At 37.0% G+C, this 72,089-nt stretch overlaps 1 protein-coding gene across 1 annotated transcript; it reads right to left on the bottom strand.

The window, feature by feature from the left end:
• Positions 1 to 16,903: 16,903 nt before the first annotated feature.
• On the bottom strand, positions 16,904 to 51,770 carry GC (GC vitamin D binding protein). Its single transcript, XM_001489350.4, has 13 exons — positions 51,487 to 51,770; positions 40,905 to 40,974; positions 40,202 to 40,334; positions 37,462 to 37,673; positions 36,169 to 36,301; positions 35,764 to 35,858; positions 32,352 to 32,481; positions 30,895 to 31,097; positions 30,013 to 30,142; positions 29,452 to 29,549; positions 27,368 to 27,500; positions 21,244 to 21,298; positions 16,904 to 17,079 (listed from the first exon to the last, which is right to left on the bottom strand). The coding sequence occupies exons 1-12, from the start codon at positions 51,584 to 51,586 to the stop codon at positions 21,269 to 21,271; spliced, it is 1,467 nt and encodes a 488-aa protein (XP_001489400.1). The 5' UTR covers positions 51,587 to 51,770; the 3' UTR covers positions 16,904 to 17,079; positions 21,244 to 21,268.
• Positions 51,771 to 72,089: the final 20,319 nt, after the last annotated feature.

Genomic DNA, 72,089 nt, shown 5'->3' with positions numbered 1-72,089 from the left:
CACTGGGATTTCACATTCTAGCAGGGCTACCCTTGGTGGGCAGATTTTAGCAGAGCTTCCAGACTAAGATAGACAAGGAAGAAGGACCTGACCACCCACTTCCAAAAATATTGGCCATGAAAACCCTATAAATAGCAGTGGAACATTGTCTGAAATAGCGCTGGAAGGTGAGAGGATGGTGCAAAACGACTGGGCAGGGTTCCACTCTGCTGTGCACAGGGTCAGCAGGAGTTGGAATCCACTCCACGGCACTAAAAACAGCAAGTCTATCTAGTCTACTGCCAACATTTTACAGACGGGAGAATGGGACATTGAATGAAATCTCCAAGGTCACACAATATGATGGTGGCAAAACTGAGACAAAACTCTGTCCTCTTTACTGTCAGTTCAGTCCTCTTTTCCTCTGGTTCTCCACCAATGGGAAGGAAAATGTCCTTTCAACTCACAAATCGAAGAATTTGCCTGAAGTATTGTGAAGCTTTCAGTGCTTATAATATCACTCAGCTTTCTCTTGTGGCTGTCAGTTCTTAGTTACATTAATTGAAGGGAAAACTGGTGTATGTAATATGGACATATGTCTATATCTCCGTATCTCTATATTTTGTGGCTATGTCTATACCTGCATCTATATCTACAATTTTTTTCTTAGGCTAACGCTAAGTTTCCATTTCTTGGGCACTTGATAACTTAGCCTAGAAACAGACTGGATGGTGGTAGACTGCTGGTCAGTATTTAAAAAAAGGTTAATAAAAATGACTAATAGAGTCATTAATAGAGTATATTAATAGAGTACATAGTATACATTATATAAAATATACTTTATGCCCTATAGCCATAGCAGTAGAGGAGTTTTGTAACAAGTTTCAAAGATGCTTATTTCAAAAACATTTTAATTTCTTTTGATAAATTTATTTTGCATATCAAGTAGTATACAAGGTCTGCTATGATCAACTTTCAGATATTCTCTAAGAACTGATTTGCTGAATCTGTATAATTAAATCAATAATAATTTAAAACGGTGAATCCCTCTCTTGTCCCTTGTCATACTCTGGCGGCTGCGTGTTGCTGTGATGCTGAAAGCCATGACACTGGGATTTCACATTCTAGCAGGGCTACCCTTGGAGGGCAGATTTGTTGTTTTTGCTAGTTTCTTCTTTTGCCTAAAACAGTGTACTGAGTATCTGGGGGAGTTAGAGCTGTTGGCTTGGTGGTGTTCTTTTGAAAAACAGCAGGGAAGCTGGGACAGAGAGAAAGAGGCTTCTCTTAGGAAAAAGCAGTTCTTGTCTGTTTTCTGGATGATCTCGACTGTATGGGAGATTTTGGAGAGTTTCTTGATCTTCACCCCTTTCCTATATGCTTTAGATAAGCTTCTCCAAGCCATTCTCATAGGTGGGAGGCATCATCAAGTGTCTTATCATTTGTGGTCATTAATTTTGCAGGATGCAGGACACATTTAAAAAATTCCACCGTATTTTCAGTGATTTTATAACAATGTCAGAAAGGAAGGAAGGAAGAAAAGAAAATTTTAAAAACTTTGGACCCAGATAAAAATATATAAAATGAACCTGGCTGTTAGAATATATACGTAGAAAATGCCTTTCTGACCAAACCATGAAAAATTTCTTCCATCATAAATTTGGGCTTAATTTAGAGGAGCTGCTCTTTCTTAACTACCATGCTCAATCTACAGAAAGAATAGTGTGTACAAGCTGAGTACACGGGTTCTGAGCTCAGACTGCCCAGCTTTGAATCCCAGCTCTACCATCACTTACTAATGGGTAACTTTCAGCCAGTCACTTAATCTCCTCATTTGTCAGTTTTCTGATTTATAAAATTGGCATAATTATCATAGCTATCTCATAAAGGGTTTTGTGTGTATGTAAATATGAGATACTGTAGTTAAAGCATTTTGAAAAATGCTTGGCACATTGTAAACAATAATTTTCATCTATTAAAATAATTGTTATTGATGGGCTGTAGTTAGAGATCTTGAAGTGATCTAAGTTTAGGTTTAGCTCAGTGGGTCCATGGATTAGATAACATCTCTCTTGAACCAACCTCTATTCTAACCACTTACAACTAACTCTGTTCCTTGGAGAATAGTTTTTCAGTGTCTTGGAAAGAGCATAGTTTCCTCTGGGTGTATTGAATCTGGCTCTGCTCTGTACTATGTGAGGGTTATACTAAACAGCAGGACCCAAATTTGTCTAATGTTGGGGTGAGCCATTTCCCTTTTTCCTCTGCAACAATTGTTAGAATTGGTTGATACCACAAAGGTAAATGATGATCTAGGCTATTCTTCAACAGTACATGGACAATGCTAAGTTCTGGCCTAGTCCTTGGTTTACTGGTCCCTGGGCAGAAGACTATAGGCAAAACTGGTCTCTGAGAGTGATGTCTTTATGGCAGGTTGGGTGTAGGCCAAGGAGATATGGGCACTGGACCCCTAGAGGGTTTACATTGGAGCATTCCTTGGGATACCACATAATGTCCTCCTTACCTCCCTCAACTATGGGAGAAATCTTGGAAAAATTCATGGACAGTGTGGATGCCTCGTGTCTATGAGGACAGGTCTATGCCTCATGTGTAGGAATGAAATCATAAACCATAGCACAGCATTTTGAGATTTCAGACCCCATTTCCGTATCTGAATTAGGATATTTTTTCTTTCTTTTTGGATCTCAATTGCAGAAGGTTAGCTAATGATGTTCATCATGCTGTTCAGTTAATGCACATTATCATCTTTGGTTCATGTAAGGTCCAGCTCTTGTTATTTTTCACCCCATTCCTCATAAACCGTTTCCCCCTGCCTGTAAGTAACCATTCTATGTGCTTCCTATGTATACTTTCATTGCATGTGTTCTTGTTAAATATAAAATTTTGTTTTGCATGCATGCGTTCTAAATTTATGTAGATAGTATTGCGCAAAACATGTCATTGTGTTTCTTGTATTTTTTTGTCAGTACTATGATTTTAAAATCCATTCATGTTGCTATGTTGCATCTTCTTGTGTTTTTAACCTCTGTGTAATATTCCACAGTGTTCATCCATCACAGTCTACTGCTTATTCTTTTAGACTAGAGCTGGATATCCAGTTTTTCTTTGACTCTCTGCCTCTACAAACAGCACTAAAAAAGCATCCTCTTGCATGTTCTTTTTGGACTCTTGTGAGAATTATACAAATACATATAAAATAATATATCCACTTAATATAACCCAGAATGTGGGTTCAGAGTTTATGCATATGTGTAATTGACTAAGGGGCTCTAGATTCCTCTCCAGAACATCTACACCAGGCTGTACTCCAATCTGTGGTGCATGAGGGTTATCCTCAAACCACCAGCAACACTTGGCATTGTCCAGCTTTCCAAGTTTATTCGGTCTCACAGAGATAAAGTGGTGTCTCATTATTGTTTAAATTAGCATTTCTTTGACAACTAATGAGTTTCTCTCTTTATACGCTTATAAACCTTTTGGCTTTCCTCATCTATAAATTGCATTTTTTATTAATAGGCTTTATTTTTAGAACAGTTTTAGATTTAGAGAAAAATTTAGTCAACAGAGTTCCCCTGCTCCCTCTCCTTACCTCTGCATCGGTTTCCCCTATTGGCATCTTATGTCAGCATGACACATTTATTACTATTAATGAGCCATAGTTTATTCAGATTTCTTAGTTTTTGTCTAATATACTTCCCTGGTGCAGGATCCCATTCAGGGCACCCCACTATATTTAGTCTTCCTGATGCCTTAGCCTCCTCTCAGCTGTGATTCTTTCTCAGAATTTTCTTGTTTTTGATGACTTCAACAGTTTTGAGACATACTGGTCAAGTATTTTGGAAGAATGTCCCTCTATTGGGATTTGTCTGATATGTTTCTCATGAATAAACTGAGTTTACGGATTTTTGGGAGAAAAACCACAGAGGAAAGTTTCATTGTCCTTACATCATATCAAGGGTACGTACTAGCTATGTGATTTATGACTGTTGATGTTAACTTTGATCACCTAGCTGAAGCAGTGTTTTTCAGGTTTCTCCTTTGTAAAGTTTTTATATTTTTCTCCCTGTCCACACTGTACACTTTGGAAAGAGAGCACTATGTAAAGCTCACATTTAAGGTGTGGGGAGCTATGCTCCCCCTCTTTCAGGGGGGAACATTTATGTAATTCATTTTTAATTCTTTTGCAGGGGAGTTTTGTCTCTTCTATCCTGCTTATTAATTTGTACAATAATTTATTTCTATTAATATGGACTAATTTATGGGCATTTGTTTTATACTTTGGGTTATAAAACAATACAACTACATCTATTTTGTTCTAGCTTTGACCACTGGGAGATCTTTAAGTTGGTTCCAGTGTCTCTTTGACATACTTCCATCTTTGTGGGGTTTTTCCCTCCTTTTTTTTAAGCACTTCCATTCTTTCTGGTACTACAAGATTCTCCAGGCACATTTTGAATGTTGCCTCCCCAAGTCCTAGAATCAGCCATTTCTCCAAGGATCTCTAGTTCCTTTTATTGCAGAATGGTATTAGAAACCAAGATCTGGGAGCTAGGTGTGTTCATTGCTCCTGGGGTATTGTTTCTATTAGGCCTTCTCAGCTGACAGAGCAAAAAAATATATGTGTGTATACTAACCCTTGTATAGACACATATCTATAAATATTTCTATGTGTAGCCATCTGTGCCTATCTTTAATTAAACATGAGTTCTCACTGTCTCCAACTTGATCCACATGGATCATTTCAGCCTCCTGCCCTTGCTTATTTGTAAATTTCTACTCCAACAGTGAGAAACCTGGCTCCCGCTGTCCTCAATCCACTTACTTGTTTAATTCCGGCATCCATGTATAGCAGTATCAGAATTGTTTACTCATATCTCCATGAGAAACAATCCCATTGGCTAGAGTACAGGTCTTACGTGCAGTTCCTGTTGCCTTTGGTTTTACAAACTCCATTTATCTCTAAAGTTGTGCAGGGAGTTTGCCCCCAGCTCCTTCAGTGAAGTTGTTTCATACATTTGTGATACAGTTAGATTCTCTTGTCACAGTCTACATTCTTTCCTGGGATGCTGGACCTCCTTAGTGATATTTTTAAAACTGCATGCATTAAGGTTCACTATTCATGTTGTACAGTTCTACCGGGTTTTGACAAATTCATAAAGTTACTTATCCACCATTATAGTATCATACAGAATGGTTTCACTACCTGAAAAATCCTCTGTGCTACAAATATTCATTTAAATGATGCATTTTTTCATTTTTTCTTTGTGGATTTTGTTTTATTTTCTAAATTTTAGTGCCTTGTTCGTTTTGGAATCACAAATATATTCTTTATATGCATGTGTCTGTGAGTTTTTTCCATGGTGTCCTTTGTTGCACAGAATTCCTTAACTTTGATGTAATAAAATTAATCAATATTTTGCCTATAATATGTCCTTTTTGAATTTTTTTAAAGAGGGCTATTCCTGCCTTCATGTTACAAATACATTTATCTGCATTTTTTCTATTAATTCCAGAGAATTATCTTTTACTTTAAAGTCCTTAGCCCATTTGTGGTTTACCTTTGGATGTGCTGTTTGATAGTGTTCCAATTTAATTTTTTATACGTGATAGAAAAATTCTATACCATCTACAAAATAATCCAATCTTTTCACGTTGATTCTGGTGCCATTATGATAGTATTTTAAGTTGTCTTTTATACTTGGGTTTCTATTCTATTCTGTTTACCTGTTTATATGTTATCATACGGTATGTCTTACTATCCAGTTATGCACAGTCCCACACATTTTTCCTCTTTTTTTAGGCTGACTTTGCTGTACACTTATATTTCTACATACATTTTCAAACAAGGATTTTGAATGACTGAGAAAAATTCATCTGGAATTTTAATGGGGCTTGTATTTAATTTATAAATACATTTGAAGAGAATTGATATTTTTATGATAGTAAGTCATTCACTCCAAGAGTATGGATCATTTTTAACTTATTCAGTCTATCTTTTATGACTTTATTAGAGTTTTAAATGTTTCTGAATGCACAAGAAGATTTTAGAAGCTTTCCTCCAGCTTTGTCTACCTGAGGTTGAATCCACTACACTTCAACCTCCCTTCCCTGCTATGTTCCCAAGTGCAATATAGCCTTTAAGGGAGTCTCCAGCCTTCGGACTCTCCAACGTTCTCATAATTATTGTTATTATGTTTTTTATTTCCTCAAGTCATTTTAGTTTCCTTTCACATTTACTGTTTTTCCAGACTTGATTTTGGAGGAGAGAGGGCCAGCAGGTTGTTTTAAGTTGCCATCCTGATAAGCCTGAGTGCAATTTGTTGTTGTTAAACCTTTTGGATGAGGCTGTATATTGCTTTTGTATGGGGGGAGAAAAGAAAGAACTCACCTGATCTATTTCAGTACCTGTAAAATACAGACCTGACCTGAAACTGTAGACCCAGGTGTAAGAAAATGCAGGCCCACATAGCATATGCCTAAATATTTCAAAGTTTTAAATCAAGCTGACAAGCTGTTGTATAAATAAAATATGTTCTATCCTCCTCACTTGGCAAATATACCTTCATAACAACCTGGAAATCCAGGTTTAAGCTTAAAATCCTTAGATTCCTCTGAACTCTGTAACAGAACGTGGCAGAATGCAGAGAGCCAGCTTCCAGCCCATGGCCTGTCCCTTCTTCCTTGCCAGACCCAACTCTGTCCTGCTCCGTGACGATCTCATACATATGCGTGTGCAGACCTTGGCCCCTTTGTCTATACCTTGTCCATATCCTCTACAAACAATTGCCTCTTGGCCCATCATGGTGTGGTCTGCCTAGAGAGGAGGCCTGTGCAGGTCCTGGAAGTCTGCATGGAATTCTGGCATCCTGGGTACCACAGTGAGGTCTGGAAGGAGGAAGAGTGGATTCTTGGGTGCGCATGCCCCTCTGGCCCCATGGGGATGGTCTTGGTTGGAGGAAGGCTAGAACAGGGCCTCCTGAAGTGTGGGCTCAGGCTCTTTGTGCCAGGGTCTAAGGGAGGTGTTGGTCAAATGCTACTGTTTCTTTTAGGCCTTGAAAAAAGAAATATAATTCCTTCCTTTTAAAATTCTTTAGACGCAGAGTTATTGTCTAGCATGGTGCAGGGGAGAGCTTTCTGTTTTGGGAGAAAAAATGAACTTCGGATTATGAGAAAATAGACATCTCCCCCCAAATCCCTTTCCTTTCTGTTCTGCTTGCATCATGCAGATACGAATCACTAGTTCCCTCTTTCTCAGCCCAGCTCTTAAATGAGAATGGAGGGACTTAAAACAGAGGCTGGGGTGTGTGGATGGGTGATTGGGGAAACCAGGCCACCTTTTAAAAAACCTCACTCAGTATGGACAGTATAGTTGTTTTAAAGCTGTGTTCTGGTTGGGTTTAAAATCAAATAGTGTGTTTATTTAATTATTTTTTTATGACGAAGGGCCCAATCCTGAAAAGTCCATGTTACTGGTATTCTTAGCATTATAATCAATGGGCAGAATGCATCTTTTATTAAGGGGGTGGTGAAGAGAGCAAGATATAAAACTTGTTCCTATTTGTAAAGACTGTGTTCTGGACTGGCAGTTGCACAGATCAATTCCTGATTGGGAGGGGCCAACAGTACGATATTTCATATCAAGCAGCAGAAAATGCTCAAATCTCATAGATGTGCAAGTCAGAGAGACTGGAGTTTAAATGACTCGTCGCTTCCTGTGCCTCAAATCCTGTGAAGTGGATGAACGATGACTAGCTGTGGCCTCGTTGACCATGGATGACAAGCAAAGGCCTGGGTGGGGCTTGGTCATGTGGTCAGTGTGTTCTGACAGGCTGACTTTCTGGGTAGAGGTCTTGTCCTTTGTCTGCAGTTTCCTCTATACTGCTCCTAAGCTGAAGCAGAGGTGTGGAGGCAGTGACAGGTCTCACAGACAGGGGCTCCTGAGAGAGCATTCTCTTCAGTTTAGTGAAGTGTTTAACCTACAGCTCCCTCTGGCTTAATGGTTGTTTTTACAGGAATAATTTAGAAATAAAAGAAAGATCTGGAAGATCTATTTTCATGAACAATAATCTACCCTAAATTCATGGCAATAATGTTGTTTAAAAATTTCTTTTGAACCTTGAAATACACTTTTATTTTATTTTATTTATTTTTTGCCAGCTACGTAACTATTTATTCCATTTTAGTAAATACATAAATGTTTATTCTATAAATATTTATACATTTTTCTACTAATTATGCACACAAGCATGCATATTCCTGTACATTCTATATAAAGTGTACATATGCACTCTGGCCTAGGTTTTATACTAGCTACTGGTATTACAAATTCACAATAACTTTGTGAATATCAATTACATCACCTACTCATCATTAGATGTACAGTAGGTCTGTTTTATTCCTGAACTCTCCTTGTCGACTTCTCTTCCCTTTAAACCATCAAGGCTAATTTGGACAAGAGTTCAGATTTGTTTTTTCTATTGAGTCTGGAAGAGGAGCTTCAGAAACCAGGCTCTTTGATTAGAATAAGCTAGTGTTCCTTTTTTTCCTCCCAGTCTTATTCAGATATAATTGACATTTGACATTAACATTGTGTTAGTTTTAGGTGTATAATACGATGATTTGACATATGTATATATCGTGAAATGCTTACCACAATAAGTTTAGTTAATATCCATCAGCCCTCATAGTTAGAATTTTTTGTGTCTTGAGAACTTTTGAGATCTACTCTCTTAACAACTTTCAAATACATGATACAGTATCGTTTAACGATTTTCTTGAACATTGATCTGTTCTAAACTTATGTCAATAATGATGCTGTTTTTTTAAAGTCAGGCAATTTCCCTCAATGTTTACATTATATAGCCATGGAAATACTTAGAGCAAAAATCATTTTAAAATACAGCTGTGTTAATTAAAATTTAGATAACTGACAGTATGTAATTGCCAGTTGATGAGAGTATTGATTTTATTTGAATCAAAACTAATCACAGTTTTCATTATTTAGGGTGTCATTGCAATCTTCTGAATTAAGAGCTGATCATCCTTCATAGCGTAATTCTCCATTTTTCACACAGAAACAATTTATTGGAAATTATAGTAACGGCTGAGTATAATTATTAGTTTAACTTAAGTATACTAGACATCAGAATTGGGAACTTATGAATATCAATGAGCCACAGATATGATAAACTGGGTGAGGAAAACTTGTAGACTAAAAACGGTTTTTTCTCCCTCTAAGTTTGTAGCACTTTTGGCCTTATTTATATTTACATTGTTTGCATTAGTTTCTTATCCTCATTGGTTTCTTATTCTATGAACTACTTCTCAGATCACTGAGACAGAAGGTAATTTTTAAAAAGTGTCAGTGATTTTGTTTCAGCTCAGCAAGTGTGGACTTGAGTTGGTCTGCTAGTCACATTGTTTCCCTGGCCTTGGGAGTGCTTTGTCATATTCTGTATGGCCACTGTCAATGAAAAAATGTTGATCTAAGAACTTTCCAAATGAGTAAAGGTTTTCTGTTACTCTATTTGTTGGTGCTCTTTCTCCTTCTCCAAGGCTTTTTTCCCCCGAACTATCTCAGCTGCTCCATTCTCTAATGCCAAAAAATATTCAGGTGGACCCCCAATATGGGTGGACCAGTTGCCAGTTGTTCATGGCCATCGTCTATCCTTATTATTCAGTGTCCTGTTCTGATTATCAAGACCCATGCCATTCCAATTGTTAAATATTTTGAATCTCACCTCTGTTGATGGTCTTTGGCCTCATTGCTTTTCTAACAAAACTGGCTTTTAGGAAAGTATCTGTGATATCACTTATTTACACGTTTCTATGAATTTGGGTCAATGTCTTACATTTTCAAAGGTATTGCATTGAAACATAGTTAAGACGGTTTTGTTTAAGGCAGGGGTAATTTGGAAGAATAGGTAAGATTCACTACAGGGTTGGCTGGCCTCACAAATAGGCAGAGAGCACATGTCCACATGCTGTGATCTGGTCTCTTGGAGAGTCTACTATTCTAAAATATTTTCTCCTGCCCATGTGTTTTTAAAATTTGAGTTGTATATTGAGTCCTTTGGCTTCCACTTTCATCCAATATATTTTTTAAGAAAACAAGTATTTCTGGGAAAGAGAATAGTACATTAAATTAACTTAAAGTATTAGCTCAATTTGGATAAACATATCAAATGTAATAATAAAAACACAAATGCATTGAAAAGAGTTGAAAAAATATATAAATACAAGCCATTATTATCACTATTATCAAAACACTGGAAACCTTGAGAGTTTGAGTAGAAAGGGGGATTAAGTAAAAAGTACCAAAGGGAGTCCAGAGCTGGTTGTTGAGGGCCTTGGAAGATGTTCTGTCTCCTCCTTATTTGCCCAGGTAGGTGGTCCAGAGCCTGACTGTGTAGAGGTGGCAGCATGATTTATTTTCATTACCACTATTTGGTGTGTCATCTTCCCACCTGTCACTAAAGTAAAATATATATGTATAAAACCGAACAACTTATGGTGACTTGTCAACTAAAGGCTAATGATTGATGTATCATTCTCATTGTCCTCCTGAACTTCAACTCCCAGATGGAATTTCAGGAGAGCTGACTTGGCTGGTGAGATGCAGGGGGAGCAATGACAGTTGGTGTGCTCCTTGCTTGGGGAAAGAGGCTTTACAAGGTAACCTTCCCTGGAGTTGACTTAATAGCAGAGAGCACCATTTCACCTTAAGGAGCCGGTGCTGATATTCAAATTTGGGAACATGCCACTGACTAGTGTTCCTCTCCACTTCACCTCAGTGATTCCCTTCTCTCTGCTTGCATCTTTCACTCCCTGGTTTATCAGTCTACATGTCTGTCTTTCATGCTAGAGTGGAAGTTCCTCTGAGAATAGGGACTGAGCTTTGTAAATGCTGACTAGATGCTCAATAAATGTTTATTTAAAAGGTAATATATTCTACAAAACATAGCCTGGTTAGATCTGATTGTCTTGTGGAAATGGGATAAAGGGAAATATAAAAATAGGCTTTTCTAGGTTTTTTAGACTGATAATTACTGTCGTTAGTAAAATAACCTTTAGAATTGCCAGTGTATATCCAGCTAACAATTTCGTTATCAATGGAGTATGTATAAAGGTTAAGAGCATACAGTACATTTATACCACATCTTCTATATCCATTCATCTGTTAATAGGCACTTGGGTTGCTTCCTAGTCTTGGCTATTGTGAATAATGCTGTGATGAACATAGGGGTGCATATGTCTTTTTGAATTAGTGTTTTCATGTTCTCTGGATAAATACCCAGAAGTGGAATAGCTGGATCATATGGTATTTCTATTTTTATTTTTTTGAGAAATCTCCATACTCTTTTCCATAGTGGTTGCACAAGTTTGCATTCCCACCAGCAGTGTTTGAGATTTCCTTATTCTTCATATCCTCTACAGCACTTATTTCTTGCTTTTTTAATAATAGCCATTCTGATGGGTATGAATGATACCTCACTGTAGCTTTCATTTGCATTTCCCTAACAATTAGTGATTTTGAACATCTTTTCATGTGCCTGTTGGCTATCTGTATGTCTTCTTTGGAAAAATGTCTGCTCAGCTCCTCTGCCCATTTTTTGACCAGGTTGTTCATTTCTTTGTTTTGGGTTGTATGAGTGTGTATGTACACAATGGAATACTACTCAGCCATAAAAAAGACAAAATCATACCATTTGTGACAACGTGGATGGACCTTGGGGGTATTAGGCTAAGTGAAATAAGTCAGACAGAGAAAGACAAATAACATATGATTTCACTGATACATAGAAGACAAACAAACAAACACATAGATAAAGAGAACAGATTGGTGATTACCAGAGGGTAAGAGGAGGGCAGAAGGGGTAAAGTGGCACATACGTATGATGGTGGATAAAAACTAGACTATTGGTAGTGAACATGATGCAATCTATACAGAAGCTGAAATATAATAATGTAGACCTGAAATTTACACAATGTTATGAACCAATATAACCTTAATAAAATAATTTTTAAAAAGAGAGGAAAGAATACAGAGTCTGGAGTCAAACTATCTGGATACAAATCCTAATACTGTAAACTACTTGTCGACCTTGGGAGGGTTATTTAACCACACTGTGCCTTAACTTCCCTAAAGTGTGGATATTAGTAGTACCTACCTCATGGAGCTTAATGAAGCTAGTATATAGATGGTCATTTTAAAATGTCTGCAGATTATTTGAGACTACATTCATCACAAAACGCAGTCTATTTCACTTCCCCTTTAATGTGGATGGGTCTTTGCATTGCCTTGTTCAATAGAATATGGTGAAAAGGATGCTGCCTGACTTCTAAGTGCCTGTTAGAAATGGTAACTTCTGCCATTATATCTTGGGAGCTCACTCTGGAAAACTTCAGCCATCATGCGAAAAGTCTGCCTGCCCTGCAGTTGCCATGTGGAGACCACAGGAACAGACCACTTAAGGAGAGATGCCCAAGGAACCCCAACTATTCCAGAACCCAGCTGTTTGATTCCTTCCAGCTCAGGCCAGTAGGTGAATGAAAAAGCTTTCAAGATGGCGCCAGCCCCAGACACTGCCTGACTGCAGCTGAATGATAAACCCCAAGCCCAGTCAATCCCCAGATTGGTGAGCAAATTTAATGATTGTTACTGTTTTGAGCTGCTCTTGCAGGGTGGTGTGTTACTAAGCCATAGAGAAGTGGCATAATTACAGTAGTAAGTAGAAAGTGCTGTACTTGACTTAGGGAAGTGCTCAGTAAATGTCCCCTATTGTGAGATCAGTCTTTGCTATTAGCTTATTACTGATGTGTTGATCTTAATGAAGCCATTTAATCTGTAAATTGGATGTATTAGGACTTGGAATATCTGCCTTATGTGATTGTGATGAAGATTAGGTGAGATAATGTAGGAAACTCCTTTGAAAACTAGTAAAGTGAGTAAAAAGTGAAGTATTTTACTATTTTTTACACTTTTCCTTACCTCATCTTGGTAGGTGTTTAATATTGGGAAGCTATTCATACTCTGTCACTAATGCTATATTTTAAGAGATAAAATGGGTTGAATTTTTTTTCAATTTTTTAAGCATTCTCAGAAGCTAAGTTAAAAATTTAGATAGATCTTTTGATCTGTGTGTACAGAGTTGCCAAACTGACACAGCTGTTAAAATCTCTGGGAATAAAAGTTGAAAATTCTGTATGTTCTTAACTTGGCTGCAAGATTTTCCTGCCGTTCTTAATAGAGATGTAGCACAAAGTAAGCATATTCGATATGATTATGTATTATCAATTATATGAAAATCTAATTTCAGAATCGATTTCTGCACAGCCATCTGCATTTAGACCTGCCATCCACAAGGTGGAGGCAAAGATTTTTATTTGAAATAGGCATCTCCTCCTGAGGCTTCTCAGGGTGCAGCATACATGGGATGCAGAGATCCGTATTTGTGATATTGGAGAGCGAGGACACAGACACCTAATTCATTGTTAGAAACTTTCTTACTGAGGTAGAAGCAAAATAGTAATCCTGACCTCCTGGTCTGTGGATGGGTGAGCAGGTACTATCATTAATTGAAAACTAGAATTTGCCCAAAAGCACAAGTTATAAAACTAGGAGCCTTGTGGTGATGGGGGTGGTGGAAACAACAATAAGGTACTTTCTTGACCTAATGGGGAAAAGAATGTTTCAGATCCTGGTAGAAATGGACACGGATGAAATAGGCTCTGGGAAAGGCCATCTTTCGACTTGAGTAACTATGACTGGGTTTTCTTTAATGGAGACAAAAATTTCGTTTTGTAATTGACAAAATTCTTGCAGAGCCAGATTGAGGTAAAGCAGTGTTAGAAATTCACCCTTGCTATGGCATAATCACCACTTAGCCAACAAGTGCCTAATTGGTTGATCTCAACAACTTTCCTTTTTCTAATTTGGGTGAGGGTACCAAGCTTCTAAAGCATTGATTCCCAGCCTTGGTTACACAGCAGCTTCCACTCAAGACTGATTAAATCCGAGTCTCTGAGGAGGGGATCTGGCACTGTTCTGTTTTGTTTTCCTCCCTTCAAAATTCTTCAGATGATTCTACTGTGCAGCTAGCGTTGAGAATCACTGGTCTACAGGTTGGATGGGGGTGAGAACTCTGTGAGGACAGCTAGACTGGAGACCAGAAGCATAAAAAAAGACAACCTTCTAAGCCTTCTTGTTTATTTTTAGCTATTTATCTCCAAATAGAAATTGGGTAAACTGTCAAGTTGATCAAATTCTTGCTTCATTAAAGCCTATTGCTATTGAATCAAATGATATAATAGAAAGGCTTTTCCCTTCTTCTGTTCTTAAATTAAAATCGCCATAAAAAGGAGCTTTGTTTTTCAAAAATTTCCAGGTGAGGTGTTAACACACTAATCTTGTGAAGACCATTTAAGGTGATGGTTCCCAGGCAATGGTTTTCGCATCCTCTGTGGAATAACTTAGGGATTCAGAAAAACACAGGAAGTTAGTACTGCAACTTGAAATACTTTAAATCTTGTAGAGGACAACAAAAATAACAGGTCTGTGTAATGGTTAAATTTTATGTATCCATTTGGCTAGGCCATGCTGCTCATTTGTTTGGTCAATCATTAGCCTAGTGGTTGCTCTAAAAACATTTCGTAGGTGTGATTAACATCTACCATCAGCTGACTTTAAGTAAAGGAGATTACCCTTAATGATGCATGTGGATCTCATCCAATCAGTTGAAGGCCTTAAAAGCAAAAGCTGAGGTTTCCCAGAGAAGAAGAGTTCTACCTTAAAACAGTAGCATACAAACCCTGTGTGAGTTTCCAGACTGTTGGCCTGCCTTACGGCCTTCGGACTTGTCAGCTCCACAATCGTGTAAGACAATTTCTTAAAATAAATCTCTCCATCTCTTTCTCTCTCTTAATAATTCTATTTCCTTGGAGAACCCTGACTGGTACAGTTTGTAAGTGTCAATCTTGGAAACAAAGTAGAGTTTTGTTTGTTTCTATCATGGTGAGGACCCAGGTTTTTGGACGAAGGAGACATGGAAGGTATGAAAAATTGAAGACTACTTATACAAGAGATATTAACTAGTAAAATCAGCTATGGTTGAGAGTACATGAAAATTCAAAAGCATCTCAAATGTTGGGAAGAACTTAGGAAGTAAGCACAAATTTTGGCAATATCTTCTCAAAAGATCTCTGCTTCCTATAAAATGGAACACATATGCACAATTATGCATATAAAATTTAAAGCTCTTATACTAAAATGGCAGAGTATTTGGGTCAGCAATTCTTAATATAAAAAAGTGGTGAAAGGTGTTAAGAGTTTGCAGGAAAACATATTTAGGGGAACCGTGAAAACACTGCTTCAACCAATCATGTATTTATTGAATGTTTAGTGACAAAAAACATCAGTTCTTCCTAGTCAGGCATAAAAATACTTGACCAAAATGGATCAGTTTGTAGTAGTTAGTGAACAATTTGTAAATGTAATTTCTCAAGAACAGAGCAGAATTTTCCAAAACTGATTTCACAGAGCAATAATTCTGGGCAATATCCAGAGGAAAAGGGGGTAGTGGTTAAATTCAGGAAACACTAAATTGTGTACAGTAAATTGCAGCTCTACAAGGGAGATATGCTATATTGTGTCTCCAAGACTAATTTGATCAGGAAACACATTCTTTAAACATGCCCATTCATCTTGCACGACAGGCTGGGAATGAAAGCGAAGTCTCTGTTTTGCTCTTTACTGACTCTGTCAACCCTGGGCCACTCGTTTGCCTTTACGGAGTCTCCTTTTCCTCATATTTTTGTCAGTGATATTTATGTCTCAGAGGTGGTTTTGAAGCTTTGGCAAGGTAATTTTGGAGGGGAAAAAGAGCTTTAAAAAGCCTAAAATGCTGTCTAAATATGTAGTGGATAGCTGCTTGTTTCTTTACTTCACAGCATCTGAAGAGCTTCCCTATTTAAGGTGAGTTTCCCATTTTGGAATCTCTGTGGGAGGTCAGACTGCATCTTCTACTACAGAAGATGCAAGGCGGCAGGCATTTTATTTCCCAATTCCTGGCAGCTGAAGTCTTGGGCTCTTGACCTTGATTTAGTTAATAAAATGCTGGGACTTGGAATCTTAAGGAATAACTAGGGATGATTTTGCTTAATGTGGCCCCAGTTACATTTGCTGTAAAATGTGCCTCATCTCTACCTTATAACTCTACCTCTGCTATGTGATGAATTCAAATTCCTTGAGGCAATTGAAAATAAATATAGAAGGTTTCCCTTGGCTTGTATTGGCTTGAGAGGTATTTAATCTGAAAATACGATCTTTCTTTCAAAGCAAAACATGTTGAGTTAAAATACCTTTATTTTCCCTGGGAAAAGAAAGCACAGAGAGAGACTATCCTACATAGTGTATATAGGGGTAAATTTAATTAAGCTAAAATCGTGATGTTTTCAGAACTTTGACTCAAAGTGCTCTGAAGAGTCATCTTTAGCAAAAATAAACTTGTTCAGGTCACAAAGATTTTCTTTTTGCAAGGCAGATATTGTCTAATTAATGCCATATGACTTGTAGCTGGGAGCAAGAATTTATTCTTAGGAGGTTCCTTTTCTCTCTCTCTCTCTCTTTTTTTTTTTTTTAAGAAGTGAGCTATCTTAGGCTCTTTGTGGTGGAAGCTGGCTAACTTTTCCTTAATGGCACCTATTAAGCCAGAGAAGCAATCAAGGAATGGAGCTTAGTGTGCTGGGAATTGTAGAGTGGATGCTTAATGTTGTGAATCTTTTAGACACAGCAGAGTTCTAGAAAAAAGCAGGGGCTTGTGAGGTTGAAACTGCCTACTGTAGTATCTTTGTGAAAAATCACAGGAACAGGGCTGAAGAGCAACGTTGTAAATCATCCTCAGTAGCATTTATGGTTTGCATTATATTTCAGTTTATTTCGATACCAAATCATCATACTTATCATTGTATTAAGATATTGTAGGTGATAAAAAGCAGGAGTATCCTAGTTGTCTCCCCAGGAGCTCTGAGTTTACTCAGGTTAAGTCATCAGATGTCATTCCCAGGGTGATTCCAGGTCTAGTTCTATGAGAATAATGGAAATAGGTGTTAGAAAAGTAGAGTTCATGGATAACAATCATAATACTGCTCAACAGATTCATATAAGATCAAGTTATTTTTATGTTTAAAGATTAAGGGGCTGGCCCCGTGGCCGAGTGGTTAAGTTCGTGCGCTCTGCTGCAGGCGGCCCAGTGTTTCATTGGTTCGAATCCTGGGTGCAGACGTGGCACTGCTCATCAAACCACGCAGAGGCAGCGTCCCACATGCCACAACTAGAAGGACCCACAACGAAGAATATACAACTATGTACCGGGGGGCTTTGAAAAAGGAAAAAAATAAAATCTTTAAAAAAAAAAAAAGATCAATCTGTCTAGGGCTAGCCCCGGTGGCCTAGTGGTTAAGTTTGGTGTGCTCCGCTTCAGTGGCCTGGGTTTGGTTCCCAGGTGCCGACCTACATCACTGGTCTGTCAGTGGCCAGGCCGTGGTGGCAGCTCACATACAAAAAGAGGAAGATTGGCGGCAGATGTTAGCTCAGGGTGAAACTTCCTCAGTAAAAAAAAAAAAAAAAGATAAACCTGTGTAACATGACCTATACATCCACTATGGCTCACCTGACGGGTCCAAAATAAAAAACACAAGAAATTCCCCAAACCTGCATATAAAGTCATCACTGTTGTTATGCCAAGGTGCATCCTACAGTTTTTTTTTCTTTGAACTGATGTATGTAACTTTCTGAGAATTGTAGAATGTGAGAATGAACAATCCCTGCCAGAGCAAAAGTAGCAACCAATTACACGTGAGACTCCCAACCGTGGGATGGAGATAATAGCTCAGTAGTTGTTATTTTAGTGAAACACAGAGTGGGTTTTTTTTTTCCTAGTGAGGAAGATTGTCGCTGAGCTAACATCTGTGCCAATCTTCCTCTATTTTGTATGTGGGATGCCACCACAGCGTGGCTTGATGAGCAGTGTGTAGGTCTGCATCCAGGATCTGAGCCCACAGACCCTGGACTGCCGAAGCAGAGTGTGCAAACCTAAACACCACGCCACAGGGCTGGCCCCAGCACTGTTTATATGAAGTCATCTTCTACTTGGTAATGAAGCAAATGTGTCTCCTCTTTGATGTTTTTTTCCTCTCTTTTCCAAAACACTACAGCAGAATTATATTTGCACAATTCTCTTTGCACAGTGTAAGAAATTCCATCTTTCATTGTCTTCAGTGCATTTATGCCTTGGAATGAGGATGAGATGGGAGACACGTCTGTGCTTCCCTACTCGTGTTTCTCTTGTAGTATAAGCACCTGGCTGTGCTGAGTGTGATTCTAGTAGTGTTTTCTATCCAACTTGATTCTGCAGGCTGAGCCAACTTCTTTATCTGTTAGCCACCCAGGGAACACTAATTCTTTCAAAAGCTGAAGGAAAAAAAGACAGCTGGCTTTGTGAGATTATTAAGAGACAGTAATTTCCTCTCCAATGGGGCATGCAAATGTGGCCATGATCCATTTTGGTGCTTGAAGAAAGAAATGGATCAAGGAGACCAATAACTGTCAAGACGACAACTCAGATTTATAATAAGACTTTAGTTAAGAATGAAATACCATCAAACTGTTGATGGAAGACATGAATTGTAGGGGTACCTAAGGATGGGAACACCTTGAGACAAAGGCTTCAGCTTCTACAACTTGTTCAAATTTCTTTGAAAATAAATACATAGCAAGCCAAAGTTGTTTTAATAGTTCTAGGAAGTGCTTCACAGTAAACGGTATGTGCCACTTCTGCCACTGGAGAGCTTACCTTTTAGAGTAAGAGAAAAATCATAGAAGAAAATGGATATATTCTAGAGAAATTTAAAATATGATAAAAAGACTAGCCTATCTGGGGAAAAAGTTCTCACTACGTAGACTGGAATCATTAAATCAAGTCCTGGATCCAGAGCAGCTCCTGACTGGGACTGTGTTGTTATTGGGCAATGCTGCTGACAATGGAATGAATCCAGAGTTGTCCTATAGAGGTACAGAATTCTCCCTGGAACCCAAGAACCACAATCTGCTAGCTGTGTTCTGGAAACCTAATAAAACATTTAGGTTGTGGCATCCTTTCTGGATATCAAGTGTCCTAGTCCTACAATCTTGTGAGCAAGGTATAACTTGCTCTTTCAAAGCCACATGACTATTCATAATATAACAGTGTTGGTAGCCCTTTATCATTGCAGATTGTGATTATAATAAAGAGGCAGTGGATAAAATTGAGATCAAAAGAGTAAATGCATGGTGTTGAAATCTATGGAAGGAATATGTGAGTGATTTTTTAGGGCTTCCTTCCAGACAATCAACATGTTTGGGTGGCTAATTAGGTGATGGAGAAATTGAAGGACTAATTAAAGGCCAAAGACAAATGTTGACTAATACAGGAGAAATGATAAAAATTTCTATAGAAGATGAAGATAATGACTATGAACCAGAAAATGTCAGTATATTGGAATCTTCATTAATCTGTCACTGAAAAAAACTGAGTTCACCTATTAACTTAGCATTAGAAGTATTTCTGAAAATTGTTAGGTTAAAAAAAAGCTTACTCCATCAAATTAGTATTGCTTCCCCCTTTATTAGGATAACCCTCTTCTAATTCAATTTGTGCTCCCAGAGCCTGAAAGAATCTACGTGAGACACCCAGAAAATGCACTCTGAGTTGCTAAAGAGTAACATAGTCCAGTGAAAACAAACTCGAAGGCAAAGTTATCACATAGCTTTCCAAATAACCTTAATTCTAATTAAAGCTTAAGGTATCTTGAAGGATGGGAGGTGAGGTAACTGCTGTGTATTAGAATTTTACCTATATGGAGATTACATGACAGTTGAGATATAGGAAGACTAGATTAATTTAAATAAGGAAATAGGAATAGCTTAGCAGAGACCAGATATTATTTTTAACTCTAGAATACTTACATTGCAAGTAACTTGGCTTTTAATTTTTTTTGAAGTATAATTGACATATTAGTTTCAGGTGTGACAATTTTTCCCCCAGAAATTATTCAAGGAACTTACTTTCCCTTTAGGACATAATAGCTACATGCCAAAGCATGAGAATATATAGGCAAGGAAACTTGCTTTAGTTTAGGCTCATGTTGTTAGTAGTAGTTGAAGAGGCAGCAACGTTACAAGTATTACTGCTACTGTTTTCTAGGCATTTTATATACACCATCATCTCACTTAATCATTACAACAAAGCTGAGAGGTAGACATTGTAACTTTCTTGTTATGGAACTAACTGAACTCTAGGGATAAATAACTTGCTCAAATTCACAAAGATAGCTGGAGTGGGGATTCTAATCCAGATTGGGTGATTCCAAAAATGAGTTTCCTTGACCCACCCCCATTGTTCTGCCTCTCAGTGTTAATTTTCTTTCTTCCTGTTTCAGTTAATTCAAATAGTTGATAGTTGAAAGCTTGAATATAGTGAAATGATTTAATTTCATTAGTCAATGGCTTTTGCTTCCATATTATTTTGTGGAAAGTTGTCAATAAATCAGAAAAATAAAAATTTTACATCACTGAAAAGCCTCAGTTCAATTAAGATCTGAGATAAACCAAAATCATTGTTTTTGTCACTTTTAAATCGTAGAAGTAATATCTTTAAAATGAATACAATTAAATCTGGAGAGAAAATGTTTTTGAAATGTGCAGAGTTGAGGTCACCTTAAGTTTAAGTTCTGTCTAAACTATTTCATGTTCTTAATATCTTCCTCAGGCATTTTTAAATGGGTGAAAAGGTAATATCTGAAAGAAGCAAATGGTAATATTTCAATAGTTTTGCTTCAATTTGAAGAATGACTCTTTCCTCCTAAGAACACTGCTGGGGTCTCTTTAAGACTTGATGGATTCTGTCTTTAAACTCATTTCTTTTTTCTATTGTATGCATCAGAAGCCCTGAAATGGTCTCTATCTCAGATGTGAGGTTATAATGAATACAGTACCAGGCTGGGGACTTGGATTCTAAGCCTAGATGTGTTAGAAGTTGGTTGTGTATACTCGTGTAAACTCCTTGACTTTTCCAGATACTTAATATTCTAATCTGTAAAATGAGTTTCCATAGACAATGTTAGAATAAATAATTTGGAAGTCTCCTTTCCATTCTATGATTTTTAAAATATATAGTACAAATCTTTGCTGCCTTTAAAAACAATACTTACCTAAGACAATACACATGCATCAAGACTACGGAGAATTTTTCATTTCAGCATCAATCTGAAATGAAAAAAGACTGTTATTTAGTTCACAAAGTATTTTATTTGTAGACTACTATCATGCAGAAGTTACATCAAAATCTGAACCCTGTTTAGAGGAAATGATTTTTGTCAAAATGCAGTTCTGTATTAAACTTTTTATTGGCCATCCTTCATATTCGTTTTCACTATCCCTGCCCTTGAAGAGTTTACAGTGTTCTAGGAAAAGCAGACAAGGAAAAAAAATGACAGTAGTTAATGTGTTAATTATTGGGTGTACATAGACTATAAAGGGACAACAGAAGAGCCTGAGTGCCAGGGAAGGATTCCCAGAGGTGATGTCTAAATTGAATCCGGAAGCTTGATGAAAGATACAGCCAGATTACGGAGTGAGGATACGGCAATCCAGGATGAGTCATTATGTGCAAAAACCTTGAGGTAAGAGCAAGTTTAATGTACTTGAAAAACTGCAAGTAGTTTGGGAGAACCAAAGCAGGAGGAACAAGTAGAGATCAGACTGGAGAGGAAATCAAAGGTCCAAACTCTCTTTTGATTTGAAAAAAAAAGAAAAAACAAAAAAAAGGACTTCAATTTAGAAGCAATGGAGAAGAATTAGAAGAATATGTTAACCATTTTGTCTTTTACAAAGGTTATTTTGACATCAGTTTAGAGACAGGATTGGATGTGAGGCACTGGATGATGACTGGAGACCAATTGAGAGGTAACAACCCAGGTAAAAGATTGCCTAAATTTAAGTACCACTAATGTAGAAGAAGGTAGATGGGGAAATTGAGAGGTATTGAGGAGTTAGAATTGATAGTATCTGGAACTTGAATGTGTATGGAAAAAGGAGAAATCAAGGATCACTGTTTTTATCTTGGACAATGGGTTAATGGTAGTGATGTTCGTAAATTTAGGAAATACAAAAGGAGGTTTTAAGGGGAAGATTTTGGGCATGTTGTTTGAATTTCTTGTGGAACAAGAGAGCCCCATAAACAGTTGGATAAAAAGTTTGGGACTGAGGGAAGAGATCCTGGCTGGAGATAGAGATTTGGAGATTAAAAGCATGTCCATGGATGAGAACGCTTGGAGAAAATGTAGTGTCATGAAAAGTGAAAAAGACCCAGGAGAAAACTCTGGAAAACACAGAAATCTAAGGAATGGCTGGAGGAAGAGAACAATGTGAAACAGCACAAGAAGGGAAGAATCATTGAAGGACAAAAAGTAGAATATAATACCACAGATGACAAAGAAATTGTTTCAAGAAGGAAGGAATGATTGTGGGTATGAGGTGTTTTGTGGAGAAGGCTGGTAAGATAAGGACTGAAAAATGTTTATTAGATTTAGCAAGAAGGAGATTGTCAGTGTGACCTTGTCATTAGTGGTGTGGTACCACCAGAAGCCTTACTGCAAAGAGTTGAGGAATTAACAGTACGTGTAAGGAAGGAGAGTGCATACTACTCTTTCAAGAATCTTGGCTGTAAGGGGAGAAGAAAGAAAAATAGCTAGAGAAAAATAGCTGATAGGCAAAAATGTCTTATTTTTTTAAGGTAAGGAGATAAGTATCTTTAAATTAGACAGAGCTAGTAAAAAGGAAATGTTGAAGCAAAAGAAGAGTATAAATAAGGGAGGAAGATTCCAAGGAAGCGGGATGAAGGGAATTCAGGGTGACACTACTGACCTGGTATCATTTTTGCTATCTGAACAATAATTTTGGATTTTCAACCAATAGTTAACAGTCTTTTGCTATCAATACTTTGCTTTTTTTATTAGCTAAATTAGGGCTGAATTCTGACAATGAGATGGAGTGAGAATGACAGATTCATACGGAATAAATTTATACAGAGGTCACATGATGTTAGGAAAATCATCTCATTCAACTCGTCTGTAAAAGGAGAATTAAAATGGTACTTAACATTTAGAATTGCTTTAGTTTATTCTATAAACACATACATATAAGGGTGTTAATATTCTACTTAACATATAGTAATGGCTTAATAAATGCTGGTTATGATATTAAGAATCATAAAATCCAGTTATATTGAGAGAGATAAAAACTACAGTGGAGATGCCAGTTTTTCTTGAAGTATGAGAGACAAAGAAAGAAGGGGAGGGACGAGGTGATAAAAGAGGAGGAGAGAGAGTCAGTCTCCTTTTTGCCCAGCTCCCTCTTGGCTATTTGCATTCATCTCTATGTTTTCAAGATTTTAATGATCAACTCCAGCATATAACAGTGGCTTTCTGAATACTTGGGGAAATTATAGTTGATGCCCACTCCCACTCTGTTAGGACATCTTAGAGGAAGCATAGTAAGGAGTTCTCAGAAGAGTGAATAGGGATGCCCGGCCTGAATGATGATGAAGAGAAAAAAAATTTCAAGTCAAACTTTGCAACTGTAAGTTTTTCTGCAGTCACCGAGCCTCTATGGAATTGAAAAAACCAAACCAGTTCTGAGAGTGCCATGGTAAAGCCAAAAGAAAATTATTGGTTATTCTATTTCCTGGTCATTTCAAGATCAGGGTGAGAGTGAGGGTAGATCACCACATAATGAAATGCTAGCATGGTTCAGAAGCTTTGCCACTCTTCCAGCAGCTGTGCCAAGTATATTTAGAATGACAGAGAGAGACAGAGAGATCCTTGGATGTAAATGACTTGGAGTGAATATAATGGATGGGCATTACTTTTTAAGGTAAAAGCTGTTAGATCTCCTTGTCCTATATTTGCTTGATGATAAATTATAATCCAGATTTTATAGGATAAGTGGGACAAATATTCATACTAAGCATTGAGAATGAAAGTGAATGCAGTTCTACCAGATTTTGCCCTAACATGAAGTCAGAAAGTAGAGGTGAGCTGGTTTACCTCGCTATGAAATCAATGTAGAAAGACAATCAAAAAGGCTAATAGAATCAGCAGAGGGTCTAATCTCCGAGTGCCCTAAAGAATCAAATGTGCACAAGTATCTCGACAACTCCATTCCTCTCCCGCTGTAGCAATTACTGGAAGATTGGCTACTCAGCAGCAGCACGGCTGTGAATTTACTGGTTGTAAAGCAAGAAAATAGAAAGTTACAAACCTGCCTTCTCACCATTGTAGTTGAAAATAACAAAGTTTTTAAATGGTGATATGTTATAATGAAAAATATACTGCAAAGCAACTCAAAGAAATGAAAAGTAACAGGCTTGAAGGTAGCAGGGGTTTTTGTGCATAAAGCTGTTTGTCTTGTATGATGTCAAAAGGAAAGGGTGTAGCTGGAGAAACATAACAAAGGGGTTGTGGAACTGTTTTACAAAGGTGATATTTTTGAGAGGATGTAAAAAAAAGTTAGACTTTTGTTCTTAATGACTAAATTAGACCCGCAAAGCAAATGCTGCTGGCAGAAAATAATTTCTGGGTAAGATGATTTTATTTTTGTGGGATCAAGCAACCTAAATTCAGCTGTTATATTACCAAAAGCAAATTGGTAGTAAAGGGAGGAACTACTCAGTTGAATTGTTTTATGTTAAATGTTTTAATCCTGATAATGACCCAAACACTCTAATACTTCGGCTCTTCCAGTTTTTATGTTTAGAACTTTAGCTGGTTTGAATTTTGATAAAAGATAAACATGATATATTTCTCAGCAGAATTTAAACAATAGCCATTTATTTTATTGAACTCATTTCATCTGGAATTCTGACTTTATAAATTGTTACAAACAAGATTAGCAAATAGGTATGGAACTAGTGTATAAATGTAGAAATTGGCAGAGGAATCAGAATAAAGAAAAATGAACTAAATGGTATGGCTCAGTTTCTCAAACTGATTAAAACTTTTTTAGGCAGTGCACTATACAGTAAAAAATAAACCAAACTTCACTGAATGATTAAGAGAATTGATACAGCCAAAAACTTTAAAAAATACTCTACATAGCCTAATTTAAAAAGTCACTGCAAGTATAACAGAGCTGCTATTGAGAACAGAGAATAGACATTTTCTATTTGGAAAAAACCAGACTAGACTCAGCAGAAATTATGAGGGGGAATATCGTGGCTTAATTTGTAGGAAAGTATTCTCATAAGTGAAGCTACCTGGCAATGAAATAGGCTACCTCTAGAAGAAAATAAATTGACTACAGGTATTTATATGGAGGCTGAAAGATCTCTGGAAGGAATTAACTGAGTGAAAAATTACATTAGATGATCTTTATAGTCTTTTGACCACATTTAAATTTTTGTGATTTTTTTTAAAGTTAGGTTCTTGGATATTTTCAAAAATGCTGTAATAGGATAATAAATAATAGAAATAGAATAGAAAAATAATAGACTAATAAAATGAAACAAGGCTTTGTTGCTTTCGTGGTTTAATGGATAAAAACTCATGTGAATTCTTAGAGGGCGGGGGAGGTTCTTTAACTTATAGAAAAGGACTTCTAAATTAGCATTTAATTATTAGCCTAAGTGGTATTGCCTTTTATATTACAGTTCTTTTATATACAAAAAATTATGGATCAAAAATGTATCATAAATGCTTCTTCCCCAACACATGACAAAATAAACAATAATAAAATCCAGTCAAAGAAGTCTCGGCCACCACCAGCATAGGGAAAGGATACAACTTAATATCAGAAAGAAGTGGGCAAAGGAAGAAAATATTTTGATATGGCATAGAGTTGTTCTTAACCCTGACTCACTATTCCAGAAATGGAATGGGTAAGACAACAAAATTCTTGGAATTGCATTAATATCTCCAAATAAGCAGTAAGGTAGAATGAAGAATTGTCCTTATGTTTGACTCTTCTAAATAATTGTGATGATGGTTGGAGAGTTACAGGTCAGATGGAGGATCTGAACAAATGGGCTGAATATATCCCCAAAAGGCCAGCAAAACATCTCCCCATTGAGTAGGATAGATACTGACTGGGTGGACAAAATGCTGATATGGGATATATAACAAAATCATAGAGACAGCAGAGATCAAGTCTACTAATGATGGACCCACACAGTCTAAACTAGGCTCTCCTCCCCTCCTTCACACCTTCAGTCTACACAAAGATAGAACATGAAGTACCAGCCTCATACTGTGGTTTATAAGAGAAAACCAATAGGCTCAGATGTGGTAAAAGGGATATACTAATTCACCTACTATCAGAAAATAAAAGGTCTGGCTGGAACTGCCTGTCTTATGCACAAGGTAAAAAAATAAATTATCTGGCAACTATGCAATACACTTAAGAGAGAGAGAGTAAGATAGGAGGAGGGGGGAAGGGGAAGAGAAATGGGAGAGAGGAGGACAGAGAAGTTGGGGAGCAGGGAGGTGGGAAACAGAATGAGGGGAAGATGGGACCTGGAGAGAAGGGAGAATCACATTTAAAGAAAGATGAACCCAAGAACCAACAAATTAAAAGAAGTGGTGGGGGAAATTGGAAAATATGAATTCTAATTTCTTTATCTTTCAGAGTTGGAAACCAATTGATAGAGTCTAAAAGGGAAACTTGCAATTAAAAATGACTCCAACATTTTAATATTAATCTTTTTTTAACTTTTAGAAAATAACTGTTATCGTAAAGAAACATTTGTGTGACCTTTAGTAATGAAGTTGCATTTCTTTTTATGTTAAAACAAAATTTAATAATTTTTACAATTAAGATAGAAGATACGGTATTCACTTTTCTAAAAGTATCTATTATCAATCTACCTACTAATACCTATATACACACATATGCATATATGAAATAAAATTTTCACAAAATATTTACTCACTATGTGAGATGAACTAATATTTCTAATATATTCTTATTTTTCTCTTTCATTTAAAACTGTTAATAGGTTACAATCTGCAGTTTGAAAAACACTGCACTATACTTTGCTGCCTGTATTCACAGTTTTGTTTCTTAAAAGTGTAAAATTTCATAAGTTTTGTAACTGTCTTAATTTGCTTTTAAATTAGCATAACATGGAAACAGTCATTTTTCTTACTTTCATTGTAAAGACAACAAAGTTATTAATAACACCAGGAAGTCTGCCACATGCTGGCATTTCAATAACAAGAAAGAAATGAGTAAGTTCTTGAAACATCGAGCAGTGATAAGTGGAGGGTCAAATTTTCTCACCTCAGAATCACAGTAGAGTGGAGGTGAGTTTATGGAACAGCACTTGGAGGCAAAGTCTGAGCGCTTGCCAACTAGCTCTTCGAGTTCCGTGGCTGCAGCATCAGGCAATTTTGCTCGTAATCGCTCTGCCAGTCTGAAAGAGAATTTTTTAAAATAAGATTTTACTAAATGTACTTTATAAACATTTGTAATGCAACATGAGAGTTGCTTCAGATCTTTTACAATAGAAAATGAGAACAGAAATATTTGCCCCTCAAGAAAATTCCGTATCTGTGGAATGATTTTTCGTGACTCAATTTGCGATTAGGAAGTAAAATCTACGCCTCTTTTAAGATGGTGGAAGCAAACGTACAAATTGCTGCTGATTTTTATTCCAGTCTTTCTCCTTTCATTCACTCAGTTATATCAACTCGAATGACTTCTATTTTCTCTGACGTTTCATCTTCCCTCGAGTTGTAGATTTCAAGCTCCTTAATGCAGATTTCCATTAGAGGACTTCACGTCGCCATAATGCTTTTTTTCTTCTCTCATATTTTATACAGTTTTCCCCCTCAGTTTGCCTACTTCTCAGCTAGATGGGCTGGAAAACACTGAAACAAGGTCAGGAATCTTTGGCTCTTGTTTTTAGCTCTACTCTTAACCAGCTCTCCATCTCACTTTCAAGATGGTGCTAGGACTTGAATTCTCTTGATTCTTTCCAAGTTTGAATTATGATCTTGGTAACTCTCTACCCTCATAATGGACAACTCAGCCTGGTTTTATGACTTTCTCCAAGAATACTTGCCAGCCCAGTAATAGGCAATGGGAGGTAGAAGAGACCCGAATTTAACTGGAGTTGGAGTTGGCAAAGGTAGATGCTGGGAAGTGACAAGCGGGAAAGGGGAACCAGTTTGCTCATAAAGGCGTTAATGAAATGAGTGGGTCCGGAGGGGAGAGAAAGCTAGTCATACCAGAAGGAACTCAGAGGATGGGGCGGGGGAAGGGGGGATGAGATTTAAGATACTTGGACTCAATAATCTCAATCTTCTTTAATTTTATAACCCTAAATGTCAATTCTACTACATTGACATTTTTAATGTATTGAGATTATACAAATTATCACTCAACTGCCCCCTGCGATCCTGGAGTTCAAAACTGTTGGCAGAGAACTTAGTCTTGCATTATCTGTTTAATATTATTCTATACTGCCTCCATAATAGCCTATTAATTATACAATTAATTTTCTGATAACCGGAAAATAACTATTTTGAACCTAGGCTTTCACAGTTTTTCATTTTCTTTTAGAGCTTTGTTAAGGTAGACTCCATGGGGGTCATTGAAAGAGATGTCCTGGTTTGGGGATTCTTTAGAATCGTCTTTTTGTGCAGTTCTATTTGTGATTACTTGAGGCTTATATTGTTCAAGATCATTTGAAATGGGTCTAAGAAATTCACTTAGCGAAGTTGAGAATGACATGGTCTTCTCAACATTTTCCAGGAACCTGGTAAGACTTCTTTCATTATTATGGCCTATTACTTTAGTGTTAACACCTATTTATAAAGAAATGCTTTCTTCTTTTACTTGAGAAAAATGACCATTGTACAACACGATTGATTTAACCTTTCTATTTCCAATTTATAGAGAATACGTGTTGGCGATAGGTGATACTACACTTTTCTGGAAGTTTGGGTTGTCTTGTTAGATAATGTGTTGTGAAGTTAGAGAACATTTTTTGGCAGTTTTATAATTTCTCAGTTATGTACAGTGACATCTACAGATAGCTTTGGGGTAAGAATGTTGGTAGAGTATGAGCTAATTTTGTCTTTTTGAATCAAGTCCCCGCAGATGTTGTAATTTATATTTTTGTGGCTGTATTCTAATTGACCTCTTATCAGATATACGTGACATTTTTTTTCCCCAGAAAAGAACTATTTCTTCTCACACAGATATTAGATTCTGACTACTTTTAAAAACTTGCTTAATTACACCTTCTTTTTTTATTACCCCCTTAGCACATCTTAAGTTTTCAATTATGCTTTCAAATCACAATACCAGGCTGAAATTATTGATAAATTTGGAGGAAACAACCAGAATAAGTCCCTTACTTTTTCTTGTACTCAGTAAATGTGTTTTCTGAATAATCTGCACATAGTTCTTGTCCCTTGCCGATGAAAGAGGATAGTTCCTTCTTCAGTTGAGGGCCCTGTAAGAAAAAATAATTTCATAACAAAATTATTTGTCTTAAAACACTGTTCCAGGAGGTGTTAAATCAGAATTCCTTGTAATGTTTCAGCATGAATGTTTATTATCTACACCAGATATTGGCAAACATTTTCTACATAAGGCCAGGTAGTAAATATTTTAGGCTTTGTAAGCTATGTATAGTCTCTGTTGGTACTATTCAACTCTGCCAATATGGCACAAAAGCTGCCATAAACAATGAGTATGAATGTGTTCCAATGAAATTTTGTGAATACTGAAATGAATTTCCTAATTTTCATGTGTCATGAAATATTCTTTTTTTTAAAAATCAGTTAAAAATGTAAGATCATTCTTAGCCAACAGGCCATGCAAACACAGCCACCGGGCCAGATCTGGCCCGTGAGCTGCAGTTTGCCAACCCTTGATCTACACCAGGTTGGTAAAGAAAATGTAGCAAATTGTACCTTAGCATTCAAACAGGCGGTAGAGTCTTCAGAGTGGCAGCATTCATCAAGGTTTTTCAGGGTTGAGTCAAGTATTTTACTGAGGAATACTTCTGGAATATGAGTCCTCGCACTTAGTTCAAATATGTACCTGGCATGAGAGAGAAGGAAGGTAACACTTTAACCTGCGTAGATTTGTGTATACATGTCATGTTTTGAAATTTGACATCTATTATAAAGGCCGAACACCTGGCTTCTGCATCCTAAGTAAAAATAAAAGATTCAGCTAAAACTGACTCTAAATCAACAGTTTTAGATTGAAAACAAGATTCTCATTGAAATGCAAGTTAATGGTTGCTTTGAAGCTATCGTTACTAGTTAATACTGAATTAAAACTGTGTATTATATATACATCTGTATATATTACACATAAACATGTCAAATGCATATGAAACGGTCCTTTGTGCAACTATAATACAATGAACCCCAAACAAAGCATCAAGTAGGGACCTTAAGTGGCTTTCTGTAAAAGTTGATTTGTGTAAATTCTTCCATCTTATCCTGTTGCTGTCTATGCATTTATAAAAACAATGAGTGTTTAGACAAATGTAAATAAGAATTTCAGTCTAAATTCAGCTCTCTAATATTGGTAATTTACTTTTCTGATCTGTTAATTCAACCTATTTGTGCAATATTTTTACACCATGAGTATGCATATACTTATATTTTACTCGTAATCTATGCGTACTCATGGTGTATGCAACCCATGGTATATTTTAGTTCCTTTGTAGGTGGATGAAAACAGATAAAGACTTATCATTTCTTTCCATTTAATTTGTCATTTAATGCTAGCAAATATTGATACTGTTAAGAAAAAGATTTGCTGGGATCAACTCTACTTACTGATCGATGGGTTTGGTATTTCCTTTATCACAAACATCTTTATTTGTGGGCAACTCAACGTCTGGAAGCTCAGGTGATTGGGCAGCTGGCATGAAGTAAGTGCACACAAAAACATCCATGGGTGTTTTCTCTTGACAACAGTCATGAAACTTAGAATTCTTTGTGGATAACTTGTCACAGATTTTTAGGGAGTATTCAGGTAGCTGCAAAAGCAATCGTGAGTTTGTACATTGTTAGTTTTCTAGTTGGTCTCATTATTAAGCTCACATGTGAGGGGATGGACTGTAATTAGTTTTCGGGTGGTGAACATGATGTAATCTACACAGAATTCAAAATATATTATAATGTACATCCAAAAATAAATAAATGAAGAAAAAACCCAAAAAAACAACCCCCCCCCCAAAAAAAAACAAAACAAAAAAAAATAAGGAAGGCTTACATACACTTACAAACCCTGGCATGGTGTACATAAAAGTCAGTGGGAACGCTCTTAGAAAGTAAATTGGTAAAATATTTCTGGAGGGCAATTTGTCAAGATGTGCTAATAGCCTTAAAATGTACAATTTGACTTCTAAGAATTTATTCTCAGAAAATAATTATGGGTGAAGGGAAGATTTAGCCATGAGGGCAGCATCGCTTAAAATATTGAAAAACTGAAACAACCTAAATGATAGAGGATTGGTTAAAAATATGGTACATCTATGTAGGTAGGTGCAGTGCATGCAACAGATATATAATCCCACTTAGCCACTGTAAGTCAGGTTATAGAAAAACACCTATTAACACAGATGTGTATTCTTAATGGAAAAAGACCAGGCAACACAACATATCAGTTTCTAAAGAGGTCCACAGACTTGGAGTGACCCTGATCCAAAGCAACTGCTCAAATTCATATCTACTTGAAAGGATTACGTAAATGAAAAATGGTTAAAAAGGTTGAGATGACCATCGAGTTATAACAGGTAAGATAAAAAATATTAGTAACTTCTAATAGTATAATGGTTGCAATATTGTCTGATAGAACTTTGTGATGTTGAAATGATCTGTATCTGTACTGTCCAATGCTATTGAGCATTTGAAATGTGGCTAGTGTTTCTGAAGAACTGAAGTTTAAATTTTATTTACGTTTAACTAATTATTATTAAACTTGACCATATATTGCTAGTGGCTGCTGTTTTAGGCTGTGCAGGTAGGGTAAGGTCTTGGGAATCAGATAATCTTGTTCTTGTTTTGTGTGTGGACTTTGCCACTTACTAGTTGTGTGACTTCAAATTATTGATCCCAAATTATCGATCCTCCCAAATTACCTATTTGCTCAACTGTAAAATGGAGCTACCAATATATTTAAATGTCACAGGATACAGGTGAGGATTCGTTGAGATGATGCATGTAAAAAGCAGCATAGAAAGAGTGCCTGCCACTCAGCACATGGCACATGATGGTGATGCTTCCCTTACCTCCTTGGCCATGCAGTCCTCAGAGGTAGACTCACAGCACTTGGAGAGGATTGTGGTAATATCTTCAGCTAGTGGCAAAACATCCTCCAGATCAGCAGTAGGCACTTTTTGGGCTAATTTTATAAGATGGCTAAACAGTTAAAAATGAATTGTTAGCTTACCCTTATTCTCAGTTTTTCTGGTTTCATTATGAAATTACAGTCTGGAGGAATAATACTGTAGTTTCAACTCTTTGTCCTCAACAACTGCCTGTGATGGGTCCTATGCACTGAAGCCACTATTTAAAATTCAGTCATCACTAATGAATCTTTTCGTATTTTCTGTACTGGCCAGATCTACATAGTTGAAGGATGCCTTTAAAATCTTAGATCTAAAACAGCAATAAAGACAGCACTAACATCTCTATATTATATGTAACACCAATGTTGTGTTTTTGTGGCCCCTCTAATCTTCTTAAAAATGTTTTTATAAATTCATTTAGAAACTACAGATAAAAGAAATAATGAAGACCAACAGCCCTAGAGCAGAGTTAATAAATTTTGATGTTATATAACCCTGAAGTATTTTATAAGATTTGCAAGTTATTAAGTATTTTATAAGGGATTATGCTCTGCTGTATTATTCACATATTTGTCTTTTTCATTTACTATATCAGGAATATGTTCTGGAGCGTTAAATATTCTTTTTAAATTGTGACAAAGCACATGATATTGTTTGCCGTCTTAACTATTTTTAAGTGTATAGTTCATTAAGGTTAAATATATTCATATGGTTGTAAAACAGGTCTCTAGAATTTTTCATCTCGCAAAACTGAAACACTACACCCATTAAACACTGATTGTCTCCCCCAACCCTCAGCCATTGGCAACCATTTTTACTTTCTGTTTCTATGATTTTGACTACTTTAGGTACTCTGTATGAGTGAAATCATACAGTATTTGTCCTTTTGTGACTGCTTATTTTGCTTAGCACAATGTCTTCAATGTTCATCCATAGTGTAGCATGTGACAGTATTTTTTTAAGGCCAGATAATATTCTATTGTATATATACACCACTTTCTTTACCCATTCATCTTTCAGTGGACATGTGAGTTGATTCCACCTCTTGGCTGTTATGAATAATGCCTTATTTAAGATAAATGTGCAAATATATCTTTGAGATCTTGATCTCTGGATATGTATGTATTTAAGTTTTTGAGGAACATCCATACTTTTTTTGTTAATGGCTGCACCATTTTACATTCCCATCAACAGTGCACAAGGATTCCAATTTCTCCACATCCTCGCCAACACTAGTTTTTTCTGTTCTTTTGGTAGTGGCTATCCTAATGGGTGTGAGATGATATCTCGTTATGGTTTTGGTTTGCATTTCTCTTATGATTAGTGATGTTGAGCATCTTTTCATATGCTACTTGGCCATTTATGTGTCTTTTTTGGAGAACTGTCTATTCAATTCTTTTTAATTGAGGTTTTTTTTTGTTGTTGTTGAGTTGTAGAACTTCCTTATACAGTCTGGATATTAAACCCTTGTTAGATATATGACTTGCAAATGTTATATCCCATTCTGTGGGTTGCCCTTCCATTCAGTTGACTGTTTCCTTTAATGCACCAAAATTTAAGTCTGATGTAGTCCCATTTGTCTATTTTTTGCTCTTGTTGTCCATGCTTTGGTGTCATTTCCAAGAAATCATTGCCAAGTCCAGCGTCCTGAAGCTTTTCCCCTATGTTTTCTTCTAGGAGTTCATAGTTTTAGGCTTTATGTTTAGGTCTTTAATCCATTTTGAATTAATTAATATGATGTAAAGTAAGAGCTCAACTTCATTTTTTTGCAGGTGGATATCTAATTTTCCTAGCACCATTTGTTGAAGAGACTGTCCTTTCCCCATTGTGTAGTCTTGGCACTCTTGCCAAAAATCTTTTGGCCAAATACATAAGGGTTTATTTCTGACCTCTCTATTCTGTTCCACTGATCTATCTCTTTTCATGCTAGTGCCACAGTGTCTTGATTACAGTTGCTTTGTAGTATGTTTTGCAATGAGGAAGTGTGAGGCTTATCACTTTGTTCTTTTTTGAGTTTGTTTTGCCTATACAGAGACCCTTGATGTTCCATGTGAATTTTAGGATTTTTTTCTTCTATTTTTGCAAAAAAGTGCCATTGGGCTATTGGTAGAAATTGCATTGAATCTGGATTGCTTTGGATAGTCTGGACATTTTAACAGTATTAATTCTTCTAATCCATGAGCATGGAATGTCTTTCTATTTATATGTTCTTTGATTTCTTTTAGCAGTGTTTTGTAGTTTTCATTAAATATTCTTTTACGATATACTTATAATAAACTACATGGCATTGTTTCATATGGATATACCATAATTGATTTAAGTATGCTCTATTCTAGTGACATTTAGGAGTCCCTAACTTTTTCATATTTAAAAACAATATTTTTAGCTAAATCTTTGTTCACACTCAATACTATTTCCTTGGATCAAATTCCTGGACACCAACACCAGTATAAATTAATAATTAAGATATAAAGCCACCTGTAAGATATATAATATGTGTGTGTATATTTACATATATATATTATAAATTCCTATGTTGTACTTGCCAACTATACTATCTTAATGTAAAAGGAAAACTAAAGGGAGTCTACAGAAAATGCATTTAGTATTTGAGCAGTTCTAATGGAAGATTATTTTTAAAGGACTCACAAAAGTAGTTTCTATTCCCATTAGGGAATTTTAGCATGAAATAGATTCTTTCATCACCATTAGAGGAAAAAAGCTTGTGGATCAGTGTAAAAAGAAAAGAGACTGTAAATACTGAAAATATAAAGCTAGCAAATCTAGTTGTCTGAGACATGAGAGAAGTATAAACCTAGAAACTGTCAAAATTAAAATATAGAGTTAACAGTAGCCATACAAAAATCAAAATGAAGGTTACAAATAAAGTAGCTAAGTAATTAGAATAAATTCATGAAGCTTAAGGGTTATGTACTACATAGCACAAAGCTTCAGATAACAAATAAGAATTCAGGAAGTTTCATCCCAAGAAAAAAGTGGGCAAAGCAAATAAGAGGTGATGAAAAAAAACGGTTTATTTTTGCTTTTGTGTTTGCAGTATATGGTAATATGAATATTGAGGAAACAATTTCTAGTGGTCTACCAGTTTTCCCATATGAGTATATAGAAAATGTCGATTAAAAGCAAATCTCATGTTTTACACATAGCCTTTTTCCTTATTCACATTTTGTGTAGAGAAGAGAAAGAACCGGACCATATTTTTGAGGATTATTGGAGCCTAAGACTATAGTCTATATCTTCTATTACAAACATTTTCTTAGAGAATCATATTATTGTGGATGGATAGTACAGAATCAAACAGCTAAACATGCAGGTGGTGCTTCATCTTTACCTGAGCCTTGATTTCTCCTTCCCATAAGCAGCATATTGTGAGCAGAGTCTATTTGACATAATGGTGAGAAGTGATAAATGCTTAGTCTGGAGTCTCTAGAAAAAAAGTGAGAATCTCATTAGATAGTCAAGAGCCATTGAAAGCAGTGTGCAGGATGGCAGAAAGAGACTGTTATCATGATTTTTATTGTTGATCACTAGAAAATTGAATTCTGACTAAAGGAACTTATTGATATTTCTTTCCCAGAGGTGATTATGTTTATTTTTCCAATTGACAAAATGCAAAAGAGGCATTTTAGAAACTTTTACTGATTCCACAATCTCAACTTCTACCATTATTTAAAAGGAATGGCATTAATAGAAGAAAAAAAAATAGAACATGGCTATGTAATAAAATGACACCTACCTCTTTCAAAAAGCACACTGTTGGGCTTGGTGAGGTACAGCAGGACCCTACCATAGAGAGATAACTCTTGGTGTAACCGACTAAAAGTGGCAGAGGAGCTTGTCCATAATTAATGGAGTATTCATACATAAATCTGTGGGGGGAAAAAGCAGGATTGGTCAAAACATTTGCAGGACACAATCTACTTTTTCCTAAGGATTTTGATGGAGAAAGGATGCATGTTACATTAGTTTATGGTTTTAATATCTGAAAAGCACTAGGGATTTAGAGAAAGGGTTATAATACTAGTCACTTTTAATCAATACTTTTGTTAAAAAAAAATAGGTTGTTTCCTAAATTTCCATGTGGATTACATGAGAAGAGAGTCCATTTGTCCCTTTATTCATTTAGGTACATAGCCTAAATGGTAGCTGCTTATTAATGTTGATAGAACAAATTAGAATGAATGTAATGGATTTACTTTTCATTATGTATCTCAGTTTACTATTCTAGACAATTGCTATGTATAGGCTTACTTATTTGTTGAAATATTTTTAATTTTGGGGAGCACAAGCCCCCTAGGGCCTAAAAGATACTCTGAAATCTTGGGCAAAATCCTCTCTGAAAATATATAGGGAAAGGCAAACTAACCACTTTTTATAAAATCCTGACCTTGATTTCATGCTTCTAAAGCCAGTTTGAATGACATTGCTTTTGACTTGTGTGTATTGCCTTATTATAAATAGGTTTTTAAATTTTGTTCATTTTTTATGATCTTCCAAGACTAATATAATCAATATATAATCTGACGTCTCATGAATGTTAAACAACAAGAAGGTCAAAGTAATATGTTTACTTATATGGTATAATGTATCACATTGACAACCATTTCTGGGGATATACCGTAGGAACAAAAACTATCTTTTATACTTTACTGGAATTAAAATGTGCACAGCAGTAAAACAATTTCTATCAGATGGAGTAGGCAAGGATCCCTAGCATACGGGGAATCACAAATCTGTCAAATATTTGAAAATGTCATGTGGACAGGGATCCAACTGATTCTGCTTCAGATAACAGAACGAGGATGAGTAGGTGGAGTTTAGGAAAATTGATTTCATCTGTCTGAGAAAGGCTTTTACAACAATCAGCACTGACAGAGAGGTGGGCTGTCTTGGGTGACAGTCAAATTCTTGTTATTGGAAATTGTCCACGTTGCTGTAGAAGAGGAGTTTGTGTATAGTAGGAAGGTAGGTTAGACATGTTTCTGATAGTTTATGTCCTGACGTTTTACTTATGATGAAAGCAGCTTACTGCTCAGCAAATCCCTTGGGATCTTTCCTGAATGCCTCACAGATTTCTTCATTTGTTGGCTCTACATAGGTTGGAAATTCTTGTGGCTGGTGCTTCAGGGCAGCCATACAGAGTTTCCTTTCGAGGCCCTCTTTGGTACAGCACTCAGGAGTTCCTGGGTGCACTGGAAATGGGGAGTCACTTTCACAGGACTTCACAGACAATGCTGAGGTCTAGAATGAGAGAAGAAAAACAAGTAAACTCATATATATGCAAGTTTCCAGGCTGTAGTTCTCCATTCAGTAGAACATCTTAGTCTTAAATTTTAAAATTCTCATTAGTAACAAACTGTCCTTGCCAAAAGCTCCGCGAGATGAGATGATTTGTCAGCATGACAAGTTGCATAATTATACTTATAGGCAAGTACAGGGTCTTACGTTAACAAATGACTCAGTAGGACTAAAATAGAACCTTCATTAACAAATGGACTGTGTTTGATTGCAGCTATTAGAGGTTTTATTTTCCAGCTCAATGTTTCTCCATGAGGGTATTAACATCTCTGAGGATGAGGGACGTCATTTGAAAAAGCTCCACTGGTGATTCTAGTATGATCTCCCACCTGTTTTCTGCTGCAGATACTCCACTGAGAATGAAGACTTCCCTCTGCCCTCTTTTGCTCCCTTTGTTAAATGAGCAGACTCTTAGTTCTTGACTGCTTTGGTCTTCTGCATTGGTTTGCGTTCTCTTGCCCAATGGTTCTTGAGCCTGCTTTTGCATCAGAATCATAGTGTGTAAAAATAGGAAATACCTGGACTGCAGCATAGAAATTCTGATTCAGTAGATCAAAGATGAGGCTTAAGGCCCTGTTTTTTCTTTTTTTTTAAAAAAAAGATTGCCACCTGAGCTAACAACTGTTGCCAACCTTTTTTTTTTTCTGCTTTTTTACTCCCCAGATCCCCCCAGTATATAGTTGTATATTTTAGTTGTGGGTCCTTCCAGTTGTGGCATGTGGGACGCCGCCTCACCGTGGCCTGATGAGCGGTGCCATCTCCACGCCCAGGAACTGAACCGACAAAACTCTGGGCCTCCGAAGTGGAGCATGCGAACTTAACCACTCGGCCACGGGGCCGGCCCCAAGGCCCTGTTTTTTCCAAAGCCCAAAGATTTATTCTCATGTGCAACACGATTTGAAAACCACTGGTGCAACTTAATTTACTGCCCATGTGTGGGTAGACCAAGCCCGTGGTAAGGGCACCACCGAAGCAATTGTAGCAACAAAATGTTCTTTTTGGAAAGGATTTGATATTTGGAATAAAAATGTAGAATAGAAATAATCATCATGGAAAAAATTATTTTGGAATTTACGTGGGAAAAAGTACTTTGACATCCTTACACTTATTTTACAAGTTGGTCATCTTTTTAAGGCCAAACTTCTAAAGGACTTTGCTATCAGTGAAGGAAAGCAACATGATGAATTAACTGTTTATGTAAACCGAAAGTAAATGTCTTCTCATCCTCTCCCACGTCTACCTTCCGTCAGACTTTCAGAACTCAGGGATTCTTAGGAACTTTCTTTTTATCCTCCTCTCTCTTTTCATTGAATCTTCTTTGTCTCTCTATTTCTTTCCCTGGCAGCTTTCCTGTTTTTCCCTTTTTATTACCTACTTTCAAATAAAGAGGTTTAGAAATAAAAAGTGTCAACACATTTTTTTTCTTTTTCTGCTTTATCTCCCCAAACCCCCCTGTACGCAGTTGTATATCTTAGTTGCAGGTCCTTCTAGTTGTCAACACATTTTAAAAAAATGCTTTGAACAAGCAGGGAAAAGAGGAAGGTGTTACGTAAGAAACGTCAACGCCGTCTCTCTTCTCATGATCTGTCTCTACTATCTCTGGTCAAGGGATGGGTTAGCAAATATATGAAGTACAATGGAGATAAAACAAAAATGTGTTGTGTTATTTTGATTGTGGTTGGTAGTTTGCTTGTTAAGGTGGTGCAGAAGTTCAGGTTGAAATAATGGGTATTTATGGAGTTGGTGGTGGGAGAAAATGATTATAAAATTTTTAGAAAGTAGATAAGGGCTAGATATAGCAATTAATGGGTAAGAATAGTCATTACATAGAATATATGCTGATCAGATCTTTGGAGCATTGTTTCTACAGGCTAACTGCTCCAGGCTTGAGCAGGGAGACGTTGATCTGTAGTGGCCTTTGTCAAAGCTTCTAAATGTTATTTGCATCAGACCTGATGACTGCATTAGAAAATTGCTAGAAACACCTGTGGTTTTACCTCTTTCAACTACTTTTTATATTTTGAACCCTGTCATTTCAGCATTTTAATTTCAGCATAGATACTGTGGGGGAGAAAACCCAGAACCTATTAAATGTATTTAGGGCAACGTTTGAACCCCAAATAGTTTGAGGCCAACACTAAATTATTCTGGGGCAGTCAGTACCAGTCTTGGTATGATAAAGGTATGGTACAGGTAGGCTTTTAAGATATGCAGAATATATTAGAATTCTTTCAAGAGGTTTGTAATTCAATGTACACCAAAGTTTTCTCATCTGAACCTTTAGGACTAATGGGCAAAATTGATTTATTATGCTAGAATAAATCTGGGCTCTAGGGATAATAGACTTCATATTTCTCCCAAACCTGTAGTAAATGGAGTTGCTGTCTCAGATTTCCCCAACATATGCATAAAGGCCTATCTTGGCTTCCTTGTATAGGCTACCATAGATGCGGCCAGCGACACAAACCTACCCTGTTGTCATAGCAGCCAGGGTCGGCCCCTTCAGCACAGCAGGCTTCCGTCAAGGAGACCACTTCATTCACAAGATTACTGATCTGTTCAAATGTGCCACTGGGAAATTTTCGGCTGTACAGGACCATTGATCTGAGGGGAAGAATAAGTCAGCATATTTAGAATTTTAAAAAAATAATATTTTCACATATTAAAATATAAAATCTGTTCAATTTTTAAAAGGAATATTGCACACATTTTCTTGATAAATGAAAAGAACATGAGGTGACTTTAAAAATTAGTTTTTGTCCTAGGTAAGCTAATCTTGTAAAGCAGAAGTTGGATTTGGGGATTTCATCAAACCAGCCTCATGTTCTCTTTCCTCTCGAGACTCCCCAAATGAACGTGTTCTGTACCACGTTGCCTTCTTTACCAGAGTCCTAGCGTGTACTATTTGCATTTTAATTTACCTCAGAAAACTATGCTTACTTATTCTAACTCATTAATAAACTTGTAACAAATTTTTAGACCATCATAATGATAGTTCAACTGGAATCCTTGGATGTCCCCCGTTTGCCTGACTTCTCTGACCACATTGACCCCGGAGATCTATCTTAATCTTAGCAGAGATCAAGTCAGAGCATATGCCAAATTGAAGTTACTTGACACGTAGTTTCACCCAAGGTCAAGTAACCAAGAGAATGAGTAATGCCTCATACTTACAGAGATGTGAAGTCATCTTTTCCCAGACTGGTGAACTCCTTGCAGACTTTATCCTTCTCGTAATCTCGGCCTAGGAACCAGAAATAGAAAAATTTCTATCTTTTCCTTTTTAATGAATTTTACACTAAATGTATCTGTTTAAAGGAATCCTCCACATGATTCATCTGTAGTGAAAGTAACATTTTTCTTAATATCTATATGCAATTTCATGTTTTGGTGCCTTTCTAGTTGTCTTCTCACAAATGGGCCAGAATTTTATGGCACGCTATAAAATTTTGATCAGTAGCAGAAAAAGAGAGAGTGAACTAATACTGAAAGTGATAAGTCAAATGATGTACGCCAACTAGTGAGTCAGAACCTATTGATACGACAATCATTCTCTTAGGTCCCATCTTTAGAATAACGATAAAATGGGACTTTCTACCCCTCCCTTCTTTCTTTGTCTGTTTTACCTAGTACCTGGAAAGAAACAAGAACAAAAAATAAATGGAGAGTATCTACATTCCAAAGTAAAGAGAGAGCCCCACTAACGCAGGACTGTGAAGGAAATGTGGGAGAGCTGGGGTTGCCACCCTTGTTCCATTATCCATCTCAAGACTCTATAAAAAAAAGGCTAGGAATTAAGCTGAGGGAAAAGATGAAAATTAGGCAAAATATTTTTTGGAGAAAGTTGTCAGTGTGGTGGGTTTGGAGGAGTGATTGGGAGTCCTTTACCTTGTGTCAAGCATAGTGAGAGGGGCTTCAAAGAAAACATGCAGAGACCTTGATAGGTGACCCTTGACATTTGGGGTATAAAGGACAGGTGTCTGATTCAGACTGGAGAAATCTAAAGGATGAAAGGGGCTGGTTAATTGGCCTTGGGCAACAAAGGAGAAAGCTGAGAGTGGGAAGCTCTCCTGTGGCCATTGGACCTGATATAAATGTCCCCTCACTCCCTAAAAAGGCCTATCCAGAGGGTAGTGGGCTTCCAACAGTGGGCCACCTTTGTTGCAGAGGCAATTTGGAAATCAGAAGGCCAAAAGGGAAGTCTTAAGGTGCCAGGTGCATGTGAAAGATCCCCAGGGATAATGAGAAAGAAATCTCCAAAGAACCCACAAAGAGAAAACGTCAACTTTGAACATCACCCATAACCAGAAGAAACAACACTGTCTCACAAAGCTGCCCATTGAATTAGTTTTCCTGCTGCTTACCTCTCCTGCTAGCTTCTCCATTCTGAGTTAACCCTAGAAGGGCTAAAAGCAGCCCAGAGAGTGAGAGGAAGGAGAAAAGAACAGGCCGAGAGAAAAGAAGAAAGTGTACATGTCTCCCTTTGCCACCACAGGAAGCAGAACTGAAACAGGCCTGTTCTGGGGTGTAGCTTCAACTTTAAATGAGCTGACAAATTTTTGACTATTAAACCAGACATTCCCATGACTGTGATGAGGTGGTTATTTCGAATTTTGAAAGGACCAGAGGATGTGTTTATTATTTGAGCTAACAGAAAAATCGCAGAAGCTACTTTTAAGTCAATTCAAGCAGTTGGGAAGAGCTAGTTCCCACAGGAGGAGATGAGTTCTTTATTGAGCGTGAGACCCACTCGTTCCACATACCTATTATATGTACGATACGGTGGACACGCGATAGGCAGCTGATGATTTTCTTCCCTGATTCATCCTTTATGCAAGTAAGTCTAGGAAATTTCCCAACACTTTGTGTCTTTCAAAAAATTGTAAGAACTAAATAAATGACCCAGTTTCTGTTCTAAGTGTTTTAAATGTTTAATTTATCCTCCTGGGTTTAAATATTGGGAAACCCATCTCAAGTGAAATGGTGGCAACTGCTGTCATGCATTTTATCCCCAAATGTCCTCACTTCTCTGACAGTTTCAGCTCTGTGCAAGAGTGAATATACATAAGCCAGGGTAGAAATGTTTGTTTTATGCCTTGGAGTGGGGGTGGTGGTGGTTGGATACAGGCTGGGAAAGTTTCTTTTTTTTTATCCCTTTTTAAAAGGTTCTCTTTAGGATTTGTTAGATTTAATGGTGAAAATGCCTGATACTGGAGAAAATTGCCTATAGAAGAAGGTCAAACCCTCTATCTTTCAGGTGGACTACTCAGAGTATACTACTGAGGTGAGAACAGTCAGAATTGAGAGACAAAGACATTCTTAGGCAGCACTTTGTAATAAGAAATCAATTCAAAGAAATGCCATCAAAATCACATAGAAGGTGGAAAAGAACCTACATGTTCAAATGTCATGTTGTCTTGGAAACTAGGACAAGACAGTAGGATTGATAAAGCTAACAGTCAATGGAGTATAAAAAGCCACTTGCAACAAACCTCTGTTATATCTGAGAACCTTCACATCTAGTCATTTTCTGGAATTTATTGACTAGTTTACAGATTAGATACTGTCACAGTTTCAAAAGGTCAAAATAAGGAAGAAAATTTCAGTTAATCATTAATAGTATTCAGTGGGACTGAACTTAGGGCACAGAGGGCAAGAATTTAGGGTAGAGCTGTCCTCCTCTAGTGAAGAGATGTGACATTACGATGTCAATAGAGTTGTTTTATGTTGCTCCTATGAAAGAACTAGGAAAAATGGTTGGCAGTAGATTTTATTTCAATGTGAGAGAACTTTATTATAGCTGTGGTTAATTAATACCTGAAACAAACAGCTTTTTGAAGAAATGAGTTTGTTTTGCCCTGGAAATATTCAAATGGAGTTTAAATAACCATATGCATTAAAGATCCCTGAGTTTAGTACAGGACTGTATCCTCATGATCTTTAAGATCACTTCCAAGAGATTATAAAATAATCTCTTAGAAATAGTAAGAAATCATATGGAATCTTTTTTCCCCAAAGCTTATTGTGTTTTAAGCTACAAAATAATAGCTCTAAGAACTTTTTCTTTTTCTTGCAAAGGAGCTACCTTTGTTTAATAAACTCTCCATGTAAAACTACAGAGGTCATTTTATTGATACTCTTATTGTGACCAAGCAATAACATGCAAAGCAAGAGCCTGTATTCAGAAGGGACACCTCCCATGAACATTTAAGGAAATATTTTGTTTCTAGTCTCCCAGATTCGGATTTCTCACCTCACCAAAAAAATGTGTCATTCAGTGTGTTATGGGAAGGTGCTGGTTCATGTGAATGTAGTGTAAGTGAACACTACAGATTGTTCTATGTTAAAGAGCTTTAATTAAATCAACTACTTGTGTTTGCACAGAAATACATTCGAATCCGTGTGTGTTATGTACTGCTTTAGTTAGAATGCAAAATGATGACAGAACAGTGGGGAAACAGATCAACTATGTAAGACGTAAAATGGTTTTGAAACCGTTTTTGCTGGAACATTCAGTCTTGGGCATGACAGAAGCAAGGGAGGAAGCCCAAAAGGAGGGCATTGAGAAAGTTCAGAATTGGAAATATTAGGGTAAAACCGCTCTTTCAAAAATAACCTGTAGAGGAAGCTGTTGCACCATCTATCTTTCAAGTGAAGTACTTGAAGTATATTTGATTTAAAAAAAAAAAATTCATTTATTTATCCAAAGAGAAGATCTATAGCTTACAAGCCTAAGCAAATATGTTAATCATTTTCTCATCTTCCAAGAAACAACAAATACTGAAGTCAATTTAAAATGTGATTTTACAAATTGATTCTTCATTCCATGGAGTACTGCTTAATGTTTTCACACCAGTTGAACTCACTTTGATTCACATAATTAAATCCTATCTCAAATGGATTGGAAATGACACACTCTCTTCTTTAATGTGCCGTGTGGTTATAAAGAAGGAGATCCGGACTTTGATACGGCCCCTGTAAATATTGGCATAATCTTAGTGATACTGGTGAAATCATTTTCACATCAAGTGACCCTTAGTGCTAAATGTTTACAAATTTCATTAACAGAACTTTTACCTTTTGCAGTAGCATGTCCCATTTCTATCTATGTTGTGAAATATTCTTGTATGTCTTGTCTAATTCTGGACTTTTGAAAACAAATTTGATTTACTTTCGGGAAATTTTTCTGCTTCCTGTACCTCACCCCTCCCAACACAGCTGACGTTCAGACATACAAAGGATGTGTTTTGAAGACTTTCTCTGTGCCAGGCATTGGGTTCAGTATTTAACCTACAATGGAGAGAAAATTAGACACATCCTTGCCCTGATGGGATTTTCAATCTGGTGGAGATAGAAAATAAGATATTCACTGTCTTGGTACAAACTTGGCTAAAAAGAGTATTTTGACTGCTTTAACTACTGTTGTTATAATCTTTCTCTAAAACTAATTACCCCTGGAAAAGCTGTTTGTATACCAGGAGCAATGGATGGACCCTAAATAACATTGAACTGAAGAAATGCTCATACATGGTGCTAGGAACTGTCTTAGGTTGCTATTTTCCTATTGTGTTCTGGACAATCATGAGTTTTTAAAGCTTGGTTGTGCATTTTATATTTTTGCAATTTTATTCTTCTGGCATTTTTATCTCTATTCTGCACTGACAGACTCATCTTTGACAGAAAATTTCAGTATTTTTGTTGGTGTGTGTTTTTTAAAACTTTTTAAGAATATAGTTGGTAGTGTTTATTCAAACTAGTCAGGCTACATATTGATTTCAGAGTCGCAGTTTTACTTGAGAAATTACGCATCACAGTGCTGGTTTAGGAAGCTGCTCTGATTACGGAAGATAAAGAAAACAACTAATTATATCCCTAGAAACACTGTCAATGAAGAAGTGGCAATTTAATTAATACTCTCATTTTGTTTTTCAGGCTTTTTTGGGGTCTCATTTCCATTGACATTTTTAATCATTATTATATAAAGCATTGATCTGGTTTTTCATATTGATATTGATGTTTGTGGGCCAGGTGTACAATTTTCTGGGTTTGAGTCAATGGAAAGAAATTCAACCCTTTTAATACTAAACCTAGAGCTCTATGTGACTTCTGTAGATTAACTAATCTAGAAGAAATTAAATGTATCTTTTAGGATGCCATCAGTGGAACAAATGGAGTTTCATTTCAGATTTTGAAAATTCAAAAACAGTAGAAGATATAGGGTCAGTGGGTCAGTTGCCCAGAAGCTACAGTTGCTCTAGAGAGTGGCCTCCTAGACTCACCCAAATTTCCTGTCCTTGGGTTCCCCACAGGTGGTAGCGTATATGGATGCCATGTTCACCAAAGTCCCAGAGGAGACATTCTCTCTCCATGCATCTCTTTCCACTTCCTCTTCCCTTCACAGGCTGGGTACCTTGTCATCTGCAAATGCTTTTTGATAGGGTAGATAGGGGAGCAGGTTTCCCTCTCCCACCTTTGGGATGAGTGAGGGCAATATCTTCTGCATCCTAACTTGTAAAATTTGGAGGCATTGCAGGGTTTAGTTTTTAAAGCAATATATGAATGAATAATACCATAAGGTATCATGCAAAAGAAAACTCTAAAGCCACCAATATTTAAGGAACTGAAGTCTGATAGTAGAAATAAGCATACAACACCAATAGTGATCATTGCCATAGAAGAGATTGAAACAAAGCATTATGAAACTTTAGAATGGAAGAGGGCTTTTAGAAAGCCTCATAAAAGGAGCTATTACTTGATGGTGGTCATGAATGATGGGTAGGATTTTAACAGGTTTAGAAAAATTGGGAGAGGAATTTTAAGTGGCGAGGAGAACATGAAGACATGTCTGACGTTAGAAAATCACAAGTCATATTTGGAGAATAATAAGTAGTTCAATACGGAAAATGAAGTATGGAATGTAAAGACAGAAGGACTTGATAGCCAGTTTTACTTCTTATTTTTTAAGGTGATCGTGTATCTATTGATATATATTCTTGTAGTGGAATGACCAAATCATAGGCGTATTCAAGGAAGAGTAATCTGGAATTTAAGACAAATGATACCTTCTTCATAAGGCTGTTCTATGAAGTATGTTAACCTATATTAAAATGCTTAGGACATCTCCTGCCTAACATGAGGTAAACAATAAGTGCTAACTATTTTTGTAGTAAAATCCAGTGATAATATACATTATCAGACATTATATACCCCTGTGATATGAATATCATGTGACCCACTCCAGTCCTTATCTGAGGTGGTGGGCTAAATTTCTGATCAGAGGAAAATGGAAGAGAAGGTGAAGGTAGAAAACACCCAGGAAGCAGGGAAAATGGATCCGGCCAATAAAATGGTGGTCAATCAGCAGTGAGATCCCTTGACGTACTGCTCCTTTCCTTCAGGAAGTCCCAGCTTGTCACAGGACCCAGAAACCTGGATGAAATTTCTATTGCCATTGTATAGCACAAATTTAGTGGCTTAACCAACGCAAACTTACTACCTTACAGTTATATCGTGTAGTCTGACACTGATCTCTCAGGGCTAAAATCAAGGTATTTGCAGGGCTGTGTTCTTCCTGGAGGCTCGAGAGGAGAATTCATTTCCTTGCCTTATTCCAGCTTCTAGAAACAGGCTACATTTCTTGACTCCAGGTCCCCTTCCTCCATCTTCAAAGCCAGTAACTTTGCATCTTTCTAAGACTTTTTTCCTTTAGTCACATCTTCCCCTGACTGACTCTCTTCTGCTTCCGTCTTCTACCTTAAAGCCCTTTGTGATTATATTGGGCCCCCAGGTAATCTGGCATTATTTTTCTATTTTAAGGTCAACTGATTGCAACCTTTATTCCATCTGCAGCCTTAACTCCCCTCTGTGAGGTAACCTAACATAAATTTATCCAAAAGATTTTAAGCATGCTGGCACATTATAAATAAAATATTAGCTATAATATCAGCACATAAAATCTAGTGCCAATGCTTCACAGTGGATACTTTATATAATTACAATAAAAATAGCGAAAGACTTACAGAGTTTACTCCTTCCAGGCTATTTATTATGTGTCCTAGTTGACCTTTAATTTTCCTTAAATACTCAAACTACCTAATGAGGTAGGTACTCTAATAATCCTAATTTTGTAATTTTACACAAATCTATGGAACACTTTGTATGGCAAATAGTATTCTAAAAGGAATTACAGCAAGAAACAAATATAAAGTCCTGACTTCATGGAGCTTACATTCTATATTCTACATTTGTTATAATAAAGAAATGACTAGCTGGTGATAGGGTAAGGTGATGAGTGCTAAAAAAAAAAAAGTGCAGAACAAAGGGATAGAGGTAAGTGGAGTGGTAGGTTCTCTTTGAGGTTGGGTGGTCAGGGAGGCCTTCTCTATACACGAACTTGGAGCAGACATGTGGAGGAGGAGAGAAAGGGAGCATGTGGATCTTAGGGGGCTCAGTGTTCTAAGAGGAGGGATGAGCTAGTACAACCCCCTGTGGTGCAGAGTAGATAGTGAAGGAGAGTGTGGCTGAAGCAGAGTGAACTAGGCGAAAGGAGGAGAGAGCGGGTAGCCGTGGACAGTGTAAAGTTAAGTGACCATAGATACCCGGGGAGAAGGTAATCAATTCCTTTGAAGGATTTCTTCATCTCCTTCCTGTGTAGCTTAATTTCCTGGCCTTTTAAAGTGTACGTACTTGTCCCTACACCACACACATGATGGTATTGCACCTTGCAATAGGGAAGCATAACATTGCTAGTGATTTCCAGGGAGGTTAACATTGCTGTTATGATGAAGTTAAGCTGCCTCTCTGACTTCAGCTCTTCCTCCTTTCCCTTCTTGGCTAAACCTCTTTTATACATTTATTCTGGCTGCTTTGTGAACTTGAATCAGGCCATGCTTGTTCCTAGCTCAGAACTTGTGCACCTGAGTTCCTTCAGGTTGAAACACATTTCTAGATCTTTGCACAGCCATCTTCCTTTCATTGTAGATCTCAATTCCTATGTCACTTCCTCAATAACCATTAAGTAGGTTTTGCAGAGAGGATATAAAGACGTATCTGGGAAAATAGAACAGCTGTCTTAAATTGTTTCTCTCTGGCATTTTTTGTAGCTATGTTCCTGAATCAAACTTAGGACAATTTTTTTTTTTTTTAACGTGGCTACTGATGAAAGGGCAACTTGGAGAAAAGAAAAACAGTGATTCAGTGGTGGTTAGGGAGACTGGGATAACCAGGGATGTTTTGACAGGCAGGTGGGAGAAGGAAAAATTTAGTTCACCCACGAAGCCAAAGGAGATTTACTTTCTTCTTGCTGTTTGATATCATGTTTAGTAAAAATGTATGTGCTTAGAATGAAATGCTTAAAGCAAAACGGCAAATGTTCATAATAAATATCCTGTTCTTGCCAACAGCCCTTATAAACTGCAGTGGTTTGTCTCCTAGGGCATTATTTCCTTGGTAATTTTGTGGCTGTGTCAGCAGCCTTCTTGCTTGTTTCTTGGGAAGAGGGAAAGATTAGTGTCATATCCATTTCAGTCCTGAGGAGAGAAGCCACGTAGAGGCAGTTGGCAAACAATTGAGAATTGTTGTCTCTCATGGAGTAGCTAAAGTGGATATTTTCTTATGATACCATCCAGATTTGGCATATTTGGTAAGCCCTTCTCTTCCAAGATGTATGCAAGAGCTTGTAAACTGAATCTTCAATGCTGTTTCATGGAAGAGTACTGGCTTGATGTTCATGTTGAGCTACAGCAGTATCCATTTTCAACCTGAGGTTTCCCAAAGAATATTTCCATGGGGTAGAGGCATTTTAGGAAAGAGGCCACATGTTTGGGAAACCCTAGGTTAAATAAGATTTCTTACTGGTATGACTTCTCGGGACCTTTAGAACAACAAAAGGCATTGATTGTGAACCAGCCAAGAAGGACTAATACGTGGCTTAATTCTTACATGTGTTTGCCCATAGAAACTTTTTTTCAAGATGAGTCTTGAGTGAAATACACTTTGGAAAATGTGTTCTAGATAAATGCTGTGGGTGGTCGGTCAGCTCTCTAGAACTATAACAGGCAGAGAGAACTGCCACCCAAACCTATCCCCCACCATCCAACGCTCCTCTCAACTTCTTTAGTCTGTAGACTTTGTAATCTCCTGCCAGGAGAGAACATACCTAGCTTCCAGGTAAATCACTGACTTGGTATTTGGGTCATGCTCAGGGAATAGAGAAGAGAGGATGGGTCAGGACTGCTGTCCCCAAGTACTGGACGTTTAGTACTTACTTTATGTATCAGGATATGCCTCTATGGCACCTGGGTAATTTGACTGAGGCTCATTGTGAAATTCAGAACTTCAAGGGAGCTGATGAGATTTTTAGCATCCATTTCATCAGAATCTGAGAGAATGCTGAAGGATGTTGAAATAGAGGTTGTAGAATACTGTTATTCTCGAAAGGACACTGTTGTTCTTTGGAGTGAAGCCAGTGTACACTTACTAAGCCAGCAATCCAAAATGGTGACTCATGTCCCATGTTATGATGTCCACATATAATTCCAGCAGCTAGCCATTTCTGGACCTTCTGCGTTTTGAATATCTTGATTTGAAGCTACTTGAGTGAAATTTTTCAGGTTCAGATCTGCCCCAGGGAAACCTTGGGTGATGGAGTAAGCTTTCAGAGTCTTTTGGAACTTGTCCTATTCAGAGGTTTTATAAGGGACACAGTTTATTTTACTTATTTATACCCCAATTTATCTCAGATTTTTGTAGTCTTACATAAAGATCCACAGCTTAGATCTTTAAGATCTATGGATGAATAAGGCAAAATTCAAAATAATTTGAATAGCAAAAGTAAGATCACGGAAAAGTGAGTGTAAAAAGAATAAGAAAGTCAGGAGTTTTTATGTCACAATTAATAACTGATAATTTCTGGGATCCACCTATCTTATTCCACTGGTTAAATGTGTTATTAATATGAAAACCAATGTATACTTGGATGAGGTTCTTAACTGACAACACTAAATAAGCAGGATGAATGCAGATTCCCCAATAAGCATTAAAGAATCAGCCAGAAAAGTAAACTGAAACTGATTATAAGTTTTGCAACTTGGGAACTTTTCATAAAGTTGTCTACTTCACATAATTTCAGTTTGTGTCATTGAAAGAGTTTTAAACATTGATCAGAGATGAAGACACCATTTGAGGAATAATTTTAATGAAAAACAGAGCTCAATTATCTAATAGTCATGTTTTATAGCTATTAAGTTCTTATTTTCTGTAGGGATATTTTAGCAACTGTAGTGCATTTTCAAACATTGCGTGTACAGGATTCCTTGAAGAGGATCAAGGAAATCTCTCAGTTGACTTTGTGCATTATTGATGTGATGGTGTTCTCAACGGCAATAAATATTTGAAGTCTGAAAAAATGGTCAGTGGTGGGTCACAACATCCATTTACATTATCTTTTGAACAGTTAAAAAATTTCTAACTTCAAACCGTTTTCTCCAGATCTCAATTATCAAAAGAGCAGGGAAGGATAATTGACAAATTACAAATTTGTTTTGTCTTTCATGAAATTTTTTCTTGAGTTTTCAGCTATTCCAATTGAATGCTATATGGCACATTAGAACTCAAATTAATCTCTCTTTGCTTCCCTTTCTCCCCAACATATTCACCAATTCTTCTGTTTTTCCCCTTTTTGTATAGCTTTAAAAATGGTAACAGAAAATTAGACTAGTAAGAGTTCTTGTAATGGTCACACCACTGGAAGTCTTACCTCTTTCTAGAGCATGCACAAATGCTACAGCAAGCAGGACAACCGGGATCCTCTTCATCTTCCTGCCAGCAAGTCCTGAAGCCCCCTGTCGGCTGTACATTACCCAGTAAAAAATGGCAGCCCAAAGTAACCAATTCCCTTTTACTAAGATTCTTGACTATGGACTAATCAATTATTAATCTCTACACCGAAGCAAGAGCAGTCATCCTTGGCCCACAAGAGATAAAATAATACCATCAATCAAGGCAAATAGACACCTTTGGGAAAATGTAATGGAAAATCTAGGAGATTTTAATCATTAACTGAGTGAAACTTCAAAAGAGTCAGGGTACACGTAGATGTTTTTCCCACTGCTGCTTTTTACTGAAACTTGTTTAGTATATTAGTGGGCACATTTTGCCCCTTTCCTTATAGGGTTGTGTGCCTTCTTTGGACATTCCCTACCCTTCTCATGTATAAATGGAAACTTAGGAGTTCTCTCTCTCTCTCTCTGTTGGTCTGTCTCTCTCTCTCTTCTTTTAAACCTACTACAAATAAGGATTATCTTAGAATGTTGCAGACTAGATATTTTTAAGTAACAAGGGGGAAAAAAGAAGGGTAAGAAGCCAACTTATCACAATTGCTCAAATCCGTAGATCCATAAATTCAAATTAAATCCATAAATTCAATACTATAAAATAATTTTATTGAAGATGATGGGACAGTACTTTATATTTATGTATATTACATTGTACTTTTTGAAGCACTGATGTACATATTAAAAATAACTCTTGAAGTAGGACAAATGATAACTGTGGAGGTTAAATGACTTGACCCAAATCACAAAAGTCAGTGGCAAATCTTGGCTTCCCTAAAGCTAATTTAAAGTTCTTGCTACTATTACCATACAACTAGTGTATTTTAGGATAATATCACTTGAGAGCTCACGATGGCCTTACAGAACGTGGAATCCAGAATCTTCATTTTACAGAAGAGGGAACAGAGCTCCAGATGGACTCTTTGACTTGCCCAGAGAGGCACAGGTAGTTATAACTCATTCTATCCATGGAATTTGGCTCAGCTCCTGGTTCTTGCGGTGACTCGCTTTTCAGGAAACAGGGTCAGGTAATGGTTGAGTACACGGGCTCTGGAATTAAATCCCTACTCAGCTCTTATTGGCTGTGCAACTTTGTGAAATTATTTTGACTCTCTAAGCCTTGTTTCTCTCATTTGAAGTAGTGATACTCAGTACTTTTGTCACAAGATTGTTGTGAGTAAGATAATCCATGTGCATGATTTACTGTAATATCAAACACATGGTAACATGCATTAATGTTAGCTGTTACTCTTATTCTAGTTATTGCCAACTTCCTCTCCAAATTTTTTGCTCCCCAAATTTATGATATCTGAGAAGGTCATTGGAACTAATGAGGCCTGGAACTCAGTGGAAAATTTTAAAGCCAGCTATGTATCTTGGGTTTAGTACCATAATAAATAAGTGATCTAGAATTCTGACATCCATTTAGTTGCTAAGGATTAACTGCATGAGCAGATTCCATCAAAATCTTAAACCACACCAGACAGTTACATTTTTAGTCAGATCCTCCATCTATATTAAAAATAGTTGATTGTTAGGGTCAGAAAGTAGAGTCTACCTAGTTGGAAAAACGTAAGCAAGCAAGATCAAAGCAGAGATATCTCTGTAAGGCCAATGGAAATCCACATGGTAAAGGAGATTAGAAGATACTGTAAACACTGCTAGAGGCAGTGTGGGAAGATAGTCTTGCTGTTCAAGGACCAACTATTTGTTCAAAGATCGACTTCCTGCCTACTACAGATTTTCTAAACTTTTCCTTTGGCTAAACTCCTAGTTTACTTTGCAAGTTAATTAAAAAATGTGTTTTAGTCTTACTGTAAATTATTTGAAAATAAAGAAACTCTAAACAAGTGCCAAAGAGTTTAAAAATAACCAAGAAACCCAGAATTCAGAGGACAACTGTTAACACATTATAGTTTCCATTTTTAAGATAATACAACATACACACTCTCATATAGTTTATTGAACAGTGTTTCAGTCATCTTCTGATCAGTTCACTTAAGATACTCTTGATTGTTTCCCATTAATTTTGCTAGAGAGTTTAAGATTAGCCTGTTCTTTCACTTTTAAAAAACTTTATAACTTTATCTCTGTTTTTGCAACATCTGCCACTTTTGTTTAATGATAAACTACATGTAGCAAGAATTGCAACATCTCGTTTAGGTGTCCTCTTGAGAAATCTCTACACAAGCTGCCAAATGCATTCTCTTGGCTGAGTTTGTCTTTTTCTAACTGAAAACTGGCACTCACATGCTAGTAGCTAAATATATGAACCTTTTCTCAGTCTTATTTATGTAACTCTTCTTAATCTTTCAAATGTTGATTGCTCACAATGGTTTTAAAACTGGGAAGAAATAATCATAATCGGCTTAAATGTGAAGTCACATGTTGCAATGGCTATTTTGGTGAGTCAGATGGGGTAAAAGGATGAAAAAGTCCAAGTCAAATTTTCTGACACTCTCTGTTACAGCAGCAGTTACAGCCACTCTGGAATTTATTACGGAAATAGATTTGTGAAAAGAATTATTCATCAAATATTTAAGCACTGAAATTTTACAGGAATTGTTTTGCCCATAAACAATTGATTTAAAGTTGTCTCCCTCCTCTTTCTCTATTTCACCGCTGAGTTCAGAAGAAATGAAGGTTTTCCCCTAAACAAGGCTAGTTGTGGGCAAAATTGTAAGACAGACCAAACCCATCTTTAGTTCTTTCCCTATCACATTCTCTTTTGGTAAGTCTTAGATCTTACACTCTTTACCAAAGCGTATCTTTAACATTTTTATGCTGCTACAGGCTACTTAGAAACTGTTCCATTATAGTATTCCAGGAAGGATGAACTTCTTCAAAATGATTTCATTTTTCAAAGTGTTATTTTCATTCTCTATACTATTAAAGTGCAATATCACTATCTTTCCCTGATAAATGGTCTGATGAAATAGATGTTAGTAGCTTAAAGTAAGGGGTAAAGAGCAGAAACAGCACAATCTAGATTGCAGGGTATTCACACAGCCCAACAATTTCCCTGTTCTTGATTCCCATGAGAAATTCCAATATCCTTATGATAAATCTTTTTACTTAAGCTATTCCAGCTGCATTTCTGTCATTTGCAATTACAGTTGTCCCCTCTTATCCATGGCTTTGCTTTCTGTGATTTCAGTTACCTGTGGTCAACCACAGTCCAAAAATATTAAATGGAAAATTCCAGAAATAAACAATTCACAAGCTTTAAATTGGGTGCCATTCTGAATACTGTGATGAAATCTTTCACCATCCTGCCTGGGACATGAATCATCCCATTGTCCAGCGTAGCCACACTGTATATGCTACCTGCCCATTAGTCACTTTGTAGCTGTCTGGGTTATCAGATTGACTGTCATGGAATCACAGTGCTTGTGTTCAAGTAGCCCTTGTTTTCCTTACTAATAGCCCCAAAGTGCAAGAGTAGTAATGCTGGCAATTCAGATACGCCAAAGAGAAGTTATCATTGTTAATCTCTTATTGTGCCTAACTTATAAATCAAACTTTATCATAGGTATGTATGTATAAGAAAAAATATAGTATATACAGGATTTGGTACTATGTGCAGTTTCAGGCATCCACTGGAGGTCTTAGAACATATCGCCTGTGGATAAGGGGGGACTACTGTGAAAGCATCCTAACTGATGTACCTTTAGACTCATCTTCCCTCTGTTGCTGTCATTATTTATCTAAAATACAAATAAGACCTTGATATTGCCTCCCTACTTAGTACCCTTCAGTTAAATGGCTATGCTTAAAGTTCGAGACTTCATCCTACCTGCCTCTGTGAGGTATTCTTTGCCTTGCATATTAAAACTTAGTACAGGTGAACTGCTTGTGTGGTTCACTGAACGCAGTGCACTGTTGGGCCTCCAAAGGTCTTTGTGCACACTCTTCTCCTTGGAAGACCCCAACCTTCATTTTGTGTTTGTTCTCTTATCCTTCAGTACAAGGCTTTCACTTATTTATTTAACGTTTATTTAATTCATACCATTTTATGGCAGGTATCATGTAAAGCTCTTGATGCTACAATGGCACACAAACCTCCACGGTCCTCATGGACCTTCTAATCCAGTTAGGAAGGCATATGATGAAAACAAGAACAAATGTGCTGAGTGGTGAGTGTGTGGAGAATGGAGGGGGGATAAGAATGGATGCAGAGAGACAAGTTTGAAGGCTGTTTTAGAAGTCTAGGCAAGGAATGACAGTGGCTTGGACTGTGGAACTGGCATTGGGATGAGGAGACTCTGTTTAGAAGACTGAATCAGAGGGTGATAATTGACTAGATGTTGGGAGGGAGAAGGAGTCAGTGGTAATCCCCCAGGTTTTTGGCTTAAGCAAGTGGGTGAGTTTTAATGTTGTTTTCTGGGATAGAACACATAAGAGGAGACAAATACTTTGGGGAATTACGTATTGAGGGGGAGTTTCAAGTAGGCACATAAATGCACTACTCCAGAGGGAAGAAGAGACCTGAGTTTCCAGGCTGTGCTGTGTCTTCCTTCTCTGTGCTCTGCTCTTACTCTGGCTCAAACTTTTTCATCTAGGTATTCTCAATGGCTAGCACAGAAACTCAACATGCTAAATCCTCAGTAACAATCAGTTTAATGGAGGGGTTTAAATAGCTAGAAAACTTTTCAACCTGTGTTTATAATTAAAGATGGTGATAGAAGTCTATAATTTGTTTTTGCTCATTGAAATCCAGGTAAAATTTGAATAAATCACTGTTTTGATGAACAAGTCAATTCACTTTTAACTTTACTTGGATTTTGTTGCAAATCTGCAAATGCTTCATTTGTATCTAAAACAAAAGAGGCTATTATATAAATATATTCAATAGTGCAGGAGTTAGAAAATCTCACCAACGTAAATAGGTTAATTAAGTAAGATGGCTTCACTTATTTTAAAAGGAAAATTTGAGCTAAAACTGGAGGTGAATTGGTTTTTACCATGGCTCCATCTACCAAGCCTGTAGTAGTTTAAGAAGTCTTATGTGATAGACTGGAAAATAATCATAACTTTCCCAAGAACACTTCCATGAAGAAATAGACATCATGCAAGAGAACCATAGATATTTAAGAGAAATGCTTGTTCAGACTAGAAGCAAACAATTTTATCTTCTGCTTGGAAAAACAAAGGGAGAGAGAAAGAAAATAGAATAAAAAAAGAATTCAGGAACAAAGTTTATATGAGATTTCATCAATAACCTTAGACAAGCAGCTGTATCTCTTTCTGCCTCTACAGTTCGATGGAATGGGGAATTCCATTGCTACCCCATTACAGGTATAGTCATAACTAGTCAACTGTCAGCTAACTATTCTTAATAAAAAAGATTTCTAAGTTCAGTTAATTAAAAAGAACTCACTTTATAGCAATATCTTGATCAACTCTTTTCCAACACCAGAACCAAGTAATTTTCAAAAACAGGTTTGAGTATTAAAACTCTGCAATTACTTTTTTAGAGTATTGCCATTGGTAGTATATTTTTGCATCATTCAGAGAGAAAGAGAGGCAGAGGTTGATAAAGAGAAAGTGAAAGAAAGGAGGGAAAAAAGCATAAAAGATGTGAGAAAATGAGCCCATTTATAGTGAAATACTTGTTGTGAACAATACAGATTGATGTGACCAAAATATACATATTTCCCTTCCACATTTTTAAATCCTTTCTAAGACTAGAATGGGGTCCTCAAAAATAGAATGTGTTAATATTCCTAGGCTGTGTTAACCTTCACTAAGAGTTTCTAGCAATGCTGTTTCCTGTGCATTCTCTAACAAGCGGGACTCCGAGGAGGAAAAGCTGGCAATTTGAATAAATGAAGGTAACATTTAAATTGGATTATATGGGTTTAAAAAACTTTTCATGATCATATTGTAACATTAGTGAAAATATTAGGTAATCTAATAGATTCTGCTTGGGGAAAATGCATTATCTTGGTTTTCATGAATTTCTTTTTAGGAGGGTCTGGAAAGTCAAGAAATAGAAAATTTTGTGAATCTTAATTGTCATCCGCAGAATAAACTCCCCTTCCTCCCCAAAGATCCCTACATCCTAATCACTGGAACCTACAAATGTTATGCTAACTGGCAAGGGGGAATTAAGGTTGCTAATCAGACTACTGTAAAATATGGAGATTTCCTTGGATTATCCAGGTGGGCCCTGTGTAATCACAGGGACCCTTAAATGTGGAAGAATAAGGCAGAAGGTTAGTCACAAAGAGATATGAGAAGGAAAGCAGAGATTGGAGTATTGTGATTGCTGCCTTTGAAGATGGAAAGAGGCCATGAGCCAAGAAATATAGGCAGCCTCTAAAAGTCAGAAAGGGCAAGAAACAGAGAGGGGTTAAAATCTCCAGCTCTAACTGAGGATTTTCTCTATGTTTCTGTACTATTTTGGCGTCTTGAATTTTGAAGCTCCTTCATTATATACGTACAGACTTACAATTATTATATCTTTCTGGTAAATTACCCCTTTTATCAGTATGTTCTTTTCTTTTTTTTTTTTTTGAGGAAGATTAACCCTGAGCTAACATCTGTGGCCAATCCTCCTCTTTTTTTCTGAGAAAGACTAGCCCTGAGCTAACATCTGTGCCCATCTTCCTCTACTTTATATGTGGGACGCCTGCCACAGCATGACTTGCCAAGTGGTGCCATGTCTGCACTCGGGATCCAAACCGGGCCGCTAAAGAGGAACGTGCAAACTTAACCGCTGTGCCACCCGGCCGGCCCCCAGTATGGCCTTCTTTTTGTAATACTTTGCCTTGAAATTTCTTATCTAATATTAATACAGCCGTGACAGCTTTCTTTCCTTTTTTTTTCATTCAGCAAATGTTTGTTGAACACCTACAATGTTCCAGAATGTCTCTTCTTCCCAATAACTCTCTTTGCAGCTTCTGTGTCTCTGGATCTCTCACTCTGCTATTTTTCCCCATGGGCAGCCTCAGCCCCATCCTTCCAGATCCTTCTCCCAAGCTGAGTGACAGCTTTCTTATACTTACGGTTTATATGCTATATCTTTTTCCATGTTTTCACTTTGAACCTATTTGTGTCTTAGAACTTAAAGTGAATCTCTTGAAATAGGCATAGTTGTGACTTATTTATTAAGATATAATCTCTACCTTTTAATTGGGGTGTTTAGTTCATTTATGTTTAACGTTATTATTGAGTTTGAATCTACCATCTTGTTATTCGTTGTGTTTGAGTGTTTTCCATTTTTCTCTTCTGTCTTTTGTTCCTTTGTTCTTTTCTTGACTCTTTCATGTCAACTGAATTTATTCTATTCATTTTGTTTTGTGGCTTCCCAGCTATTTTATTTTTTATTGGTTGCTCTAGGACTAACAACATTCATCTTTAATATATCAAAGTTTACTGGTTTTACATCTGACACATCACACTTTCCATTTCACTTCCCATTTCATGTCTGATAGTTTTAATCTCCCACTTTCCCACTTCTCATTTCATGTCTTCACTTCCCATTTCACACATGTAAAAAGCTTACACAGCATAATATTATTTGCCCATCCCATTCTTTGTATTATTTTAGTCATACTTGGTACTTCTTGTTTTATAAACCTTTCTTTCAAAGCTATTCTTCTTGCCTTATATTTTATCTGGCACTGTAAACATGTTTTCTCATTAACTTCTGGTGAGTAGTCAGCAGTCATTCTTATTATTGCTACCCCATATGCGCTGTGCCATTTTCCTTTGGTTGCCTTCAAGATTAGCACTTTACCTTTGGTTTTCAGTATTTATCCTCTAATGTGCATAGTGTTCATTGAGCTTCTTGTATCTGTATGTCAGTGTTTTGCATCAAATTTGTGAGATATTCAGACATTCTTTCTGAAGGACTTTTTTGCCCCATTCTCATTCTCTTCTCTTGGGGGCTATGAGGTTCTACTCAGTTTCCTAAACTTTGTTCTCTCTGTTCTTTAGTATGGATAATTCCTACTCATTAGTTTCAAGTTCATTACTCATTTATCTCCAGCCTCATTCAATGAATTTAGAATTTTTCAGTTTTAGAATTTCTATTTGATTTTTTTTTAGTTTTTATTTTGCTACTGAATTTCATTGTTTACTCAAGACCGTATTTACTTTTAATTCTTTAATGATATTATCCTTTAAATCTTTCTCCATACTAATAATAGCTGTTTGGTCGTCTTTGTCTACTAAATACTATGTTTGGGCATTCTCAAAGTTGGTTTCTATTGACTGATTTTTGTCTTGATTATCTGTGAAATTTTTGTTTCTTGGCATGTATAGTAATTTTTTCACTGTATACTGGACATTATTGAGGGTATGTTACAGAAATTCTGTATTCTGTTATGTTCCTGTAAAGATTTGATTTTTGTTGCAGTTGGCACTTCAGTTACTGGCCAATCTTCTTAAGCTTGTGTGAGCTTCTTTTTGCCCGTTTTTAGGGTGGATATATGGGAAGCACAAAGTGTTTCCCAAGCCCCTGTAACTTGGAAGGACTCAAGCCCTCCAAACTCTGTCTCCCATTGCTCTTATTAGGATTTGGATTATAGGCTCTGTATGGGTAAGTCTGGAGTAGGCCTTACTCTACAATGAGGTCTTTGCTTCCAAGGTGTAGTCTCTCTAGTGTCTGAGCTGGTGCTTTGGTGTTTAAAAAGGTAATAATGAGGCCTTTCCACTAGCTGGATGAGACCTCCAACATCTTCTAGCCCTGCTGGACCTCTAGTCTCTTTTCCTTTCTCAACACCTTAGTAGCCACTTTTTGATAAGCCTCATATTTTCTTTTTTTCTGATGAGGAAGACTGGCCTGGAGCTAACATCTGTTGCCAATCTTCCTCTTTTTATTCTCCCCAAAGCCCCAGTACATAGTTGCATATCCTAGTTGTAAGTCCCCTAATTCTCGTGAGATGCCACCACAGCATGGCTTGATGAGCAGTGTGTAGGTCTGTGCCCATGTGCAAACCCCGGGCCACTGAAGTGGAGAACACAAACTTAACTACTATGTCACTGGGCTGGCCCCTACATTCTTTTTTTTTTTTTTTTTTTAAAGATTTTATTTTTTCCCTTTTTCTCCCAAAGCCCCCCAGTACATAGTTGTATATTCTTCGTTGTGGGTCCTTCTAGTTGTGGCATGTGGGACGCTGCCTCAGCGTGGTTTGATGAGTGATGCCATGTCCGCGCCCAGGATTCGAACCAACGAAACACTGGGCCGCCTGCAGCGGAGTGCACGAACTTAACCACTCGGCCACAGGGCCAGCCCCCATTCTTTATTTTAAAGAAAAAATACTGAGGTATAACTTAAATTCCATAATGTTCACCTGTTTAAGGTATAAGATTGAATGGTTTTTGTATATTTAGAGTTGGGAAATCATCACTGTATTTAATTTTAGAACATTTTTATTACCCCATAAAGGAACCTTGCATTTCCCTTTTTGGCACAACAGTGTGAGGCGCACCATGGGCTTGTTCCCCAGGGAAACTGGTGAAAGTCTCTGGAAATGGTTCTAAGGGCATACAGCGAATGAAGAAAATAACTATTCAGGAAAATCTAAACTTGGTAAGAAAGGTGATAATCTGTGGTATTTGAGCCAAGACTCACTCACTCACTCCTCTCTCCCAGCTCAGCAAGACAAGTAAAAGTAAGTTGACAGGACTCCCTTTTCCCACGTCTCCAAGTTGGAGGTCTATCTTCTCTAGATGGGCAGGATGCCAGCATTTCCCTCCTACCTTCGTCTACTTGTCATTGAGGCTAAGTTCCGGGTGGGTGTGGCCCTTTTTCTGTCCAGCCCCTGCTCGTGGGATATAGGCTCAATGTTAGGGATGGCATCCTTGAGAATGCTTGGATCCTGATTGCCCTTGCTTTGGCTTGTGGGTGGGAGCTCCAGGACAAGAGAGACAAGCCATAGGGCTAATGCCTGCTCCTTCCACTGAGTGCTCAGCTCAGCTGACACTTTACACTTTCTATTTCACTATTAATTTTTTAGAAGAAAGTATAGGGGTAATCTTCATGACCTTAGACTTGGCAATGGATTCTTAGATATGACACCAGAAGGATAAACAACAAAGAAAATAAATGGACTTTATCAAAATTGTATCCTTTGTAGAGCAAAAGTTTTAATCAAGAAAGTCAAAAGACAACCCACAGAGTAGAAGAGAATGTTTGGAAATCATATCTGATAAGGGTCTTGCATCTAGAATATAAGAGGAACTCTTACAACTCAACAATGAATAGACCAAATTAAAAAAATGGGTAAAGGATATGAATAGACATTTCTCCAAGGAAGGTATACAAATGGTCAATAAGCACCTAAAAGATGCTTGACCTCATTGTCATCAGGGAAATGCAAATCAAAATCCCATTGAGTCACCACTTCATACCCACTAGGATGACTACAATTTCAAAGTCAGATAATAACGTGTTGTTGAGAATGTAGATAAATTAGAGCCCTCATAAACTACTTGTGGGGATGTAAAATCATGCAGCCACTTTGAAAAATGCTCTGGATGCTTCTGAAATGATTAAATATAGTTACCATATGACCAGCAAAATTTCATTCCTGGATTTCTACCCAAGAGAAATGAAACCATGTGCACACACAAAAACTTTTAAACAAATGTTTATAGCAGCACTATTCATTATAGCCAAATAGTGAAAACAACCCAATTGTTCATCAACTGATGAATGGGTAAACAAAATATGGTATATCCATACAGTATACTGGGAATAAAGTATGGATATATATTTAACAAGGATGAGCCTTGAAATCATTATGCTAAGTAAAAGAAGCCAGTCTGAGTCACAAAAGATATTTTATCACATATTATGATTCTATTTATAGGAAATATTCAGAATTGACAAATCTATGGAGATAGAAAGTAGATTAGTAGCTGCCTAGGTTTGGGGAATGGGGGCTCAATGAGGTGATAGCTAAAGGGTACAGCATTTCTTTTTTTGGTGATGAAAAGGTTCTAAGATTGTGGTCATGGTTACATGTATCTGTGAATTTACTAAAACCTTAAATGGATGAATTGTATGGTGTGTGAATTGTATTTAAATAAAGCTGATAATACTTAAAAAAAGAACAAAAACCAAAAAACATAGCCATTAGCAAGCCTCATATGTCTTTGCCCTGTGCATCCACAACCAGGTCAATGCCCTGGCCCTACAGCGAAGCTCATAGTCAGCTAAGCACATTTCCTGCCCCCATACAGATTCTTCCCCTCTGCTATCCTGTCCTGCAAATTCCACTGGTATCAGCTGCCCTGAATTCTAATCTCTCCCTTCCCTGCTCAGTGGGACCACTGTGCTCTGCTTGGATTCCAGCTTGATACACTGAGGTCAGGACATTTTGCGCAGAGAGCCAGGTAACCTTGAGGCTCACCTTGTGAGATTCCTTACTCAGAGGGATCTCAAACTCACATTACCTGTTGTCCAATGCCTGAAAGCAGGTGCTTCACTAATGGTTCCTTACAGCAGAAACTCTGGTATGGTACTTAATATTCCTATTATTCCTTTGTACCCAGAAAAGGAAATACTCTATATGCATAAACACACGTAAAAATACTTAAAATATCTAAAATGTTTGCCTATAGATGTTAACAATGATAAACAATTATTTAAGAATTATTCTAAAATTTTTAAATGACTAGAGTTTAATTTTTTAAATATTTCTACTCAACTTCCCTCAACTTCATGGTAGTTTTTTCTTTTTACCTGTTCTCAGAGTTGATTTTAATGCTAAAATGGAAATAAGTCAAGGTATTGAAAGACTGTTTGAAAATACCAACTTAATTTTTTTGTGATTTTGTGGAAATGAACAAAATATCTAATTTTTTAAACTAGTTGACTTTATTGTAGTCTTGAATGATACCTTTATTTCTTTGTTTGAACAGTAGATTTTATTTGTCTTAACTGTGAGTATTGGCTATAAGCCTTTATTCTAATAGCTTCATATATTTATCATTTTAATTATTTTTTATTCTTAACTATTCCAATGAACACTTCGTTATTTTAATGATCTTAGGTTCTCCAGTGCATTTAATTAGTGCAATTAGTCTTTGGAGTTTAAGCTTAATATTAAAGCTTAAACTTTTTGTGTACCTTTTCTTTCTTTGCATTGATATTTTCTTCTAGGATTGTTCACATGCAAGATTGTATTTGGTAGTCTGCACAGAGCTATGCCTGCACTGATTAGTTTAGGTCAAAATGGTCTTTCACAGGAAAACAAGACCCTTAGGATAGTTTAATTAGCGCTTGTGATATTGTAGGGAATTAAAAAAAAATTAAACCATTCCAAACTGTCAAGCTGTTTTCACGTTGCTTTTTTCATTCTTGATATCCTAGAGCTGAATTAGTGCCATTCAGACATCCTTTTGATTGAATTGATTGGATAGCAGTCAAATTGCTACTCAGTTCAGTCAAACCACCATTTGGAATACTCAAATGTGTGACTAAGAGAGAAAGGGATCTGAGGAACTCAGTTTGATGTCATACCTACACTCTAATTTGGTTGGGGATTAAAAGACCTAGCAGAGGAAAGTCGTTTTCTGGTAGAAGAAATTTTTATTCTCATTCTATTTCTAACCCAATTTCTTTTAAAAAATGAAATCTCTGATCACCTATGAGAAAGTTCACGGACTTTCACTTCAAATGTGGTGACTTTAAACAGACGGTTAATGTGTAATGAATGATGATAGATTACTTTATATATTTCTCCCTTTTTCAAAGTACTGCCACGTGAATTCTACACGAGGAGGCACTCTGAAAAGGATTCCAGGTAAATAGAAAGGGATATAGTGCAGTACAAACACTGGCTGTTTCTGTTATTCTATTTATTTTGTCCTGTTACTTCAGATATCTGGGAATCTATTGCATTCCTGCAAAGAAAATTTGGTATAAAGTCATAGCTCTTAAAAAAAACCTTTTTGACAATATGAATGGATATAGATGAGTGTTAATACCAACACTATCATATACGTTAATATTGCTTCACAGTTTATAAATCACTTTCCTATAATTTTATTTCATTGACTCTGGACAGCAGTTTATGCATTGGTAGGCAGAACATTATAAATTAATTTCACAAATAAGCTGGAGCTCAGGGTACCAATGGTACTTGAAATTCTTTGAAATTAGAATGCATAGTCTGACTCCAGGACCAGTGTTTCCCCCTAATTGGATTAGTCCAGATCATTACCATTGATAGGTAAGGTAGATGGCTTTCCCCTGATGGAGTACGAAATCTCTTAGAGGAGTGAAAAGAGTGTGACCTTTGGTTAAAGACAAAGATTTGTGTACAAGATTTATCAATTAACTTTGATTAATGTAATAATATGAGTTTAATAATAACAGTTTAACTGGAAAAACTCACTTACATCTAGGCAAACAAAGATTTAATTGAAAACACATGCACATATAACTTCCATTTTTCCGGAATACATGATTTCTCTCAATCGTGGCTAATTCGTGAGGAATGTATTAAATTTTCTGATTCTACAAATGTTGATTGATATAACATCAGAGGAAGAAATAAAATAAAAATTCCACCTTTTTAAAAACGTAACTCTACCTAATCTGTAGTCATGTGGCCTAAGTATGTGACACACTGTTCATAACATATTCTGTTATGCTGTTAATTACAGTAATCTGACTAGCATTAGTACCACATTCATTCACCCAAACACATTTTTGTTGATCCACGCACTGTTCTAACTGTTAGGGGTAAGGTAATGAACATGCAGACAAAAACATTTGCCCTCATGGAGCATAATTCTAGTGGCATAGAATAGATGGTAATTTTGTTTTAATAAATAGTTAGATGCTAAGAAGTGATAATTGCTTTCTAAAGCAAAAGTTCCTAGTGGACCTCCTTATGGGAGAAACCTGGTGAGCCCCTGTGCTTCTCGACGGTGGGCGGCATATCTGCTCTGGTACTCACAGTCCTCTAGGAGATACAGCTATATAACTTTTCATTGAAGGATATTTGAGCCACCGTTGCCCAGAGAAAATTGTTTCATAATGAACAGTTCATCCCAATACCATTTTCTGTTATTTTTCACCTTTTTTTTTAAAATTAAAGTCACTGAGTATCAAGGAGAATTAGACTTGTGATTCTGCTATATTCATTATTACTCTTCCAGCCAATAAAAAATATTTCTAACTTAATCGCAATAGTAAAAAATAGAACAGCTATGGGCAATAAAAAACTGATGAAAACACGTGGATTTTGCAGCATATAGAATAACAGGGAATACAATGTGAAAAGTGGATAAACCTTAGATGAAGCAACTCTTCTTTTTTAAGTAGGGAGGGGTGCTAACAGAAATAAGGAAAAGAAAATGATTACCATTTTTCCTTGATATTATCTTTTTTTCTCTTTCATCTCTTGTATAGCCTTCACAGCATATTACCTAAGATGTCTACAATGCTTAAGAATTTAAATTAGCTTTTCCAAGTTTATCTAAAAGAAGGGTAGTGGTCATTCTTACATATGTATTAGTAGGCAGAACATTATAAATTAATTTTCCAAGTAAGGAATCTGGAATTCTTGCTAAGATTACCGATTTATAGTATAATGAGAGAAGTGGTGAGTATTTTCAAAGAATTTTTCTTTTAATTATCAACTCATGTTTTGGGTCTTTCTTAAATTTAATGTTGTCAAATTACAACAGAATCTATTGGCATTTAAGTAAAATTGTCAATGAATCAGCCAAGAAATTCCCAACACTGTACAGACACTTATTAGTAATATCTCTCTTTCTATACTGAGCTATTGTGGTCTAAATGTTCTTTGCTCAGCAACCTGAATTGGCTAGATTAATTAATAAAAGCAGTTTTCCCAATCTTTTTTGGGGAGAAAAGGGATCAACGTCATTGCAAATAGTCAGTAGATCCATATGCATACTACTGAAAACCATTGACATGGAGTGAGATTAATATTTGCTGTGCACTATGCTGAGCACTTTACATAGATTTCTTCATTTAATCTTTATGCCAGTATGTGAAGTGTATATTATCATTCTCTTTTTTTTATAGATGAGAAAACTGAGCCTTAGAGCGTTTTCTAGTAAGTAAAGTCTGAATTTAAAATCCAGTATTTTGATCCAAAGCCACTCCTAAACCAGTGCTCTACTATCAGCAAGTAAGCAATGACTGTAAATGGTACATACATTTTCCATGCTACTTTTTTTTTTTGTGAGGAAGATTGGCCCTGAGCTAACATCTGTGACAATATTCTTCTATTTTATGTAGAATGCCATCACAGCATGCCCTAATGAGTGGTGCTAGGTCTGTGCCAGGGATATGAACCTATGCACCCTGGACTGCCAATGCGGAGCACACTTAACCACCAAGCTATTGGCCAGCCCCTCCATGCTACTTTTTTCAGTTATATTTAGTACTCTTCTGACTGTTGAAATGCAATTTCACTTTAAAGAACTGAATTAAGAGTAATATATGCGTGGAAGATGTTGATAGACTTTTTGAAAATTAAAAAAATGTCTGCATACTTGAAAAAGTTGGGAGCCATAAAATTAGCAGTTGGCAATATTAATTTTGGGGTCATGGGCTCAGACCTTAAGCCTATTAGTACTATGCTCATAAAAAACATTCTTTATGGCTATAGTCTCACCATAACTGGCCATCTTAAATTTGCAAACTTTTTGTTTTAAAAAGGATGGAGAAATTGGAGCACTATAAAGGAAATATTAACTCAAATCATTTGTAAAATGAAAAGGATTCTGAAATTGTTCCTTGTGATAGAGGCAACTTTTTATAATCAGTTGAGAGTAGCCTGAAACCTTATTTTCTTTGTCTCCCTTCTGTCTGCCTGTGGTTCTATCTATGAATACATACACAAAATACATAAAAATATGTGTATTATATGGGGATCTGGAGAAGTTATACAACACTGTGATTATGCTAGGCTTGTGCATCACTCCATTTTTGAAGTGGGCAGGACATATTTCTCAAAACCAAAATGAAAACTGACTACATATGCATAAGTTTCTGAGTTAACTCCACTTCAAATCTATCTTTCATGTTAACTTAGGTGAAAAGACAATCATTTAGTTTTCCATGTTCTGTAAATATAGGTTGACTGAACCTACAGAAATGTGAGTCTGCCTTTTGTCTCTGTCTGCTATTGAAACATGATTGAGACTGATTGCCTGGATAATGTGTATTTTATAAAACATGATAAGATGTTTCAGTTCACTGTTACTTGACAGTGAAGAGTCCTATATCCACATATTTAGTAGATTAGATGACATCCTTTGAAAATTTCTTCAATTAAGAATTCAACTATAGAGGCTGGCCCCGTGGCCGAGTGGTTAAATTCACACACTCTGCTTCGGTGGCCCCAGGTTTCACCGGTTCGGATCCTGGGCACAGACACAGCACTGCTCATCAGGCCATGCTTAGGGGGTGTCCCACAGAGCACAACCAGAGGGACCTGCAACTAGAATATACAACTATGTCCTGGGGGGCTTTGGGGAGAAGAAGGGGAAAAAAGAAAGGAAGATTGGCACCAGATGTTAGCTCAGGTGCCAATCTTTAGAAAAAAAAAAAAAAAAAGGAATTCAACTATAGCAGCATTGTTTAATTTGTTCTTTTGCTTTTTTCAACAGGTATTTCTTGAGCACTTACTAAGATAAATAAGTTACACCCTGTCCGTGGCCTCATGGAGCATACAGACTGTGCTCCTATTCAGTATTTGATGGGGTCTATGGTGTACCTGACTAGTGTCTACTAGGATTTGCAGACTTCCTTTCCTGCCAGAAACATGAGCTGTACTGGGCACTATTTATGCCTTATCTCACATCCTGTCAGCCCAGTTTTCACCCCCAGACACTGCTGTACAAACTTGGTATAACAGGTGTAACCTGACAGCACCTCATTTCAGCTGCATTGAGGATCTCATTTTGTGCCTCAGGGCTTCTTTGATACATCTACTTGGGATGCCTGCAAAAACCCTCTCGGTCAATCTGATGAATGTTCAAACTGGGAGGATGAGAGTGTTATCATTCCATGAGATGAGCCTGGACTATGGCGCTAGGAGTTGGTACATAACTACTACTCTTTTCCATCCATAGGCAGAGAACTTTGAGGTTCTAAATGATGCCTCTGAGGGAACCATTCCAGAAGGTGAGCACATCCCAAAATAAAATACATCTATGCAAGCCCTACCTTAGTCTCTGCTTACAGTCTAGTCCCAGGCTAGGATGTTGGTACTAGAAAGCAGCTCTAGTAGTAGTTTTCTAGTAGAACTCAAGATGGGATTCTGGAAGTGGTAATTCACTGGTGACACGGTGATCAGACCCCACTGCTGGTGGTAGGTGGTAGGGTCGTGTAACCCTTGGCATGCAGTAGCATCAGTATAATTAAGATTTTGATGATGGGTTGAGAAAGAGGTACAGGAAGTAGTAAGTCATTGGCTTATACAGTAACAGCATGGAGTAGTATTGTGCCAATAATTGTGGAGTTGGCTGATGTTTAACTTCTTTTGAAACTTTGAAAAAGGAAATGACAGGCTCAATTTTGCCACTTATCAATTCAAACCATGCTGTGAAATTCAGAAAGCCTCCATGGCAGTTAGAGAGCCATATTCTCCTGTAGTCATTGTATAACCTCTATCTTGTCCCAGGATCGTGTTAACTCTCCCTTTCTTTGTAACATTAGAGTCTGAAGACCAAGAGTTTCTTGGCATGCTGAAGAATATCATGCTAGTTCACTACGTTACTGACATCAGGCTAATAGCACACGTTGAATAGGAATAAGGATGTACTCTGATGCCTAAGTAGGACACATGAGTGGCAGAGAATGAGAGAAACTCCAGGAAGATTCAGGGGCCTGTCACATAGGTAAAGTGTTTAGAAGTGTTGTTAAAAAGAGGCTCTGTACTTGGTAAGCCTCTTTGGATTTTTAGAAGTGACATATAAAGCATTTGGGAATACTTCTCTGACCCATTTATTAATGACTTGAAAGTTGCCTAGGTTTGAATGGGGCCCAGAGCAAGAGATGACTTTGAAAAGAAGCCAGCTTATCAGCACACCGCTGGTTTGGGGGTTGTCCTTCAGAATGCAGTATATGCACTGAAACAATGGTTTATAGGCTGTGACAGATGGTGCTGTGTTCTCAATAACCAGAACATATGGAAATGGGAACCCAAGGTTGCAGGGAGGATTGGCCCCTCTTACCATTACTCCAAGTGACCCTCTTTTGGAATTTGTGCTTCCTGTCCCTTGGCTCCACTGGAATAGGTGTCCTGGATCCCACCAGGGAAATATTTCTATCAGAGGTAAGGATTCAAATTGCCTGAAGCCCCACTACTATTATCATTTTAACTCTTAATGCTGTTGAACCATCAGACAAAGGAGTTACTATATGGATGGGAAAGATCCTGATTACCTGATAGATGTTATACAATTGGTACAAGAAGGAGGACATCTGGAATCCTGGAGAATATCTTGGTGCTTCTATGCCCACTCATGACTATAGATAGGTAATTGCAGCAACCATGGGTAAACCACAGTAAAGTAGCTGAAGGCTTTGACTTCTCATGGAGGTCTGTATCATCCCACTAGGCAAGAAATCTGGAGCTACTGAATTATTGCCCAAGGGTTAGAGAAATCTAAAATGTGTGGTAGAGGAGAAAAATAATAAATACCAGTGAGAATCTCAGGATGAGCTGTAACAGTGGAGACTGTAGCTTGTTTCTCTGCGACCCATTGGATTTAAGGTAGGGCACAAGTAGATCTGAGTGGTGCAAGTGGTGAACGATATTGGACAACTCCTGTGCTCTACTTCCTGGTCCCTCAGCCCACCTTTCCATTCCAGCAATTGCAGTGGCAATCCACTACTTAGACAACTGAGTAACTTGACAACAACTTGCCTCAGCCGCGTTGCATATGTCTTGCTTTTTGCCCTGGCGTATTTCTGTGAATCAGTGTAGAACATCAGCAAGAACCAGCTCAGCCATTCTGATGCATATACCAACAGGCAGTGTGAGAGTTATCGCTATGGGGCAATTCTTGGCTGATGAGGATGGAAGCAGGTGGATAAACACGTTTTTAAATCACTCAGATGGGCAAGGGTGAGATACATTTTATATGGCTCCTGTGAGGCTTTCCTGCATGACTGAACCTCACAGAGATGATCAGCTTGCTGACAACCCCAGAATTTCCTTTTCCTTATTCCCTGTATTATTCTTCCCAGTCTCCTCCTGTTTCTAGGATTACTTTACAAAATAAATGACTTACCGGTTTGTACTTGAATCACGTTCTGGTTTTTTTTTGGGGGGGGGGAGTAATATAGGCTATGACACAGCCCCTTGAAGTGAGGGATGGTTATGTGACATATTTGGCCGTGCTAGGAAGCCCTTGAGAGCCCTTGTGAAATTATTACTGCTCTCCTCCTTAGTTGTGGTAATTGTATAAGCTTGTGTTGCTATGAAGCCATCTGGAATGTGGAGCCACCACAAGGAAGCCAGCTGCTCTGCAAGAGGGAAAATTGAACTTTTGTTTAGTTATGCCATGAACATTCTGGGGTTTGTTAGTAAAGCATATCCTAGCCCATTCTGGCTAGTTATTGTTTAAATAACAATGAGTGAAACAAGGTGTAATATGAAGAAGGGACGTAATAGCACTAATATCTCCTCTTCCCACTCTTATCCCCATCTCTAGGAAAGGAGTCTAAACTTTGTTTAATTTTTCCCTCTAAATTATTCCAAACATGTTAAGAGGTACAGAGAATCAGCTAATTAAAATCCATGTACATGTCATATAATTAAAACACAGTTGAAACACAATTGAAGTTTATCTCCCTGATCATTCTCCTACCTCCGAGATAACAAGCATCATAATTTTTTTTGTGAATTTTCATTCCAATGAATGTCTTAATATTTTTATTCTAAATGAATGACTCACTAAACAATATTGCTTTGCATGCTTCTATATTTAAATGCTATCAACACTGTTGGCTACTTTTTGCAATGTACCTTTTCTTCCCTCAAAAACAGTGATTTTGAGATTTACTTAGATTGATACTAAGAACTCTACTTTATTCATTTTCACAGCTGTGTAACAATTACATGGATATGCCATATTTTATTTATCCATTCTCCTGTCAGTAGACATTTAGTTTGTTTACAAAATTGAGTGAAGATTGTTCAGCTGCTCTTATATTTTCTTCTCCTATTCCCCAGGGAAAGCAAAGAGCTTTGTGGTTTATGCTCATTAAAGAGGATTAAACTATTTACCTTTTTGAGAGCTGCTTCCGTGAACTACTGGGGCAGAGGCCAAACCACTGTTGGGGTCTGAGTGAGCGGGAGGTGAGGAAGAGAAAAGGGCCTGACGGAAACTTTGAAAGTCTGAGTTAACTTGTGTGTGGGGTTTGAAAATAGATATATGTTTTAAGAGAATCCTTGGCCAAATATCAGGGGAAGCTCCCTTTTGCTGATGTTTTCATAAGGCACAGACTATATTTTTAGAAGGTTCAGAACTCTAAGAACCGCCTGTCAGATGGGTTTGTAATAGTGTTTTTATT

This window comes from Equus caballus, chromosome 3, assembly GCF_041296265.1.
Source record: "Equus caballus isolate H_3958 breed thoroughbred chromosome 3, TB-T2T, whole genome shotgun sequence".
Taxonomy (NCBI): domain Eukaryota; kingdom Metazoa; phylum Chordata; class Mammalia; order Perissodactyla; family Equidae; genus Equus; species Equus caballus.
This window is presented reverse-complemented; position numbering and strand designations above follow the sequence as displayed.

Bases quoted from the DNA above. Each gene is read 5' to 3' on its own strand.
- GC (XM_001489350.4), bottom strand. From the start codon at position 51,586: ATGTACAGCCGACAGGGGGCTTCAGGACTTGCTGGCAGGAAGATGAAG. The intron at 32,482-35,763 runs GTAAAGATGAAG...TTAACTGTTTAG, and splicing joins AAGGAGAAATCAAGGCTCAG to CCATCTTATAAAATTAGCCC. The intron at 21,299-27,367 runs GTGAGAAAATTT...TTTTCATTTCAG, and splicing joins CACTCTACTGTGATTCTGAG to ATTGATGCTGAAATGAAAAA.